Source organism: Ranitomeya variabilis, chromosome 2 (genome assembly GCF_051348905.1).
Source record: "Ranitomeya variabilis isolate aRanVar5 chromosome 2, aRanVar5.hap1, whole genome shotgun sequence".
NCBI classification, from domain to species: Eukaryota; Metazoa; Chordata; class Amphibia; order Anura; family Dendrobatidae; genus Ranitomeya; species Ranitomeya variabilis.
In genome coordinates, this window is record NC_135233.1 from 745,784,642 (window position 1) to 745,856,730 (window position 72,089).

Here is a 72,089-nt window from a genome sequence, read left to right on the forward strand (position 1 = left end):
CGCTCATTTCTAGTCAGGATTCTATCACATTGCATTAAATCAGGTGTCTGTTCAGACAACACCATGAGGGAATTAGCGGTTTTGCGCTCCCGCAACCGCCGGTTGATTTGAATAGCCAGGGCCATAGAATCATTCAGACCTGTGGGAATGGGAAAACCCACCATCACATTCTTAATGGCTTCAGAAAGGCCATTTCTAAAATTAGCAGCCAATGCACACTCGTTCCACTGGGTCAGCACGGACCATTTCCGAAATTTTTGGCAATACACTTCAGCCTCGTCCTGGCCCTGAGACATAGCCAGCAAGGCCTTTTCTGCCTGAATCTCAAGATTGGGTTCCTCATAAAGCAAACCGAGCGCCAGAAAAAACGCATCAATGTCAGCCAATGCCGGATCTCCTGGCGCCAGCGAGAAGGCCCAATCCTGAGGGTCGCCCCGTAAAAAAGAAATAACAATTTTTACTTGCTGAGCGGAGTCTCCAGATGAACAGGGTTTCAGGGACAAAAACAATTTACAATTATTCCTGAAATTTCTAAATTTAAATCGGTCTCCGGAAAACGGTTCAGGAATCAGTATCTTAGGTTCTGACATAGGACTTCTGATAACATAGTCTTGTATGCCCTGCACACGAGCAGCAAGCTGATCCACACTTGTAATCAAGGTCTGGACATTCATGTCTGCAGCAAACACAAGCCACTCAGAGGTAAAGGGGAAAAGAAAAAAAAATGAGAGAGAGAAAAAAAAACTCAGAACTTTCTTTCTTATAATCCCGCTTCTGCAATGCATTTAACATTTAATTCTGGCCTGGCAAACTGTTATGACCCCAATGGCGAGGGTCTCAGAGAAACAAGTAAGTCTGCGACGTACAAAAATCCAGCTCATAGGGCAGTGGTAACTGGGTTGACCATATATCTACTCCTAACGCCAACACTAGCAGTAGCCGGGGAACATGCCTACGTTGATCGCTAGATGTCTCGCGCCAGCCGGAGGACTAACTACCCCTAGAAGAGGAAAACAAAGACCTCTCTTGCCTCCAGAGAATAGACCCCAAAAGTAGGATAGTAGCCCCCCACAAATAATAACGGTGAGGTAAGAGGAAATGACAAACACAGAGATGAACTAGATTTTAGCAAAGAGAGGCCCACTTTACTAATAGTAGAATGTAGAAAGATAACTTATATGGTCAACAAAAACCCTATCAAAATCCACGCTGGAGATTCAAGAACCCCCGAACCGTCTAACGGCCCGGGGGGAGAACACCAGCCACCCTAGAGCTTCCAGCAAGGTCAGGAAACAGATTATATACAAGCTGGACAAAAATGCAATCCAAAACAAATAGCAAAAAGCAAGAAAGCAGACTTAGCTTAATCAAACAGGAACCAGGATCAGAAGACAAGAGCACTACAGATTAGCTCTGATATCAACGTTGCCAGGCATTGAACTGAAGGTCCAGGGAGCTTATATAGCAACACCCCTGACCTAACGACCCAGGTGAGCATACAAGGGATGAATGACATACCCAGAGTAAAATCACTAGTAGCCACTAGAGGGAGCCAAAAGATAAATTCACAACACTCTTACAAGTGTAAGGTTAGCATAAAGGAAACAAATTACTATTTGATAGCCATGCTTTAGAAAATAGCTGCAAAAGCAAAGGGGTGACTTTTTTTCAGCCTCCAAAAGAAAGTTAATATTATTATCATTATTATTATTTAACCCCTTCACCCCCAAGGGTGGTTTGCACGTTAATGACCAGGCCAATTTTTACAATTCTGACCACTGTCCCTTTATGAGGTTATAACTCTGGAACGCTTCAACGGATCTTGGTGATTCTGACATTATTTTCTCGTGACATATTGTACTTCATGATAGTGGTAAAATTTCTTCGATATAACTTGCGTTTATTTGTTAAAAAAATGGATATTTGGCGAACATTTTGAAAATTTCGCAATTTTCCAACTTTGAATTTTTATGCCCTTAAATCACAGACATATGTCACGCAAAATACTTAATAAGTAACATTTCCCACATGTCTACTTTATATCAGCACAATTTTGGAACCAAATTTTTTTTTTGTTATTGAGTTATAAGGGTTAAAAATTGACCAGCAATTTCTCATTTTTACAGCACCATTTTTTTTCAGGGACCACATCTCATTTGAAGTCATTTTGAGGGGTCTATATGACTGAAAATACCCAAGTGTGACACCATTCTAAAAACTGCACCCCTCAAGGTGCTCAAAACCACATTCAAGAAATTTATTAACCCTTCAGGTGTTTCACAGGAATTTTTGGAATGTTTGAAAAAAAGTTAAATGTTCATTTTTATTTACACAAAATTTATTTCAGCTCCAATTTGTTTTATTTTACCAAGGGTAACAGGAGAAAATGGACCCCAAAAGTTATTGTACAATTTGTCGTGAGTACGCTAATACCCCATATGTGGGGGTAAACCACTGTTTGGGCGCATGGCAGAGCTCAGAAGGAAAGGAGCGCCATTTGACTTTTCAATGCAAAATTGACTGGAATTGACATGGGACACCATGTTGCGTTTGGAGAGCCCCTGATGTGCCTAAACATTGAAACCCCCCACAACTGACACCATTTTGGAAAGTAGACCCCCTAAGGAACTTATCTAGATGTGTGGTGAGCACTTTGACCCAACAAGTGCTTCACAGAAGTTTATAATGCAGAGCCGTAAAAATAAAAAATCATATTTTTTCACAAAAATGATCTTTTCGCCCCCATTTTTTTATTTTCCCAAGGGTAAGAGAAGAAATTAGACAACAAAAGTTGTTGTGCAATTTGTCCTGAGTACAACGATACTCCATATGTGGGTGTAAACCATTGTTTGGGCGCAGGGCAGAGCTCGGAAGGGAAGGAGCGCCATTTGACTTTTCAATGCAAAATTGACTGGAATTGAGATGGGACGCCATGTTGCGTTTGGAGAGCCCCTGATGTGCCGAAACATTGAAACCCCCCACAAGTGACACCATTTTGGAAAGTAGACCCCCTAAGGAACTTATCTAGATGTGTGTTGAGCACTTTGACCCAACAAGTGCTTCACAGAAGTTTATAATGCAGAGCCGTAAAAATAAAAAATCATATTTGTTCACAAAAATGATCTTTTCGCCCCCATTTTTTTATTTTCCCAAGGGTAAGAAAAGAAACTAAACCACAAAAGTTGTTGTGCAATTTGTCCTGAGTACGACGATACCCCATATGTGGGGGTAAACCACTGTTTGGGCGCATAGCAGAACTCGGAAGGGAAGAAGCTCTATTTTACTTTTCAATGCAAAATTGACTGGAATTAAGATGGGACGCCATGTTGCGTTTGGAGAGCCCCTGATGTGCCTAAACATTAAAACCCCCCACAAGTGACACCATTTTGGAAAGTAGACCCCTAAGGAACTTATCTAGATGTGTTTTGAGAGCTTTGAACCCCCAAGTGTTTCACTACAGTTTATAACGCAGAGCCGTGAAAATAAAAATTCCTGTTTTTTTTCACAGAAATGATTTTTTAGCCCCCAGCTTTGTATTTTTACAAGGGTAACATAATAAATTGGACCCCAAAAGTTGTTGTCCAATTTGTCCTCAGTACGCTGATACCCCATATGTGGGGGGGAACCACTGTTTGGGCGCATGACAGAGCTCGGAAGGGAAGGAGCGCCATTTGGAATGCAGACTTAAATGGATTGGTCTGCAGGCGTCACGTTGCATTTGCAGAGCCCCTGATGTACCCAAACAGTAGAAACCCCCCACAAGTGACCCCAAATTGGAAACTAGACCTCCCAAGGAACTTATCTAGATGTGTTGTGAGAACTTTGAACCCCCAAGTGTTTCCCTACAGTCTATAACGCAGAGCCATGAAAATAAAAATTATTATTTTTTTCACAAAAATGATTTTTTAGCCCCCAGTTTTGTATTTTCACAAGGGTAACAGGATAAATTGGACCCCAAAAGTTGTTGTCCAATTTGTCCTGTGTACGCTGATACCCCATATGTGGGGGTAAACCACTGTTTGGGCGCATGGCAGAGCTCGGAAGGGATGGAGCGCCGTTTGGAATGCAGACTTAGATGGATTGGTCTGCAGGCGTCACGTTGCATTTGCAGAGCCCCTGATGTACCTAAACAGTAGAAACCCCCCACAAGTGACCCCATATTGGAAACTAGACCCCCCAAGGAACTTATCTAGATGTGTTGTGAGAACTTTGAACCCCCAAGTGTTTCACTACAGTTTACAACGCAGAGCCGTGAAAATAAAAAAATCTTTTTTTTCCCACAAAACTTATTTTTTGGCCCCCAGTTTTGAATTTTCCCAAGGGTAACAGGAGAAATTGGACCCCAAAAGATGTTGTCCAATTTGTCCTGAGTACGCTGATACCCCATATGTTGGGCTAAACCCCTGTTTGGGTACACGGGAGAGCTCTGAAGGGAAGGAGCACTGTTTTACTTTTTCAACGCAGAATTGTCTGGAATTGAGATCGGATGCCATGTCCTGTTTGGAGAGCCCCTGATGTGCCTAAACAGTGGAAACCCCCCAATTATAACTGAAACCCTAATCCAAACACACCCCTTACCCTAATCCAAACGGTAACCCTAACCACACCCCTAACCCTGACACACCCCTAACCCTAATCCCAACCCTATTCCCAACCGTAAATGTAATCCAAACCCTAACCCTAACTTTAGCCCCAACCCTAACTGTAGCCTTGACCCTAGCCCTAACCCTAACCCTAGCCCTAACCCTAGCAATAACCCTAACCCTAGCCCTAACCCTAGCCCTAACCCTAGCCCTAATTGTAGCCCTAACCCTAGCCGTAACCCTAGCCCTAACCCTAGCCCTAACCCTAGCAATAACCCTAGCCCTAACCCTAGCCCTAACCCTAGCAAGAACCCTAGCCCTAACCCTAGCCCTAGCCCTAACCCTAGCCCTAAACCTAGCAATAACCCTATCCCTAACCCTAGCCCTAACCCTAACCCTAACCCTAGCAATAACCCTAGCCCTAACCCTAGCCCTAACCCTAACCCTAGCCCTAACCCTAGCCCTAACCCTAACCCTAGCCCTAACCCTAACCCTAATGGGAAAATGGAAATAAATACATTTTTTTTATTTTTTTATTTTTCCCTAACTAAGGGGGTGATGAAGGGGGGTATGATTTACTTTAATAGCGGGTTATTTAGCGGATTTTTATGATTGGCAGCCGTCACATACTGAAAGACGCTTTTTATTGCAAAAAATATTTTTTGCGTTACCACATTTTGAAAGCTATAATTTTTCCATATTTGAGTCCACAGAGTCATGTGAGGTCTTGTTTTTTGTGTGACGAGTTGACGTTTTTATTGGTAAGATTTTCGGGCACATAACATTTTTTGATCGCTTTTTATTCCGATTTTTGAGAGGCAGAATGATCAAAAACCAGCTATTCATGAATTTCTTTTGGGGGAGGCGTTTATACCGTTCCGCGTTTGGTAAAATTGATAAAGCAGTTTTATTCTTCGGGTCAGTACAATTACAGCGATACCTCATTTATATCATTTTTTTATGTTTTGGCGCTTTTATACGATAAAAACTATTTTATAGAAAAAATAATTATTTTGGTATCGCTTTATTCTCAGGACTATAACTTTTTTATTTTTTTGCTGATGATGCTGTATGGCGGCTCGTTTTTTGCGGGACAAGATGACGTTTTCAGTGGTACCATGGTTATTTATATCTGTCTTTTTGATCGCGTATTATTCCACTTTTTGTTCGGCAGTATGGTAATAAAGCGTTGTTTTTTGCCTCGTTTTTTTTTTTTCTCACGGTGTTTACTGAAGGGGTTAACTAGTGGGACAGTTTTATAGGTTGGGTCGTTACGGACGCGGCGATACTAAATATGTGTATTTTTATTGTTTTTTTTTTATTTAGATAAAGAAATGTATTTATGGGAATAATATATATATTTTTTTTCCTTTATTTAGGAATTTATTTTTTATTTATTTTTTTACATATGTGGAAATTTTTTTTTTTAACTTTTTTACTTTGTCCCAGAGGGGGACATTACAGATTGGTGATCTGACAGTGTGCACAGCAGTCTGTCAGATCGGCGATCTGCTGTGCAGGGCTGCAGGCTTACCAGCGCCTGCTCTGAGCAGGCACTCGGTAAGCCACCTCCCTCCCTGCAGGACCTGGATGCCGCGGCCATCTTGGATCCGGGACCTGCGGCGAGGAGGGAGGTAGGAGACCCTCGGAGCAACGCGATCACATCTCGTTGCTGCGGGGGTCTCAGGGAAGCCCGCAGGGAGCCCACTCCCTGCGCGATGCTTCCCTATACCGCTGGTACACCGCGATCATGTTTGATCGCGGTGTGCCAGGGGTTAATGTGCCGGGGGCGGTCCGTGACCGCTCCTGGCACATAGTGCCGGATGTCAGCTGCGTTATGCAGCTGACACCCAGCCGCGATCGGCCACGCTCCCCCCGTGAGCGCGGCCGATCGCGTATGACGTACTATCCCGTCGGTGGTCATACGGGCCCACCCCACCTCGACGGGATAGTACGTCAGATGTCAGAAAGGGGTTAATATTATAGCACCATTTATTCCATGGAGCTTTACGTGTGAGGAGGGGTTTACATAATAAAAAACAAGTACAGTCATCTTAAACAATGAAAGTCATGACTGGTACAGAAGGAGAGAGGACCCTGCTCGTGAGGGCTCACATTCTATAAATATTAGTGTATTACCAGGATAAGATGTGTTCTTTGCTTAGTAAAGCTCTCCAGCTACAGACTACACGTCTGAACAAACTTCAAAAAATTGACCTTCAGATCCAAACATAGACTAAGTGTGAACAGGTGATAACAGAGGATTTATGTTCCCATACAGATGAAGACTTTATTCTAAGTGATGAAAGGCATTGCTAGGTCCTGGAAACAAGAAATGCCTTATCATGGCTTCCACGTAGACATGAATTGGCCTATTTCTGCAGTAAACTTTCTCAATTTTTCAAATTTCTAATGCAGTGCTGCAATTCAATTTTCATATTTCATATTTACTTGCTATGGCGCTACAGTGTGTTGCTTTTTTGTCTGAGAGCATATGAGTTGATGACTCTAGGTTCAGCGCCTGTTCACACTTTTGGATGTGACGGTCAGTTTTTTAAAGTTTGTATTCATTAGCCTTCTGACTAAGCACTCCACCTTTTGGCTACAGGTGTTTTTAATCCTAGCAGGACCACTACTCCTCCACAGAGATATAGAGTTTAGTCTAACAGAGGATTTATAATAATAATATTAATCTTTATTTTTATATAGCACTAACATATTCTGCAGCGCTTTACAGTTTGCACACATTATCATTGCTGTCCCCAATGGGGCTAACAATCTAAATTCCCTATCAGTATGTCTATGGAATGTGGGAGGAAACCGGAGTACCCGGAGGAAACCCACGCAAACATGGGGAGAACAAACAAACTCCTTGCAGATGTTGTCCTTGGTGAGATTTGAACCCAGGACCTCAGCGCTGCAAGGCTGCAGATTTATGTTCCCATGCAGATGAAGACTTTATTCTAAATGAGGAAAGGAATTGCTAGGTCCTGGAAACGAGAAATGCCTTATCGTGACTTCCAGATACACATGAATTGGCCAATTTCTGCGCTAAACTTTCTCAATTTTTCATATCTCATTTTTTATTTTTATATGTTTCATATTTTTCATATTTTTCATATTTCTAATGCAGTAATGCAATTCAATTTTCATATTTCATATTTACATGCTATGGCACTACAGTGTGCTACCTTTTTGTTTGTGAGTACATGTCTGAACAGTCATTGCTCCAAATACACTATCGTTCCAAAGTTTAGGGTCACTTAGAAATGTCCTTATTTTGGAAAGAACAGCACAGTTTTTTTCCAATGAAGCTAACATTAAATGATTTAGATATACACTCTATAAATTGTTAATGTGGTAAATGACTATTCTAGCTGCAAATGTCTGGTTTGTAATGCAATATCTTCATAGGTGTATAGAGGCCCATTTTCAACAACCATCACTCCAGTGTTCTTATGGTACTTTGTGTTTGCTAACTGTGTAAGAAGGCTAATGGATGGTTAGAATACCCTTGAAAACCCTTGTGCAAGTATTTTGGCACAGCTGAAAACAGTTTGGCTGATTAGAGAACCTATAAATCTGACCTTCCTTTGAGCTAGTTGAGAATCTGGAGCATTACATTTGTTGGTTCCATTAAACTCTCAAAATGGCTAGAAAAAAAGAACTTTCATGTGAAGCTCGACAGTCTATTCTTGTTCTTAGAAATGAAGGCTATTCCATGAGGGAAATTGCTGAGAAACTTAACATTTCCTACAACAGTGTGTACTACTCCCTTCAGAGCAGAGCACAAACAGGCCCTAACCATATTAGAAATATAAGTTGGAGGCCTCACTGCACAACTGAGCAACAAGACAAGTACTTTAAAATCTGTAGTTTGAGAAATTGATGCCTCACAGGTCCTCAACTGGCAGCTTCATTAAATAGTACACACAAAACGCCAGTGTCAATGTCTACAGTGAAGAGGCGACTCAGGGATGATGGCCTTCAGGGCAGAGTGGCAAAGAAAAAGCCATATCTGAGATTGACTAATAAAAGGAAAAGATTAATATGGGCAAAAGAACACAGACATTGGACAGAGGAAGATTGGAAAAAAGTGTAATGGACAGACAAATCCAAGTTTGAGGTGTTTGGATCACACAGAAGAACATTTGTGAGATGCAGAACAACTGAAAAGGTGCTGGAAGAGTGCCTGACGCCATCTGTCAAGCATGGTGGAGGTAATGTGATGGTCTGGGTTTGCTTTGGTGATGGTAAAGTGGGAGATTTGTACACGGTAAAAGGGATTTTGAATAAGGAAGGCTTTCACTTAATTTTGCAACGCCATGCCATACCCTGTGGACGGCGCTTGATTGGAGCCAATTTCATCCTACAACAGGACAATGATCCAAAGCACACCTCCAAATTATGCAAGAACTATTTAGGGAAGAAGCAGGCAGTTGGTATTCTATCTATAATGGAGTGGCCAGTGCAGTCACCAGATTTCAACCCCATTGAGCTGTTATGGAAGCAGCTTGACCGTTAAGCATTGAGTGAAATTTCTCCAGATTACCTCAGCAAAGTAACTGCTAGAATGCCAAAGGTCTGCAATGCTGTAATTTCTGCAAAGGGAGCATTTTTTGACGAAAGCAAAGTTTGAAGGAGAAAATAATTATTTCAAATAAAAATCTTTTTTTCGAACCTTGTCAATGTCTGGACTAGATTTTTAATTCATTTGGCAACTCATTTGATTAATAAAAGTCTGAGTTTTCATGGAAAACACAAAATTGTCTCGGTGACCCTAAGCTTTGGAACCGTAGTGTATATAAGATATGACAAAAAAAGGTAAATTAAAATAGAACACTAGCAAAATGCAGTTCATTAGCATACAAACAAATAAATACAACCACAGTCCTAAGGTGTATATGAACATTGAATATATGAATTTTAAACTGCCTTTCTGCTAAATTTACTACACTTTTAAAGTTTAAATACTAACTAACATTAGTTTGAACAAATTGTATGAGTCCATCTGAGAGTGACAAAGTAACTGTTGCCACTAGAGTTGAGCGACTTTTACTTTTTTAGGATCGAGTCGGGTTTTGCGAAACCCGACTTTGTCAAAAGTCGGGTCGGGTGAATTCAGCCGATTATTGCGTAAAGTCGGGGGCCAACTGAAACACGAAACCCAATGCAAGTCAATGGGGAATCAAAGTCGGCAGAGAGTGGAGGACAGGAAAACACCTACAGTGCCCATTTTAATGCCAAAAACATCAATTCTTATTACTAAAGCTTGTCAATCTTAATTTACTTTATAATAATAGTTAGGCATTGAAAACTGGGGTCATTTGGCTAAAGTTGTGGGGGGTAGGGCTGGCTCAAGTTTTTCGAGGGCCCAGGAAATGCTGAATAGGGAGAGGTAAGTATTTCAACTTTGGAAGTGCTGTGATTCTGAGCAAAAAGTGGGGGCCCACTCGCTGGCATTGGCACTGGCACAGGGCCCCTCATAGTATGGCGGTGTGTTTGACGGCAGGTGGCGCCTCCCACCGGCAGAGACACTTTTGCATACTATGAGGGGCCCTGTGCCAGTGACATCACCAATGAGTATGCCCCCCACCTGATGAAGGAACCTGCACTTTCATCTGCACCTTCCTCTTTGTCCCCATGTAAAGTGTTATAGTATGCGGGGAGGGGAACCTGACTTTCAGCAGGGTCAGATTCTGGCTGTGTAGAGTGCAAGGGGAAAGTAGTGGTCTGGGTCAATGTACCAGCAGACTCATCTAGCAGTGGCTGGGCAATGTGCAGGATGAGGAGGAAACACAGATATAGGCCCAAATAATAAAGTAGGCTAAATGCAGTTCAAATGTGGTAACAGGACTAAACAGGCAGCATTGCTTTGTTCAGTGGAGGAAAACTGTAATGAGTGGCAGACACAGTTAGTAAGCCCAAATAATAAAGTGGGCTAAATGCAGTTAAAAATTGTTAACAGGAATAACCAGGCGGCATTGCTTGGTTCAGCGGAGGGCAATTGTAAGGAGTGGCTGACACAGTGAGTAGGCCCAAATAAGTAAGTAGGCTAAATGCAGTTCAAAATTGTTAACAAGAATAACCAGGCGGCATTGCTTGTTTCAGCGGAGGATAATTGTGAGGAGTGGCTGACACAGGGAGTAGGCCCAAATAAGTAAGTAGGCTAAAGGCAGTTCAAAATTGGTAACAGGACTAAACTGGCTGTGTTGCTTGGTTCAGTGGAGGACAATTGTAAGGAGTGGCTGACACAGTGAGTAGGCCCAAATAAGTTAGTAGGCTAAATGCAGTTCAAAATTGTTAACAGAAATAACCAGGCAGCATTGCTTGGTTCAGCGGAGGACAATTGTAAGGAGTGGCTGACACAGTGAGTAGGCCCAAATAAGTAAGTAGGCTAAATGCAGTTCAAAATTGTTAACAGGAATAACCAGGCGGCAATGCTTGGTTCAGTGGAGGACAATTGTAAGGAGTGGCTGACACAGTGAGTAGGCCCACATAAGTAAATAGGCTAAATGCAGTTCAAAATTGGTAACAGGAATAACCAGGCGGCATTGCTTGGTTCAGCGGAGGACAATTGTAATGAGTGGCTGACACAGTGAGTAGGCCCAAATAAGTAAGTAGACTTAATGCAGTTCAAAATTGGAAACAGTAATAACCAGGCGGCATTTCTTGGTTCAGCGGAGGACAATTGAAAGGAGTGGCTGACACAGTGAGTAGGCCCAAATAAGTAAGTAGACTTAATGCAGTTCAAAATTGGTAACAGGAAAAACCAGGCGGCATTGCTTGGTTCAGCGGAGGACAATTGTAAGGAGTGGCTGACACAGTGAGTAGGCCCAAATAAGTAAGTAGGCTAAATGCAGTTTAAAATTGTTAACAGGAATAACCAGGCGGCATTGCTTGGTTCAGCAGAGGACAATTGCAAGTAGTGGCTGACACAGTGAGTAGGCCCAAATAAGTAAGTGGGCTAAATGCAGTTCAAAATTGTTAAAAGGAATAACCAGGCGGCATTGCTTGGTTCAGCGGAGGACAATTGTAAGGAGTGGCTGACACAGTGAGTGGGTCCAAATAAGTAAAATATTTAAGTGGGCTAAAGGCAGTTCAAAATTGTTAACACAAATAACCAGGCGGCAATGCTTGGTTCAGCGGAGGACAATTGTAAGGAGTGGCTGACACAGTGAGTAGGCCCAAATAAGTAAGTAGGTTAATTGCAGTTCAAAATTGGTAACAGGACTAAACTGGTGGCGTTGTTGGTTCAGTGGAGGACAATTGTAAGGAGTGAATGACACCTTGAGTAGGCCCAAGTAAGTAAGTGGGCTAAATGCAGTTCAAAATTGGTAACAGGAATAACCAGGCAGCATTGCTTGGTTCAGCGGAGGACAATTGTAAGGAGTGGCTGACACAGTGAGTAGGCCCAAATAAGTAAGTAGGCTAAATGCAGTTCAAAATTGGTAACAGGAATAACCAGGCGGCATTGCTTGGTTCAGCGGAGGACAATTGTAAGGAGTGGCTGACACAGTGAGTAGGCCCAAATAAGTAGGCTAAATGCAGGTCAAAATTGGTAACAGGAATAACTAGGCGGCATTGCTTGGTTCAGCGGAGGACAATTGTAAGGAGTGGCTGACACAGTGAGTAGGCCCAAATAAGTAAGTAGACTTAATGCAGTTCAAAATTGGAAACTGGAATAACCAGGCGGCATTGCTTGCTTCAGCGGAGGACAATTGTAAGGAGTGGCTGACACAGTGAGTAGGCCCAAATAAGTAAGTAGACTTAATGCAGTTCAATATTGGTAACAGGAATAACCAGGCGGCATTGCTTGGTTCAGCAGAGGACAATTGCTAGGAGTGACTGACACAGTGAGTAGGCCCAGATAAGTAAGTAGGCTAAAAGCAGTTCAAAATTGGTAACAGGGCTAAACTGGAGGCATTGCTTGGTTCAGCGGAGGACAAATGTAAGGAGTGGCTGACACAGTGAGTAGGCCCTAATAAGTAAGTAGTCTAAAAGCAGTTCAAAATTGGTAACAGGACTAAACTGGAGGCGTTGCTTGGTTCAGCGGAGGACAATTGTAAGGAGTGGCTGACACAGTGAGTAGGCCCAAATAAGTAAGTAGGCTAAATGCAGTTCAAAATTGTTAACAGGAATAACCAGGCGGCATTGCTTGGTTCAGCGGAGGACAATTGTAAGGAGTGGCTGACACAGTGAATAGGCCCAAATAAGTAAGTGGGCTAAATGCAGTTCAAAATTGTTAACAGGAATAACCAGGCGGCATTGCTTGGTTAAGAGGATGACAATTGTAAGGAGTGGCTGACACAGTGAGTAGGCCCAAATAAGTAAGTGGGCTAAATGCAGTTCAAAGTTGTTAACAGGAATAACCAGGCGGCATTGCTTGGTTCAGCGGAAGACAATTGTAAGGAGTGGCTGACACAGTGAGTAGGCCCAAATAAGTAAGTAGTCTAAATGCAGTTCAAAATTGGTAACAGGAATAACCAGGCGGCATTGCTTGGTTCAGCGGAGGGCAATTGTAAGGAGTGGCTGACACAGTGAGTAGGCCCAAATAAGTAAGTAGGCTAAAAGAAGTTCAAAATTGGTAACAGTACTAAACTGGAAGCGTTGCTTGGTTCAGCGGAGGACAATTAAAAGGAGTGGCTGACACAGTGAGTAGGCCCAAATAAGTAAGTAGGCTAAATGTAGTTCAAAATTGTTAACAGGAATAACAAGGCGGCATTGCTTGGTTCAGCGGAGGACAATTGTAAGGAGTGGCTGACACAGTGAGTAGGCCCAAATAAGTATGTAGGCTAAATGCAGTTCAAAATTTGTAACAGGAATAACCAGGCGGCATTGCTTGGTTCAGTGGAGGACAATTGTAAGGAGTGGCTGACACAGTGAGTAGGCCCAAATAAGTAAGTGGGCTAAATGCAGTTCAAAATTGTTAAGAGGAATAACCAGGCGGCATTGCTTGGTTCAGCAGAAGACAATTGTAAGGAGTGGCTGACACAGTGAGTAGGCCCAAATAAGTAAGTAGGCTAAATGCAGTTCAAAATTGGTAACAGGAATAACCAGGTTGCATTGCTTGGCTGAGCGGAGGACAATTGTAAGGAGTGGCTGACACAGTGAGTAGGCCCAAATAAGTGAGTAGGCTAAATTCAGTTCAAAATTGTTAACAGGAATAACTAGGCGGCATTGCTTGGTTCAGCGGAGGACAATTGTAAGGAGTGGCTGACACATTGAGTAGGCCCAAATAAGTAAGTAGGCTAAATGCAGTTCAAAATTGGTAACAGGAATAACCAGGCGGCATTGCTTGGTTCAGCGGAGGACAATTGTAAGGAGTGGCTGACACAGTGAGTAGGCCCAAATAAGTAAGTGGGCTAAATGCAGTTAAAAATTGTTAACAGGAATAACCAGGCGGCATTGCTTGGTTCAGCGGAGGACAATTGTAATGAGTGGCTGACACAGTGAGTAGCCCCAAATAAGTAAGTAGGCTAAATGCAGTTCATAATTGGTAACAGGAATAACCAGGCGGCATTGCTTGGTTCAGCGGAGGACAATTGTAAGGAGTGGCTGACACAGTGAGTAGGCCCAAATAAGTATGTAGGCTAAATGCAGTTCAAAATTTGTAACAGGAATAACCAGGCGGCATTGCTTGGTTCAGTGGAGGACAATTGTAAGGAGTGGCTGACACAGTGAGTAGGCCCAAATAAGTAAGTGGGCTAAATGCAGTTCAAAATTGTTAAGAGGAATAACCAGGCGGCATTGCTTGGTTCAGCAGAGGACAATTGTAAGGAGTGGCTGACACAGTGAGTAGGCCCAAATAAGTAAGTAGGCTAAATGCAGTTCAAAATTGGTAACAGGAATAACCAGGTTGCATTGCTTGGCTGAGCGGAGGACAATTGTAAGGAGTGGCTGACACAGTGAGTAGGCCCAAATAAGTGAGTAGGCTAAATTCAGTTCAAAATTGTTAACAGGAATAACTAGGCGGCATTGCTTGGTTCAGCGGAGGACAATTGTAAGGAGTGGCTGACACATTGAGTAGGCCCAAATAAGTAAGTAGGCTAAATGCAGTTCAAAATTGGTAACAGGAATAACCAGGCGGCATTGCTTGGTTCAGCGGAGGACAATTGTAAGGAGTGGCTGACACAGTGAGTAGGCCCAAATAAGTAAGTGGGCTAAATGCAGTTAAAAATTGTTAACAGGAATAACCAGGCGGCATTGCTTGGTTCAGCGGAGGACAATTGTAATGAGTGGCTGACACAGTGAGTAGCCCCAAATAAGTAAGTAGGCTAAATGCAGTTCATAATTGGTAACAGGAATAACCAGGCGGCATTGCTTGGTTCAGCGGAGGACAATTGTAAGGAGTGGCTGACACAGTGAGTAGGCCCAAATAAGTATGTAGGCTAAATGCAGTTCAAAATTTGTAACAGGAATAACCAGGCGGCATTGCTTGGTTCAGTGGAGGACAATTGTAAGGAGTGGCTGACACAGTGAGTAGGCCCAAATAAGTAAGTGGGCTAAATGCAGTTCAAAATTGTTAAGAGGAATAACCAGGCGGCATTGCTAGGTTCAGCAGAGGACAATTGTAAGGAGTGGCTGACACAGTGAGTAGGCCCAAATAAGTAAGTAGGCTAAATGCAGTTCAAAATTGGTAACAGGAATAACCAGGTTGCATTGCTTGGCTGAGCGGAGGACAATTGTAAGGAGTGGCTGACACAGTGAGTAGGCCCAAATAAGTGAGTAGGCTAAATTCAGTTCAAAATTGTTAACAGGAATAACTAGGCGGCATTGCTTGGTTCAGCGGAGGACAATTGTAAGGAGTGGCTGACACATTGAGTAGGCCCAAATAAGTAAGTAGGCTAAATGCAGTTCAAAATTGGTAACAGGAATAACCAGGCGGCATTGCTTGGTTCAGCGGAGGACAATTGTAAGGAGTGGCTGACACAGTGAGTAGGCCCAAATAAGTAAGTGGGCTAAATGCAGTTAAAAATTGTTAACAGGAATAACCAGGCGGCATTGCTTGGTTCAGCGGAGGACAATTGTAATGAGTGGCTGACACAGTGAGTAGCCCCAAATAAGTAAGTAGGCTAAATGCAGTTCATAATTGGTAACAGGAATAACCAGGCGGCATTGCTTGGTTCAGCGGAGGACAATTGTAAGGAGTGGCTGACACAGTGAGTAGGCCCAAATAAGTAAGTGGGCTAAATGCAGTTCAAAATTGTTAACAGGAATAACCAGGCGGCATTGCTTGGTTCAGCGGAGAACAATTGTAAGGAGTGGCTGACACAGTGAGTAGGCCCAAATAAGTAAGTAGGCTAAATGCAGTTCAAAATTGTTAACAGGAATAACCAGGCGGCATTGCTTGGTTCAGCGGAGGACAATTGTAAGGAGTGGCTGACACATTGAGAAGGCCCAAATAAGTAAGTAGGCTAAATGCAGTTCAAATTGGTAACAGGATTAACCAGGCGCATGACCCCGCTACATGTAGTCCCATGTTGTGGGTGGGTGGCCAGAGGAGTTTACCTTAATGGATCCGGAGCTTGACGCGGTGTCCACCGCTTGTCAGCGTGAGTGTCCGGGTGTATAGACGCTGGTGAAAGCACCCATTATGTGAGTGCCGAGGGAAACCTGGAAGTGACGCACCGGAGGTGCGTCGTCTGGCTGCCTTGATTGACAAGTTTGCGTAGTCCAATCCGGAGATGCTAGTGATGGGAGGCGGGTCTTATGAAGTTGTGCATAGCGTGGAGGTGAATCCAATAGAAAAGGAAGGAGATCCCTGGCGATACGCATCGTGTGTTTTACAGCACTAAGAGATATGAGGAAATGGTGATTGTTCCTATAACATCCGCTGTGATGAGAGACAAGAGGATAATTCTGAGGTTTCAATAAAGATGGCTCTAGAGAAACAGACATATATGTTAGCGATTTTCAACTTAATGGTAAATACATGCAAATAGACAGATTTGTTAGCAATTTACAGCTTGATGATATATAACTTGATGGTATATAAGTTTAGCAGATATGATTATGGAACCAATCTTATTGCATATAAGTACCAGTGTTAAATCAATCCGGAGCTTGGAAAAGAACCTTACAGGCCACCAGGCTAATGTATCAAAGCATAAATGTGTATAAGAGTAAATGTGGCTGTATGACACTTGATTCATGACTGTTTATGTGAAAGATAGGAGGTCATAATCCCTGTTAAGACCCTTTGGGTGTAAAGTGTCAAGGTTATGGATCCAGAATGCCTCTCTCCGTTTAAGGGAGGTCAGTCTGTCTCCCCCTCGTCTGAAAGCTGGTACTTGTTCTATGACCTGAAACTTCATCTGGGAGATACTGTGTCCTTTAGATATGAAATGATGAGGGATTGGTAGGAGCATGTTACTGCATCTAATTGTGGATTTATGTTTTGAGACACGTTCCCGAATGGGCCGGGTAGTTTCCCCCACATATAGCATGCCGCAATGGCACTTGATGAGATAAACTACATAGGAGGAATCACAAGTGAAATAATTCTTGATTGAAAATGATTTACCCGAGCGTGGGTGATGAAAGGAGTTACCCTTTAGAACGTTACTACATTGAGCGCAATGAAGACACGGGAAGGTTCCGAGTCTAGGGTTCTGGAGAAACCGATGTGTGGGTGAACGTTTGTCTGATCCTATGTCTGCTCTTACCAGTGTATCCCAGAGGTTTCGAGCCCTCCTGAAACACAGGAGGAATGGTTCCCAGAATTTTGGAATGTTAGGGTGGACAGTGGTCAGTAGATGCCATTGTTGGCGTATATTTTTATGAAGGATATATGCGAACGGCTGTGTTCAGAAAATCGATTGATTTTCAATCAAGAATTATTTCACTTGTGATTCCTCCTATGTAGTTTATCTCATAGAATAAGTACCAGCTTTCAGACGAGGGGGAGACAGACTGACCACCGTCAGAGACACTTCATTGTACTATGAGGGACCCTGTGCCAGTGCTATCGCCCAAGAGTGGGCACACCCACCTGTCCAGGCAAACAACACTCGCACGGGTGATTGCGCCAGGTGGTGACCACGGCCCTGTAAGGGGAGTCAGCCCATTTAGGGAGGTATAAAAATGGCCTATGGTGGACATTCAGCAGCTGCAAATGGAGGAATTGGAGAAGTCAGTAAGAGGAGGCCAAAAGCAAGACATTTTTCAGGCAAGCTACATGTCAGCAGGGTTAGGTAGGGCCAAATAATTTGAAATCCATGATTGGTTCATTTTAATGAAGGTTAGATCATCAACATTTCGGGTGGCCAGACGTGTCCTTTTTTCGGTCAGTATTGAACCAGCAGCACTGAATACTCTTTCTGATAGCACACTAGCAGCAGGGCATGCGAGCTCCTGTACTGCATATTCTGCCAATTCAGGCCAGGTGTCTATTTTAGATGCCCGGTAATCAAAGGGGAATGACCTGTGAGGGAGAACATCGATAAGGGCGGAAAAGTAGTTCGTAACCATACTGGAAAAAAATGCTGTCTCCTGTCACTTTGAATCAATGCAGCAGTACCTGTCGTGTCAGCGGTCGTTGCGAAATCACTCCACAACCTGGTCATAAAACCCCTCTGTCCAACGCCACTTCGGATTTGTGCACCTCTAACACCTCTGCCATGTTGCCCACTACGGCTCGTGTGAGAACCATCACCACAGCTGTGTGCTGGGAATGCCTGAACCAAACGGTCTATAAGAGTTGCTTGTTTGGTAGCCAATACTTGCTCAAGGTTCTCTTGTGGCATGATATTTTGTAATTTTCCTTTATATCGTGGATCCAGGAGGCAGGCCAAACAGTAATCGTCATCGGTCATCATTTTGATAATGCGGGGGTCCCTTTTTAGGATACGCAAGGCATACTCAGCCATGTGGGCCAATGTTCCAGGTGTCAATTCACTGCTTGTGCTGGGTTGAGGAGCACTTTCTTGCAAATCAACATCACTTGTGTCCTGCAAAAATCGTGTACCTGACCTTGCAACGCCACCAGTTTCTATTGCCCCCTGAGAAGCATCCTCCTCCCGTAAATATTCATCCCCATCATCCTCCTCCTCCTCTTCATCCGCCACCTCATCCAGGAGAGTTCCCTGAGCTGACAATGGCTGACTGTCATCAAGGCTTCCCTCCTCTTCGGCAGCAGACACCTGCTCCTTAATGTGCGTCAAACTTTGCATCAGCAGATGCATTAGTGGGATGTTCATGCTTATGATGGCGTCGTCTGCACTAACCAGCAGTGTGCATTCCTCAAAACACTGAAGGACTTGACAGATGTCTTGTAGCTTCAACCACTGCACACCAGTCAACTCCATGTCTGCCATCCAAGTGCCTGCCCATGTATGTGTATCCTTCCACAAATAAATTACAGCATGCCTCTATTCGTACAGCCTCTGAAGCATGTGCAATGTGGAGTTCCACCTTGTTGCAACGTCGATTATTAGGCGGTGCTGGGGAAGATTCAGCGATCGCTGATGGTTCAGCATATGGCTGGAGTGTACGGGCGACCGGCGGATGTGCGAGCAAAGTCTTCGCACCTTCAGGAGCAGGGCTGGTAACCCTGGATAATTTTTCAGGAAGCACTGCACCACCAAGTTCAAGGTATTAGCCAGGCAAGGTATGTGTTTCAGTTCTGAAAGGGCTATGGCAGACATAAAATTCCTTATGTTATCACTGACTACCTTGCCTGCCTCAAGATGTACACTGCCCAGCCATGACTGAGTTTCTAGCTGCAAGTACTTGGCCAGTAGGGTTGAGCGAAACGGGTCGATCATTTTCAAAAGTCGCCGACTTTTGGCTAAGTCGGCGTCTCATGAAACCCGATCCGACCCCTGTGCTTGTCGGCCATGCGGTACGCGACTTTCGCGCCAAAGTCGCGTTTCAATGACGCGAAAAGCGCCATTTCTCAGCCAATGAAGGTGAACGCAGAGTGTGGGCAGCGTGATGACATAGATCCTGGTCCCCACCATCTTAGAGAAGGGCATTGCAGTGATTGGCTTGCTGTCTGCGGCATCACAGGGGCTATAAAGGGGCGTTCCCGCCGACCGCCATCTTACTGCTGCTGATCTGAGCTTAGGGACAGGTTGCTGCCGCTTTGTCAGAAGCAGGGAGAGCGTTAGGCAGGGTCCACTAACCACCAAACCGCTTGTGCTGCAGCGATTTCCACTGTCCAACACCACCTTCGGTGTGCAGGGACTGTGGAAGCTATTTTTTTTTTTTTTTCCCCTCAGCGCTGTAGCTCATTGGGCTGCCCTAGAAGGCTCCGTGACCGTGATAGCTGTATTGCTGTGTGTACGCCACTGTGGAAACCAACTGCTTTTTTCAAAGCACATATCCTCTTGTTCCTTCCTTTCTGCACAGCTATCTTTTTTGTTTGTCCACACTTTTTATTTAATTTGTGCATCAGTCCACTCCTATTGCTGCCTGCCATACCTGGCTTAGATTACTGCAGGGAGATAGTAATTGTAGGACAGTCCCTGTTTTTTTTTTTTTTTTTTTGTGGGAGATTAAGATTGGCATTTCTGCTACAGTGCCATCCCTGTGTGTGCCATCTCTCACTGAGTGGGCCATAGAAAGCCTATTTATTTTTTCCGTGATTTGTGTTCTAAATTCTACCTCAACACAAAAACACTACATCAATCAGTGGGAGAAAAATATTGGCCTCAGTCAGGGCTTGTGTGCCACTGCTGTGTGTGCTATCTCTCATTCAGTGGGCTATAGAAAGCCTATTTTTTTTTTTTTTTTTTTAATATTATTTGGTTTCTAAAGTCTCCCTGAAAAAAAAAAAAAAACCTAAAAAAACAGTGGGAGAATAATATTGCCCTTTCAGATTGTGTGCCAGTCTTGACTCCTGGGTGTGCCACCTCTCTCTCTCATTCAGTGGGCCATAGAAAGGCTATTTTTTTTTTGTTTTTTTAATATTATTTGGTTTCTAAAGTCTCCCTGAAAAAAAAAAAAAAAACATACAAAAACAGTGGGAGAGTAATATTGCCCTTTCAGCTTGTGTGCCAGTCTTGACTCCTGGGTGTGCCACCTCTCTCCCTTTCATTCAGTGGGCCATAGAAAGCCTATTTATTTATTTTTTTAAATATTATTGGGTTTCTAAAGTCTCCCTTAAAAAACAAAAAATACATAAAAAAACAGTGGGAGAGTAATATTGCCCTTTCAGCTTGTGTGCCAGTCTTGACTCCTGGGTGTGCCACCTCTCTCTCTCATTCAGTGGGCCATAGAAAGGCTATTTTTTTTTTGGTTTTTTTAATATTATTTGGTTTCTAAAGTCTCCCTGAAAAAAAAAAAAAACATACAAAAAACAGTGGGAGAGTAATATTGCCCTTTCAGCTTGTGTGCCAGTCTTGACTCCTGGGTGTGCCACCTCTCTCCCTTTCATTCAGTGGGCCATAGAAAGCCTATTTATTTTTTTTTTAAATATTATTGGGTTTCTAAAGTCTCCCTTAAAAAACAAAAAATACATAAAAAAAAAAATGGGAGAGTAATATTGCCCTTTCAGCTTGTGTGCCAGTCTTGACTCCTGGGTGTGCCACCTCTCTCTCTCATTCAGTGGGCCATAGAAAGGCTATTTTTTTTTTGTTTTTTTAATATTATTTGGTTTCTAAAGTCTCCCTGAAAAAAAAAAAAAAACATACAAAAAACAGTGGGAGAGTAATATTGCCCTTTCAGCTTGTGTGCCAGTCTTGACTCCTGGGTGTGCCACCTCTCTCCCTTTCATTCAGTGGGCCATAGAAAGCCTATTTATTTATTTTTTTAAATATTATTGGGTTTCTAAAGTCTCCCTTAAAAAACAAAAAATACATAAAAAAACAGTGGGAGAGTAATATTGCCCTTTCAGCTTGTGTGCCAGTCTTGACTCCTGGGTGTGCCACCTCTCTCTCTCATTCAGTGGGCCATAGAAAGGCTATTTTTTTTTTGGTTTTTTTAATATTATTTGGTTTCTAAAGTCTCCCTGAAAAAAAAAAAAAAAAAAAACATACAAAAAACAGTGGGAGAGTAATATTGCCCTTTCAGCTTGTGTGCCAGTCTTGACTCCTGGGTGTGCCACCTCTCTCCCTTTCATTCAGTGGGCCATAGAAAGCCTATTTATTTATTTTTTTAAATATTATTGGGTTTCTAAAGTCTCCCTTAAAAAACAAAAAATACATAAAAAAACAGTGGGAGAGTAATATTGCCCTTTCAGCTTGTGTGCCAGTCTTGACTCCTGGGTGTGCCACCTCTCTCTCTCATTCAGTGGGCCATAGAAAGGCTATTTTTTTTTTGTTTTTTTAATATTATTTGGTTTCTAAAGTCTCCCTGAAAAAAAAAAAAAAAAACATACAAAAAACAGTGGGAGAGTAATATTGCCCTTTCAGCTTGTGTGCCAGTCTTGACTCCTGGGTGTGCCACCTCTCTCCCTTTCATTCAGTGGGCCATAGAAAGCCTATTTTTTTTTTTTTTTAAATATTATTGGGTTTCTAAAGTCTCCCTTAAAAAACAAAAAATACATAAAAAAAAAAATGGGAGAGTAATATTGCCCTTTCAGCTTGTGTGCCAGTCTTGACTCCTGGGTGTGCCACCTCTCTCTCTCATTCAGTGGGCCATAGAAAGGCTATTTTTTTTTTTGGTTTTTTTAATATTATTTGGTTTCTAAAGTCTCCCTGAAAAAAAAAAAAAACCATACAAAAAACAGTGGGAGAGTAATATTGCCCTTTCAGCTTGTGTGCCAGTCTTGACTCCTGGGTGTGCCACCTCTCTCCCTTTCATTCAGTGGGCCATAGAAAGCCTATTTATTTTTTTTTTTAAATATTATTGGGTTTCTAAAGTCTCCCTTAAAAAACAAAAAATACATAAAAAAACAGTGGGAGAGTAATATTGCCCTTTCAGCTTGTGTGCCAGTCTTGACTCCTGGGTGTGCCACCTCTCTCTCTCATTCAGTGGGCCATAGAAAGGCTATTTTTTTTTTGGTTTTTTTAATATTATTTGGTTTCTAAAGTCTCCCTGAAAAAAAAAAAAAAAACATACAAAAAACAGTGGGAGATTAATATTGCCCTTTCAGCTTGTGTGCCAGTCTTGACTCCTGGGTGTGCCACCTCTCTCCCTTTCATTCAGTGGGCCATAGAAAGCCTATTTATTTATTTTTTTAAATATTATTGGGTTTCTAAAGTCTCCCTTAAAAAACAAAAAATACATAAAAAAACAGTGGGAGAGTAATATTGCCCTTTCAGCTTGTGTGCCAGTCTTGACTCCTGGGTGTGCCACCTCTCTCTCTCATTCAGTGGGCCATAGAAAGGCTATTTTTTTTTTGGTTTTTTTAATATTATTTGGTTTCTAAAGTCTCCCTGAAAAAAAAAAAAAAAACATACAAAAAACAGTGGGAGAGTAATATTGCCCTTTCAGCTTGTGTGCCAGTCTTGACTCCTGGGTGTGCCACCTCTCTCCCTTTCATTCAGTGGGCCATAGAAAGCCTATTTATTTATTTTTTTAAATATTATTGGGTTTCTAAAGTCTCCCTTAAAAAACAAAAAATACATAAAAAAACAGTGGGAGAGTAATATTGCCCTTTCAGCTTGTGTGCCAGTCTTGACTCCTGGGTGTGCCACCTCTCTCTCTCATTCAGTGGGCCATAGAAAGGCTATTTTTTTTTTGGTTTTTTTAATATTATTTGGTTTCTAAAGTCTCCCTGAGAAAAAAAAAAAATAAATTAGGTGGGAGATTAATATTGACATTAGTGCTTGAGTGACAGTCCTGCGTGTGTGTCATCTCTGTGATTTTGTGCCACAGAAAACAGAGTGTGTAACATTGTGCCTGATTTTCCTTGTGGTCTCACCAACCTGTTAAGGGATATTGAAATCATACTGAAGTTATAGCTCACCGTGTAAGTTGTTTGACAGCAACAAATAAAGTTACTTTGGTTAAGATTTTAAAACAATGAGGAAGTCTGGTGCAAGAGGTCGTCGTGGGCGTTCATTGTCAGCTGGTAATGATGGTAGTGGTAGTGGAGCATCAGGTGGTCGTGGGGATAAAAATATTCCACCTAAGTCTGGAGCTGTTGAGCCAGTTTCGTCGTCAGGCTACACAAGGCCTCGAACGCTCTCTTTTCTGGGAGTAGGAAAACCGCTTTTAAAGGCGGAGCAGCAACAGCAAGTTTTGGCTTACATTGCAGACTCAGCCTCTAGCTCTTTTGCCTCCTCTTCCGAAACTGGTAAATGTAAAAGCAGCGCGTCGCTTGTGGATGTTCACGGTCAGGGACAAGTCGCTTCCTTGTCCTCCTCAGCAAAAACTACAACAAGAGAGAAGGATGCAGCAGGCGACACAACGGGTCACTCCATGGAGCTCTTTACACATACCGTCCCTGGCTTAGAAAGTGAAACATTTAACAGGCCATGCCCATTACAAGTATATTCTGACATGGAGTGCACTGATGCACAGCCACAGCCAGAGTACTATGCTGCTCCTTTGACTCAGACCACCACATTGCCCTCTCAGGGTACAGATCCACAATCAGACCCTGATGAGACTATGTTGCCCCGCCACGAACGCTATACCACCGACCAACACAGTGACACAGACGAAGTTGCACACGAGCTCGAAGAGGAGGTAATAGATGACCCAGTTATTGACCCCGATTGGCAGCCATTGGGGGAACAGGGTGCAGGCGGCAGTAGTTCAGAAGCGGAGGTGGAGGAGGGGCCGCAGCAGGCATCAACATCGCAACAGGTTCCATCTGCCGGGCCCGTATCTGGCCCAAAACGCGTGTCAAAGCCAAAACCTGTTGGAGCACAGCGTTGCCATCCGGTTAAAGCTCAGTCTGCAATCCCTGAAAAGGGATCCGAGTCTAGGAAGAGTGCAGTCTGGCATTTTTTTAAACAACATCCAACTGATCAGCGCAAAGTCATCTGTCAAAAATGTTCAACTAGCTTAAGCAGAGGTCAGAATCTGAAAAGTCTAAATACTAGTTGCATGCATAGACACTTAACCACCATGCATTTTCAAGCCTGGACTAACTACCAAACGTCCCTCAAGGTTGTAGCACCCTCGGCCAATGAAGCTAGTCAGCAACGCAACATCCCTTCCGTCACTGTAAGGCCACCATTTTCCGCACCACCGGCAGTATCTGTGCAGGTTTCTTTGCCAGCCAAAAGCAGTCAGGGTCAGGGAATCACCAGTTTTGTAGGAGGAAATATTGCATCTAGGGCACCGGCGGAAACAATACCGTCTCCAACCGTCTCTCAGTCTGCCATGTACACCGGCACACCCGAAAGTTCCACGATCTCCAGCTCTCCAGTCCAGCTCACCCTACATGAGACTCTGGTTAGAAAAAGGAAGTACTTATCCTCGCATCCGCGTACACAGTGTTTTAACGCCCACATAGCTAGACTAATCTCGTTAGAGATGATGCCCTACCGGTTAGTTGAAAGCGAAGCTTTCAAAGCCCTGATGGAGTACGCTGAACCACGATACGAGCTACCCAGTCGACACTTTTTTTCCAGAAAAGCCATCCCAGCCCTGCACCAGCATGTTAAACAGCGCATCGTCCATGCACTCAGGCAATCTGTGAGTACAAAGGTGCACCTGACTACAGATGCATGGACCAGTAGGCATGGCCAGGGACGTTATGTGTCCATCACGGCACACTGGGTGAATGTGGTGGATGCAGGGTCCACAGGCGACATCAATTTAGGGACAGTTGTGCCTAGCCCACGGTCTAGGAAACAGTTGGCTGTAGGCGTTCGCACCCCCTCCTCCTCCTCCTCCTCGTCCTCCTGCAGAAGCTACAGCTCTTCCACAGAACGCAGTCTGCCAACCACTCCATCGGCAGATGACACTGTTGCACACCAGTTGTCCCATTATGGGCCAGCTACTGCCAAGCGTCAGCAGGCTGTATTGGCTATGAAGTGCTTGGGCGACAACAGACACACCGCGGAAGTTCTATCCGAGTTCTTGCAACAAGAAACGCAGTCGTGGCTGGGCACAGTAGATCTTGAGGCAGGCAAGGTAGTGAGTGATAACGGAAGGAATTTCATGGCTGCCATCTCCCTTTCCCAACTGAAACACATTCCTTGCCTGGCTCACACCTTAAACCTGGTGGTGCAGTGCTTATTGAAAACTTATCCTGGGTTCTCCGACCTGCTCCTCAAAGTGCATGCACTTTGCTCACATATCCGACGTTCGCCTGTACACGCCAGCCGTATGCAGACCTATCAGCGGGCTTTGAACCTTCCCCAGCATCGCCTAATCATAGACGTTGCAACAAGGTGGAACTCAACACTGCACATGCTTCAGAGACTGTGCGAACAGAGGCGTGCTGTTATTTATTTGTGGGAGGATACACGGGCAGGCAGTAGGATGGCAGACATGGAGTTGTCAGGTGTGCAGTGGTCTAAGATACAAGACATGTGTCAAGTCCTTCAGTGTTTTGAGGAATGCACACGGCTGGTTAGTGCAGACAACGCCGTAATAAGCATGAGCATCCCCCTAATGCGTCTGCTGATGCAAAGTTTGACGCACATAAAGGAGCAGGCGTCTGCACCAGAGGAAGAGGAAAGCCTTGATGACAGTCAGCCATTGTCTGGTCAGGGCAGTGTACAGGACGAGGTAGCGGGCGAAGAGGAGGTGGAGGACGAGGAGGATGATGGGGATGAGTATATTTTTAATGCCGAACCTTTCCCGGGGGCACAGGAATTTGGTTGCGTGTCACGGCCGGGTTCTGGTTTTTTGAGGGACACAAGTGACGTAGATTTGCCTGCAACTGCCCCTCAACCAATCACAACCGGAGATTTGACAACTGGAACTTTGGCCCACATGGCGGATTATGCCTTACGTATCCTAAAAAGGGACACACGCATTACGAAAATGATGAACGATGACGATTACTGGTTGGCCTGCCTCCTTGATCCACGCTATAAAGGCAAATTGCAAAATATTATGCCACATGAGAACTTGGAACTAATATTAGCAACCAAACAATCAACTCTTGTTGACCGTTTGCTTCAGGCATTCCCAGCACACAGCGCACGTGATCGTTCTCACACGAGCTCCAGGGGGCAGCAGACTAGGAGTGTTAGGGGTGCACACATCAGAAGTGGCGTTGGACAGAGGGGTTTTCTGACCAGGTTGTGGAGTGATTTTGCTATGACCGCAGACAGGACAGGTACTGCTACATCAATTGAAAGTGACAGGAGACAACATTTGTCCAGTATGGTTACTAACTATTTTTCATCCCTTATCGATGTTCTCCCTCAACCGTCATTCCCATTTGATTACTGGGCCTCCAAATTAGACACCTGGCCAGAATTGGCAGAATATGCATTGCAGGAGCTTGCTTGCCCGGCAGCAAGTGTCCTATCAGAAAGAGTATTCAGTGCTGCAGGTTCAATATTAACCGAAAAAAGGACTCGTCTGGCTACCCAAAATGTTGACGATCTAACATTCATTAAAATGAACCACAACTGGATTTCGAAATCTTTTGCCCCACCTTGCCCGGCCGACACCTAGCTTTCCTATGAAAAGCTCTTGCCTGTGAATTACTTTTCTAATGTCTAATTTGCTGCAGCTGATTGTACAGCATACGACATGTTTACACCTCCCTAAATGGCAAAACTCCCCACACGGGGCCGTGGTATCGCGACTTGGCGCAAGCACCCGTGAGACTGCTGTTTGTCTGAAGAGGTGGGTGTGCTCGCTTTTGGTTGACGGCATTGCTACTGGGTCCCTCATAGTACAATGTAGTGTCTCTGGCGGTGGTGGTGCGCACCCAACGTCAGACACACCGTTGTAACATGAGGGGCCCTGGGGCGGTCCCGCCGGCCTCAAGAGAGTTCCCCCCTACCCCAGCTCAAAATGTGCTCTACCACGTCCAAAATTATGTCGCACAGCTCCACCAATCTTTAGTCTATTCGCTGACATCATTCAATGTCTGGCACTGACAATACAAATTTGTAGACATCTATGATGCAACTTAAAGTAGTCTGTGTCTGTGTCCTATATTGGCACCATTAAATAGTTACTGCCAAATTACTATGTCAGAAACTCAGTAGATGAGCCCACCCCTGTACCTAAGTATGCCACCTTTTTTTTTGTTTTGGTTGTTTTGCGAGACATTAACATCTATTTATATTTTGGGAGTACTGGGACAGACACTCCTTGCACTACTCCTCCACTCACCACCAAGCTGCCTGTGTATCCATGTAACCGCTGTAAAGCTGCCATGAGCCTATTGTTTGTTATTTTAGGCCTTTGATAGCCTGTCTGCGGTCCCTACTTTAAATACTCCTCCACTGACCACCAAGCTGCCTGCCCGTGTATCCATGTAACCGCTGTAAAACTGCCATAACCCTATTGTTTGTTATTTTAGGCCTTTGAAGCCTGTCTGCGGTCACTCCTTCCACTAGGCCTCCACTGACCAGACCACTGCTGCCCGTGTACCCCTGGAACCAATAATAAAGTGCCTACCGCCAGCCCATTTTCTTATGTTAGGCCTTTGAAGCCTGTCTGCGGTCCCTACTTTAAATACTCCTCCACTGACCACCAAGCTGCCTGCCCGTGTATCCATGTAACCGCTGTAAAACTGCCATGAGCCTATTGTTTGTTATTTTAGGCCTTTGATAGCCTGTCTGCGGTCCCTACTTTAAATACTCCTCCACTCACCACCACCAAGCTGCCTGCCCGTGTATCCATGTAACCGCTGTAAAACTGCCATAAGCCTATTGTTTGTTATTTTAGGCCTTTGATAGCCTGTCTGCGGTCCCTACTTTAAATACTCCTCCAATGACCACCAAGCTGCCTGCCCGTGTATCCATGTAACCGCTGTAAAACTGCCATGAGCCTATTGTTTGTTATTTTAGGCCTTTGATAGCCTGTCTGCGGTCCCTACTTTAAATACTCCTCCACTGACCACCAAGCTGCCTGCCCGTGTATCCATGTAACCGCTGTAAAACTGCCATGAGCCTATTGTTTGTTATTTTAGGCCTTTGATAGCCTGTCTGCGGTCCCTACTTTAAATACTCCTCCACTGACCACCAAGCTGCCTGCCCGTGTATCCATGTAACCGCTGTAAAACTGCCATAAGCCTATTGTTTGTTATTTTAGGCCTTTGATAGCCTGTCTGCGGTCCCTACTTTAAATACTCCTCCACTGACCACCAAGCTGCCTGCCCGTGTATCCATGTAACCGCTGTAAAACTGCCATAAGCCTATTGTTTGTTATTTTAGGCCTTTGATAGCCTGTCTGCGGTCCCTACTTTAAATACTCCTCCACTGACCACCAAGCTGCCTGCCCGTGTATCCATGTAACCGCTGTAAAACTGCCATAAGCCTATTGTTTGTTATTTTAGGCCTTTGAAGCCTGTCTGCGGTCACTCCTTCCACTAGGCCTCCACTGACCAGACCACTGCTGCCCGTGTACCCCTGGAACCAATAATAAAGTGCCTACCGCCAGCCCATTTTCTTATGTTAGGCCTTTGAAGCCTGTCTGCGGTCCCTACTTTAAATACTCCTCCACTGACCACCAAGCTGCCTGCCCGTGTATCCATGTAACCGCTGTAAAACTGCCATGAGCCTATTGTTTGTTATTTTAGGCCTTTGATAGCCTGTCTGCGGTCCCTACTTTAAATACTCCTCCACTCACCACCACCAAGCTGCCTGCCCGTGTATCCATGTAACCGCTGTAAAACTGCCATAAGCCTATTGTTTGTTATTTTAGGCCTTTGATAGCCTGTCTGCGGTCCCTACTTTAAATACTCCTCCACTGACCACCAAGCTGCCTGCCCGTGTATCCATGTAACCGCTGTAAAACTGCCATGAGCCTATTGTTTGTTATTTTAGGCCTTTGATAGCCTGTCTGCGGTCCCTACTTTAAATACTCCTCCACTCACCACCACCAAGCTGCCTGCCCGTGTATCCATGTAACCGCTGTAAAACTGCCATAAGCCTATTGTTTGTTATTTTAGGCCTTTGATAGCCTGTCTGCGGTCCCTACTTTAAATACTCCTCCACTGACCACCAAGCTGCCTGCCCGTGTATCCATGTAACCGCTGTAAAACTGCCATGAGCCTATTGTTTGTTATTTTAGGCCTTTGATAGCCTGTCTGCGGTCCCTACTTTAAATACTCCTCCACTCATCACCAGCTGCCTGCCCGTGTATCCATGTAACCGCTGTAAAACTGCCATAAGCCTATTGTTTGTTATTTTAGGCCTTTGAAGCCTGTCTGCGGTCCCTCCTTCCAGTAGGCCTCCACTGACCAGACCACTGCTGCCCGTGTACCCCTGGAACCAATAATAAAGTGCCTACCGCCAGCCCATTTTCTTATGTTAGGCCTTTGAAGCCTGTCTGCGGTCCCTACTTTAAATACTCCTCCACTGACCACCAAGCTGCCTGCCCGTGTATCCATGTAACCGCTGTAAAACTGCCATGAGCCTATTGTTTGTTATGTTAGGCCTTTGATAGCCTGTCTGCGGCCCCTACTTGCAATACTCCTCCACTGACCACAATGCTGCCTGGAGTGCCTGCCTGTGTATCCATGTAACCGATGTAAGACTGCCATGACTGCCTACTGTTTGTTATTTTAGGCCTTTGATAGCCTGTCTGCAGCCCCTACTTGCAATACTCCTCGACTGACCACACCAATGCTGCCCGTGTACCCCTGGAACCTATTTAAAAGTTCATAGAGCCTAGTTATATATTTTATTTACTATTAATAAGGCCATGATGGACTACGCTGTACCACGCTACAAGCTAACCAGTCGACACTTCTTTTGCGAGAAAAGCCATCCCAACCCTCCACCAGCATGTAGAAGACCGCATTGTCCATGCACTCTGGCAATCTGTGAGTACAAAGGTGCACCTGACAACAGACGCATGGACCTGTAGGCATGGCCACGGAAGATTACGTGTCCATTACGGCGCAATGGGTTGATGTGGTGGATGCATGGTCCACAGGGGACAGCCTACTAAGTCTGTCTGCAGTCCCTAATTCAAATTGTCCTCCACTGTCTAAATCGGAGCTTCCACCTTCTGGCTTTCGGCCTATAGTATCAGAAATTAAACTGCATTTGGCCTTCAACTTTGGTTAGGGCCTACTAACGGCTTCTGCCCCTGCCTGGTGTTGCCCTCAACTAAATAAAGCTGAGCTTCAACCTTCTGCTCCAAATTACCATTTTAAAAAATGCAATAGGCTTTTCCGGCCTACTAAAGGTGTCTGTCTGTGTGCCCCTGCCTGGTGTTGTCCTCAACTAAATAAAGCTGAGCTTCAACCTTCCGGCTCTCATTAAGTGGTTTTAAAAAAAAAAAATGGTGGTTAGGGCCTACTAACGGCTTCTGCCCCTGCCTGGTGTTGCCCTCAACTAAATAAAGCTGAGCTTCAACCTTCTGCTCCAAATTACCATTTTAAAAAATGCAATAGGCTTTTCCGGCCTACTAAAGGTGTCTGTCTGTGTGCCCCTGCCTGGTGTTGCCCTCAACTAAATAAAGCTGAGCTTCAACCTTCTGCTCCAAATTACCATTTTAAAAAATGCAATAGGCTTTTCCGGCCTACTAAAGGTGTCTGTCTGTGTGCCCCTGCCTGGTGTTGTCCTCAACTAAATAAAGCTGAGCTTCAACCTTCCGGCTCTCATTAAGTGGTTTTAAAAAAAAAAAATGGTGGTTAGGGCCTACTAACGGCTTCTGCCCCTGCCTGGTGTTGCCCTCAACTAAATAAAGCTGAGCTTCAACCTTCTGCTCCAAATTACCATTTTAAAAAATGCAATAGGCTTTTCCGGCCTACTAAAGGTGTCTGTCTGTGTGCCCCTGCCTGGTGTTGTCCTCAACTAAATAAAGCTGAGCTTCAACCTTCCGGCTCTCATTAAGTGGTTTTAAAAAAAAAAAATGGTGGTTAGGGCCTACTAACGGCTTCTGCCCCTGCCTGGTGTTGCCCTCAACTAAATAAAGCTGAGCTTCAACCTTCTGCTCCAAATTACCATTTTAAAAAATGCAATAGGCTTTTCCGGCCTACTAAAGGTGTCTGTCTGTGTGCCCCTGCCTGGTGTTGCCCTCAACTAAATAAAGCTGAGCTTCAACCTTCTGCTCCAAATTACCATTTTAAAAAATGCAATAGGCTTTTCCGGCCTACTAAAGGTGTCTGTCTGTGTGCCCCTGCCTGGTGTTGTCCTCAACTAAATAAAGCTGAGCTTCAACCTTCCGGCTCTCATTAAGTGGTTTTAAAAAAAAAAAATGGTGGTTAGGGCCTACTAACGGCTTCTGCCCCTGCCTGGTGTTGCCCTCAACTAAATAAAGCTGAGCTTCAACCTTCTGCTCCAAATTACCATTTTAAAAAATGCAATAGGCTTTTCCGGCCTACTAAAGGTGTCTGTCTGTGTGCCCCTGCCTGGTGTTGCCCTCAACTAAATAAAGCTGAGCTTCAACCTTCCGGCTCTCATTAAGTGGTTTTAAAAAAAAAAAATGGTGGTTAGGGCCTACTAACGGCTTCTGCCCCTGCCTGGTGTTGCCCTCAACTAAATAAAGCTGAGCTTCAACCTTCTTCTCCAAATTACCATTTTAAAAAATGCAATAGGCTTTTCCGGCCTACTAAAGGTGTCTGCCCCTCCCTGGTGTTGTCCTCAACTGAACAAAGCTGAGCTTCCACATTCTGGCTTTCGCCCTATACTATCAGATATTAAACTGCATTTGGCCTACTAGTGTGGTTAGGCCCTTGAAACAGTGTCTGCTGCTCTTGGGTTTGCTACTCCACTGAACAAAGCAATGCCGCCTGTTTAGTCCTGTTACCAAGTTTGAACTGCATGTAGCCTACTTTATTCTTTGGCCCTATATCTGTTTCCTCCTCATCCTGCCCATTGCCCAGCCACTGCTAAATGAGTCTGCTGGTACATTGACCTAGACCACTACATTCCCCTTGTACTCTACACAGCCAGAATCTGACCCTGCTGAAAGTAAGGTTCCCCCTCCCGCATGTTATACCACCTTACACAGGGACAAAGAGGAAGGTGCAGATGAAAGTGCAGGTTCCTTCATCAGGTGGGGGGGCATACTCGTTGGCGACGTCACTGGCACAGGGCCCCTCAGAGTACGCAAAAGTGTCGCTGCTGGTGGGAGGCGCCCCCGCCATGCAAACACACCGCCGTACTTTGAGGGGCCCTGTGCCAGTGGCAATGCGAACGAGTGGGCCCCCCCCCTGCTTGCTCAGGATCACAGCACTTGCAACGTTTAAATACTTACCTTTCCCTGCAACACCGCCGTGACGTAGTCCGCATTTCCTGGGCCCACGAAAAACTTGAGCCAGCCCTACTCCCCCCACAACTTTCCCCCAATTCCCTATGCCCAACTATTATTATACAGTTAATTAAGATTGGCAAGCTTCAGAAACAAGAATGGATGTTTTTGGCATTAAAATGGGCACTGTAGGTGTTTTCCTGGCCTCCACTCACTGCCGACTATGCTTCCCCATTGACTTGCATTGGGTTTCGTGTTTCGGTCGATCCCCGACTTTTAGCGATAATCGGCCGACTGCACTCGACTCGACTCTGGACAAAATCGGGTTTCCCAAAACCCTACTCGATCTTAAAAAAATGAAAGTCGCTCAACCCTATTGGCCAGTACTTCCGCGGTGTGTCTGTTGTGACCCAAACACTTCATTTGTAACACAGCCTGCTGATGTTTACCACTAGCTATTCGATAATGGGACACCTCGTGTGCAACACTGGCAGCTGCGGATGGAGTGGTTGTGCGACTGCGCTCTGTGGATGACCTTTCGCTTATGGAGGAGGAGGAGGACGGGTGGCGAACGCCTACAGCCAATTGTTTCCTAGACCGTGGGCTAGGCAGAACTGTCCCACAATGGCTGTCCCCAGTGGACCCTGCATCCACCACATTAACCCAGTGCACCGTGATGGACACGTAATGTCCCTGGCCATGCCTTCTCGTCCATGCATCTGTTGTGAGGTGCACCTTTCCACTGACTGATTGCCTCAGTGCATGGACAATGCGGTCTTTGACATGCTGGTGGAGGGCTGGGATGGCTTTTCTCGCAAAGAAGTGCTGACTGGGTAGGTCATAGCGTGGTACTGCGTAGGCCATCAGGTCTTTGAAAGCGTCGCTTTCAACCAACCGGTAGGGCATCATCTCTAACGAGATTAGTCTAGCAATGTGGGTGTTCAAACCCTGTGTACGTGGATGAGAGGATGAGTACTTTCTTTTCCTAACCGAGAGTCTCTTGTAGGGTGAGCTGGACTGGAGAGCTGCATATGGTGGAACTAGCGGGGGTGGTGGTGAACATGGCGGATTGAGAGAGGGTTGGTGATGGTATTCTTGATGTTGGCCTACATACTGTGTTTCCTACCAATAACCTTGTGATTCCCTGACTGCTTTGGCCTTGCAATGATACCTCCACATTTGCTGCTGGTGGTGTCCTAACCGGTGGGCTTACAGTGAGGGAAGCAATGTAGCGTTGCTGACTACTTTCATTCTGAGCTGGTGCACCAATGGTATGTGATGTTTGGTAGTTAGTCCAGGCTTGGAAGTGCATGCTGGTTAAATGTCTACGCATGCACGTTGTATTTAAATTTTTAAGATTCTTCCCTCTGCTAAAGGTCTTTGAGCATTTCTTACAGATAACTTTGCACTGATCATTCGGATCTTGGTTAAAAAATTGCCACACTGCACTCTTCCTACTATCGAATACCTTTTCAGGCATTGCATGCTGTGCTACTTTCACCAGATGGCCACGCTGTCCTAAAACTGTTTTTGGTTTTGAAACACGTTTTTGGCCTGATACGGGCCTGCCAGATGACAGCTGTTGCGATGTAGATGGCTGCTGCGGATCATCCTCCTCCGCTTCTGAGCTACTGGCAGCGGCACCCTCTTCTCCCAATGGCTGACAATCTGGGTCAACAACTGGGTCATCTATCACCTCCTCTTCAATGTCATGTGCACCTTCCTTTGTGTCACCGTGTAAGGTGCTATAGCGTTCGGGATGGGGCACCATAGTCTCATCAGGGTCAGTACACTGTGAGGGCAATGTAGTGATCTGAGTCAATGGAACAGCATAATAATCTAGCTGTGGCTGTGCATCAGTGCACTCCATGTCCAATTCATCTTGTAATGGGCAGTTAACAATTTCCCTTTCTAACCCAGGCACAGTATGTGTAAAGAGCTCCATGGAGTAACCTGTAGTGTCGCCTGACGCATCTTTCAATTTTGGTTTGGGTGAAGGACACAAGGAAACGTCTTGTTCCTGACCGGGAACATCCACTGACAACTCGCTGCTTTTATATTTGGAACTTTCTGAAGAGGAGGCGAAAGAGCTAGAGGCTGAGTCAGCAATGAAAGCCAAATCTTTTTCCTGCTGCTCCGGCTTTAAAAACTGTTTTCCTACTCCCAGATAAGGAAGCCTTCAAGGCCTTTTGTAGCCAGATGATGACGCTGGTTCAACACCTCCAGCCTTAGGTGCTATTTTGCTTTTCCCACTACCACCAGATGCTCCACCACCACCACCATCAGTACCAGCTGGCAACGACCGCTCACGGCCTATTCCACCAGATTTCCTCATTTTTGGGAAAATGTAATCAAAATAACAATCGTTATATGGTACTGTAAAACACGGTGGAAGGTGTATATAAACTTGTTGAGAATTTAAATCTCCCTTTTTGTTTTGGGGAGACTGAACCCAATCTCAGGCCCAGTGTATTTTACAACACAATGTGAGTGGCAGCAAGTGGCTGGCTGATATATAGTGCCTAAAAGTAGTATTCAACCACCTGCAGATTTAGCAGGTTTAATAAGATACAAATAAGTTATAGCCTTCAAACTTCAAACAAGAGCAGGATTTATTAACAGATGCATAAATCTTACAAACCAAAAAGTTTTGTTGCTCAGTTAAATTTTTATAAATTTTAAACATAAAAGTGTGGGTCAATTATTCTTCAACCCCTAGGTTTAATATTTTGTGGAATAACCTTTGTTTGCAATTACAGCTAATAATCGTCTTTTATAAGACCTGATCAGGCCGGCACAGGTCTCTGGAGTTATCTTGGCCCACTCCTCCATGCAGATCTTCTCCAAGTTATCTAGGTTCTTTGGGTGTCTCATGTGGACTTTAATCTTGAGCTCCTTCCACAAGTTTTCAATTGGGTTAAGGTCAGGAGACTGACTAGGCCACAGCAACACCTTGATTTTTTGCCTCTTGAACCAGGCCTTGGTTTTCTTGGCTGTGTGCTTTGGATCGTTGTCTTGTTGGAAGATGAAATGACGACCCATCTTAAGATCCTTGATGGAGGAGCGGAGGTTCTTGGCCAAAATCTCCAGGTAGGCCGTGCTATCCATCTTCCCATGGATGCGGACCAGATGGCCAGGCCCCTTGGCTGAGAAACAGCCCCACAGCATGATGCTGCCACCACCATGCTTGACTGTAGGGATGGTATTCTTGGGGTCGTATGCAGTGCCATCCAGTCTCCAAACGTCACGTGTGTGGTTGGCACCAAAGATCTCGATCTTGGTCTCATCAGACCAGAGAACCTTGAACCAGTCAGTCTCAGGGTCCTCCAAGTGATCATGAGCAAACTGTAGACGAGCCTTGACATGACGCTTTGAAAGTAAAGGTACCTTACGGGCTCGTCTGGAACGGAGACCATTGCGGTGGAGTACGTTACTTATGGTATTGACTGAAACCAATGTCCCCACTGCCATGAGATCTTCCCGGAGCTCCTTCCTTGTTGTCCTTGGGTTAGCCTTGACTCTTCGGACAAGCCTGGCCTCGGCACGGGAGGAAACTTTCAAAGGCTGTCCAGGCCGTGGAAGGCTAACAGTAGTTCCATAAGCCTTCCACTTCCGGATGATGCTCCCAACAGTGGAGACAGGTAGGCCCAACTCCTTGGAAAGGGTTTTGTACCCCTTGCCAGCCTTGTGACCCTCCACGATCTTGTCTCTGATGGCCTTGGAATGCTCCTTTGTCTTTCCCATGTTGACCATGTATGAGTGCTGTTCACAAGTTTGGGGAGGGTCTTAAATAGTCAGAAAAGGCTGGAAAAAGAGATAATTAATCCAAACATGTGAAGCTCATTGTTCTTTGTGCCTGAACTACTTCCTAATACTTTAGGGGAACCAAACAGAATTCTGGGGGGTTGAGGGGTTGAATAATAAATGACCCTCTGAAAAAACTTTTCTCAATTTAAAAAAAAAATAAACAAAGAAATAACATTCTTTTTTGCTGCAGTGCATTTCACACTTCCAGGCTGATCTACAGTCAAAATGTCACAATGCCAAGTTAATTCCAAATGTGTAAACCTGCTAAATCTGCAGGGGGTTGAATACTACTTGTAGGCACTGTACGAGAAACTAAGAGGACTGAGGTATATCCACTTTGTGAGAATTTGAATCTCACTTTTTTTGGGGGAGACTGAACCCAAACTCAGGCCCAGTGTGTTTTACAATGCAATGTGAGTGGCAGCAAGTGGCTGGCTGATACACGACAAACTAAGAGGACTGAAATATATTCACTTTGTGAGAATTTCAATCTCCCTTTTTTTTGGAGACTGAACCAAAACTGAGGCCCTCTGTATTTTACTACGCAATGTGAGTGGCAGCAAGTGGCTGGCTGATACACGACAAACTAAGTGGACTGAGGTATATCCATTTTGTAAGAATTTGAATCTCACTTTTTTGGGGGGGAGTCTGAACCCAAACTCAGGCACAGTGTATGTTACAATGCAATGTGAGTGGCAGCAAGTGGCTGGCTGATACACGACAAACTAAGAGGACTGAAATATATTCACTTTGTGAGAATTTCAATCTCCCTTTTTTTTGGAGACTGAACCAAAACTGAGGCCCTGTGTATTTTACTACACAATGTGAGTGGCAGCAAGTGGCTGGCTGATACACGACAAACAAAGAGGACTGAGGTATATCCACTTTGTGAGAATCTGAATCTCAATTTTTTTGGGGGGAGACTGAAACCAAACTCAGGCCCAGTGTATTTTACAACGCAATGTGAGTGGCAGCAAGTGGCTGGCTGATACTCGACAAACGAAGAGGACTGAGGTATATCCACTTTGTGAGAATTTGAATCTCACTTTTTTTGGGGGGGAGACTGAACCCAAACTCAGGCCCAGTGTATTTTATAACACAATGTGAGTGGCAGCAAGTGGCTGGCTGATACACGACAAACTAAGAGGACTGAGGTATATCCACTTTGTGAGAATTTGAATCTCTCTTTTTTTGGGGGGGAGACTGAACCCAAACTCAGGCCCAGTGTATTTTACAACGCAATGTGAATGGCAGCAAGTGGCTGGCAGATATACGACAAACTAAGATGACTGAGGTATATCCACTTTGTGAGAATTTGAATCTCACTTTTTTGGGGGGAGACTGAACCCAAACTCAGGCCCAGTGTATTTTACAATGCAACATGAGTGGCAGCAAGTGGCTGGCTGATTCCTCGATAAACTAAGATGACTGAGGTATATCCACTTTGTGAGAATTTGAATCTCCCTTTTTTTTGGAGACTGAACCAAAACTGAGGCCCAGTGTATTTTACTACGCAATGTGAGTGGCAGCAAGTGTCTGGCTGATACACAACAAACTAAGAGGACTGAGGTATATCCACATTGTGAGAATTTGAATCTCACTTTTTTTGGGGGGAGGCTGAACCCAAACTCAGGCCCAGTGTATTTTACTACGCAATGTGAGTGGCAGCAAGTGGCTGGCTGATACACGACAAACTAAGAGGACTGAGGTATATCCACTTTGTGAGAATTTGAATCTCTCATTTTTTGGGGGGAGACTGAACCCAAACTCAGGCCCAGTGTATTTTACTACGCAATGTGAGTGAAGAATTTGAATCTCACTTTTTTGGGGGGGGAGAATAAACCCAAACTCAGGCCCAGTGTATTTTACTACGCAATGTGAGTGGCAGCAAGTGGCTGGCTGATACTCGACAAACTAAGAGGACTGAGGTCTATCCACTTTGTGAGAATTTGAATCTCACTTTTTTGGGGGGAGACTGAACCCAAACTCCGGCCGTGTATTTTACAACGCAATATGAGTGGCAGCAAGTGGCTGACTGATACACGAGAAACTAAGAGGACTGAGGTATATCCACTTTGTGAGAATTTGAATCTCACTTTTTTTGGGGGGGAGACTGAACCCAAACTCAGGCCCAGTGTATTTTACAACGCAATGTGAGTGGCAGCAAGTGGCTGGCAGATATACGACAAACTAAGATGACTGAGGTATATCCACTTTGTGAGAATTTGAATCTCACTTTTTTTGGGGGAGACTGAACCCAAACTCAGGCCCAGTGTATTTTACAATGCAACATGAGTGGCAGCAAGTGGCTGGCTGATTCCTCGACAAACTAAGATGACTGAGGTATATCCACTTTGTGAGAATTTGAATCTCCCTTTTTTTTGGAGACTGAATCAAAACTGAGGCCCAGTGTATTTTACTACGTAATGTGAGTGGCAGCAAGTGGCTGGCTGATACACAACAAACTAAGAGGACTGAGGTATATCCACATTGTGAGAATTTGAATCTCACTTTTTTTGGGGGGAGGCTGAACCCAAACTCAGGCCCAGTGTATTTTACAACGCAATGTGAGTGGCAGCAAGTGTCTGGCTGATACACAACAAACTAAGAGGACTGAGGTATATCCACATTGTGAGAATTTGAATCTCACTTTTTTGGGGGGGATACTGAACCCAAACTCAGACCCAGTGTATTTTACAATGCAATGTGAGTGGCGGCAAGTGGCTGGCTGATACACGAGAAACTAAGAGGACTGAGGTATATCCACTTTGTGAGAATTTGAATCTCACTTTTTTTGGGGGGAGACTGAACCCAAACTCATGCCCAGTGTATATTTACTACGCAATGTGAGTGGCAGCAAGTGGCTGGCTGATACTCGACAAACGAAGACGACTGAGGTATATCCACTTTGTGAGAATTTGAATCTCACTTTTTTTTGGGGGGAGACTGAACCCAAACTCAGGCCCAGTGTATTTTACAACGCAATGTGAGTGGCAGCAAGTGGCTGGCTGATACACGACAAACTAAGAGGACTGAAATATATTCACTTTGTGAGAATTTCAATCTCCTTTTTTTTGGAGACTGAACCCAAACTCAGGCCCAGTGTATTTTACTACGCAATGTGAATGGAGAATTTGAATCTCACATTTTTGGGGGGGAGAATAAACCTAAACTCAGGCCCAGTGTATTTTACTACGCAATGTGAGTGGCAGCAAGTGGCTGGCTGATACACGACAAACTAAGAGGACTGAGGTATATCCACTTTGTGAGAATTTGAATCTCTGTTTTTTTTGGGGGAGACTGAACCCAAACTCAGGCCCAGTGTATTTTACTACACAATGTGAGTGAAGAATTTGAATCTCACTTTTTTTGGGGGGAGAATAAACCCAAACTCAGGCCCAGTGTATTTTACTACGCAATGTGAGTGGCAGCAAGTGGCTGGCTGATACTCGACAAACTAAGAGGACTGAGGTCTATCCACTTTGTGAGAATTTGAATCTCACTTTTTTGGGGGGAGACTGAACCCAAACTCCGGCCGTGTATTTTACAACGCAATATGAGTGGCAGCAAGTGGCTGGCTGATACACGAGAAACTAAGAGGACTGAGGTATGTCCACTTTGTGAGAATTTGAATCTCACTTTTTTGGGGGGACACTGAACGCAAACTCAGGCCCAGTGCATTTTACAATGCAACATGAGTGGCAGCAAGTGGCTGGCTGATACTCGACAAACTAAGATGACTGAGGTATATCCACTTTGTGAGAATTTGAATCTCACTTTTTTTGGGGGAGACTGAACCCAAACTCAGGCCCAGTGTATTTTACAACACAATGTGAGTGGCAGCAAGTGGCTGGCTGATACACGACAAACTAAGAGGACTGAGGTATATCCACTTTGTGAGAATTTGAATCTCACTTTTTTTGGGGGGGAGACTGAACCCAAACTCAGGCCCAGTGTATTTTACAACGCAATGTGAGTGGCAGCAAGTGGCTGGCTGATATACGACAAACTAAGATGACTGAGGTATATCCACTTTGTGAGAATTTGAATCTCACTTTTTTGGGGGAGACTGAACCCAAACTCAGGCCCAGTGTATTTTACAATGCAACATGAGTGGCAGCAAGTGGCTGGCTGATTCCTCGACAAACTAAGAGGACTGAAATATATTCACTTTGTGAGAATTTCAATCTCCCTTTTTTTTTGTAGACTGAACCAAAACTGAGGCCCAGTGTATTTTACTACGCAATGTGAGTGGCAGCAAGTGGCTGGCTGATACACGAGAAACTAAGAGGACTGAGGTATATCCACTTTGTGAGAATTTGAATCTCACTTTTTTGGGAGGAGACTGAACCCAAACTCAGGCCCAGTGTATTTTACAACACAATGTGAGTGGCAGCAAGTGGCTGGCTGATATACAGTGCCTAAAAGTAGTATTCAACCACCTGCAGATTTAGCAGGTTTAATAAGATACAAATAAGTTATAGCCTTCAAACTTCAAACAAGAGCAGGATTTATTAACAGATGCATAAATCTTACAAACCAAAAAGTTTTGTTGCTCAGTTAAATTTTTATAAATTTTAAACATAAAAGTGTGGGTCAATTATTCTTCAACCCCTAGGTTTAATATTTTGTGGAATAACCTTTGTTTGCAATTACAGCTAATAATCGTCTTTTATAAGACCTGATCAGGCCAGCACAGGTCTCTGGAGTTATCTTGGCCCACTCCTCCATGCAGATCTTCTCCAAGTTATCTAGGTTCTTTGGGTGTCTCATGTGGACTTTAATCTTGAGCTCCTTCCACAAGTTTTCAATTGGGTTAAGGTCAGGAGACTGACTAGGCCACAGCAACACCTTGATTTTTTGCCTCTTGAACCAGGCCTTGGTTTTCTTGGCTGTGTGCTTTGGGTCGTTGTCTTGTTGGAAGATGAAATGACGACCCATCTTAAGATCCTTGATGGAGGAGCGGAGGTTCTTGGCCAAAATCTCCAGGTAGGCCGTGCTATCCATCTTCCCATGGATGCGGACCAGATGGCCAGGCCCCTTGGCTGAGAAACAGCCCCACAGCATGATGCTGCCACCACCATGCTTGACTGTAGGGATGGTATTCTTGGGGTCATATGCAGTGCCATCCAGTCTCCAAACGTCACGTGTGTGGTTGGCACCAAAGATCTCGATCTTGGTCTCATCAGACCAGAGAACCTTGAACCAGTCAGTCTCAGGGTCCTCCAAGTGATCATGAGCAAACTGTAGACGAGCCTTGACATGACGCTTTGAAAGTAAAGGTACCTTACGGGCTCGTCTGGAACGGAGACCATTGCGGTGGAGTACGTTACTTATGGTATTGACTGAAACCAATGTCCCCACTGCCATGAGATCTTCCCGGAGCTCCTTCCTTGTTGTCCTTGGGTTAGCCTTGACTCTTCGGACAAGCCTGGCCTCGGCACGGGAGGAAACTTTCAAAGGCTGTCCAGGCCGTGGAAGGCTAACAGTAGTTCCATAAGCCTTCCACTTCCGGATGATGCTCCCAACAGTGGAGACAGGTAGGCCCAACTCCTTGGAAAGGGTTTTGTACCCCTTGCCAGCCTTGTGACCCTCCACGATCTTGTCTCTGATGGCCTTGGAATGCTCCTTTGTCTTTCCCATGTTGACCATGTATGAGTGCTGTTCACAAGTTTGGGGAGGGTCTTAAATAGTCAGAAAAGGCTGGAAAAAGAGATAATTAATCCAAACATGTGAAGCTCATTGTTCTTTGTGCCTGAACTACTTCCTAATACTTTAGGGGAACCAAACAGAATTCTGGGGGGTTGAGGGGTTGAATAATAAATGACCCTCTGAAAAAACTTTTCTCAATTTAAAAAAAAAATAAACAAAGAAATAACATTCTTTTTTGCTGCAGTGCATTTCACACTTCCAGGCTGATCTACAGTCAAAATGTCACAATGCCAAGTTAATTCCAAATGTGTAAACCTGCTAAATCTGCAGGGGGTTGAATACTACTTGTAGGCACTGTATGAGAAACTAAGAGGACTGAGGTATATCCACTTTGTGAGAATTTGAATCTCACTTTTTTTGGGGGAGACTGAACCCAAACTCAGGCCCAGTGTGTTTTACAATGCAATGTGAGTGGCAGCAAGTGGCTGGCTGATACACGACAAACTAAGAGGACTGAAATATATTCACTTTGTGAGAATTTCAATCTCCCTTTTTTTTGGAGACTGAACCAAAACTGAGGCCCTGTGTATTTTACAACGCAATGTGAGTGGCAGCAAGTGGCTGGCTGATACACGACAAACAAAGAGGACTAAGGTATATCCACTTTGTGAGAATCTGAATCTCAATTTTTTTGGGGGGAGACTGAACCCAAACTCAGGCCCAGTGTATTTTACAACGCAATGTGAGTGGCAGCAAGTGGCTGGCTGATACTCGACAAACGAAGAGGACTGAGGTATATCCACTTTGTGAGAATTTGAATCTCACTTTTTTTTGGGGGGAGACTGAACCCAAACTCAGGCCCAGTGTATTTTACAACGCAATGTGAGTGGCAGCAAGTGGCTGGCTGATACACGACAAACTAAGAGGACTGAAATATATTCACTTTGTGAGAATTTCAATCTCCTTTTTTTGGGGGACTGAGCCCAAACTCAGGCCCAGTGTATTTAACTACGCAATGTGAATGGAGAATTTGAATCTCACGTTTTTTGGGGGGAGAATAAACCTAAACTCAGGCCCAGTGTATTTTACTACGCAATGTGAGTGGCAGCAAGTGGCTGGCTGATGAACGACAAACTAAGAGGACTGAGGTATATCCACTTTGTGAGAATTTGAATCTCTCTTTTTTTGGGGGGAGACTGAACCCAAACTCAGGCCCATTGTATTTTACTACGCAATGTGAGTGAAGAATTTGAATCTCACTTTTTTGGGGGGGAGAATAAACCCAAACTCAGGCCCAGTGTATTTTACTACGCAATGTGAGTGGCAGCAAGTGGCTGGCTGATACTCGACAACCTAAGAGGACTGAGGTCTATCCACTTTGTGAGAATTTGAATCTCACTTTTTTGGGGGGAGACTGAACCCAAACTCCGGCCGTGTATTTTACAACGCAATATGAGTGGCAGCAAGTGGCTGGCTGATACACGAGAAACTAAGAGGACTGAGGTATATCCACTTTGTGAGAATTTGAATCTCTCTTTTTTTGGGGGGAGACTGAACCCAAACTCAGGCCCAGTGTATTTTACTACGCAATGTGAGTGAAGAATTTGAATCTCACTTTTTTGGGGGGGAGAATAAACCCAAACTCAGGCCCAGTGTATTTTACAATGCAACATGAGTGGCAGCAAGTGGCTGGCTGATTCCTCGACAAACTAAGATGACTGAGGTATATCCACATTGTGAGAATTTGAATCTCCCTTTTTTTTGGAGACTGAACCAAAACTGAGGCTCAGTGTATTTTACTACGCAATGTGAGTGGCAGCAAGTGTCTGGCTGATACACAACAAACTAAGAGGACTGAGGTATATCCACATTGTGAGAATTTGAATCTCACTTTTTTTGGGGGGAGGCTGAACCCAAACTCAGGCCCAGTGTATTTTACAACGCAATGTGAGTGGCAGCAAGTGTCTGGCTGATGCACAACAAACTAAGAGGACTGAGGTATATCCACATTGTGAGAATTTGAATCTCACTTTTTTTGAGGGGATACTGAACCCAAACTCAGACCCAGTGTATTTTACAATGCAATGTGAGTGGCGGCAAGTGGCTGGCTGATACACGAGAAACTAAGAGGACTGAGGTATATCCACATTGTGAGAATTTGAATCTCACTTTTTTTGAGGGGATACTGAACCCAAACTCAGACCCAGTGTATTTTACAATGCAATGTGAGTGGCGGCAAGTGGCTGGCTGATACACGAGAAACTAAGAGGACTGAGGTATATCCACTTTGTGAGAATCTGAATCTCAATTTTTTTGGGGGGAGACTGAACCCAAACTCAGGCCCAGTGTATTTTACAACGCAATGTGAGTGGCAGCAAGTGGCTGGCTGATACTCGACAAACGAAGAGGACTGAGGTATATCCACTTTGTGAGAATTTGAATCTCACTTTTTTTTGGGGGGAGACTGAACCCAAACTCAGGCCCAGTGTATTTTACAACGCAATGTGAGTGGCAGCAAGTGGCTGGCTGATACACGACAAACTAAGAGGACTGAAATATATTCACTTTGTGAGAATTTCAATCTCCTTTTTTTGGGGGACTGAGCCCAAACTCAGGCCCAGTGTATTTAACTACGCAATGTGAATGGAGAATTTGAATCTCACGTTTTTTGGGGGGAGAATAAACCTAAACTCAGGCCCAGTGTATTTTACTACGCAATGTGAGTGGCAGCAAGTGGCTGGCTGATGAACGACAAACTAAGAGGACTGAGGTATATCCACTTTGTGAGAATTTGAATCTCTCTTTTTTTGGGGGGAGACTGAACCCAAACTCAGGCCCATTGTATTTTACTACGCAATGTGAGTGAAGAATTTGAATCTCACTTTTTTGGGGGGGAGAATAAACCCAAACTCAGGCCCAGTGTATTTTACTACGCAATGTGAGTGGCAGCAAGTGGCTGGCTGATACTCGACAACCTAAGAGGACTGAGGTCTATCCACTTTGTGAGAATTTGAATCTCACTTTTTTGGGGGGAGACTGAACCCAAACTCCGGCCGTGTATTTTACAACGCAATATGAGTGGCAGCAAGTGGCTGGCTGATACACGAGAAACTAAGAGGACTGAGGTATATCCACTTTGTGAGAATTTGAATCTCTCTTTTTTTGGGGGGAGACTGAACCCAAACTCAGGCCCAGTGTATTTTACTACGCAATGTGAGTGAAGAATTTGAATCTCACTTTTTTGGGGGGGAGAATAAACCCAAACTCAGGCCCAGTGTATTTTACAATGCAACATGAGTGGCAGCAAGTGGCTGGCTGATTCCTCGACAAACTAAGATGACTGAGGTATATCCACATTGTGAGAATTTGAATCTCCCTTTTTTTTGGAGACTGAACCAAAACTGAGGCTCAGTGTATTTTACTACGCAATGTGAGTGGCAGCAAGTGTCTGGCTGATACACAACAAACTAAGAGGACTGAGGTATATCCACATTGTGAGAATTTGAATCTCACTTTTTTTGGGGGGAGGCTGAACCCAAACTCAGGCCCAGTGTATTTTACAACGCAATGTGAGTGGCAGCAAGTGTCTGGCTGATGCACAACAAACTAAGAGGACTGAGGTATATCCACATTGTGAGAATTTGAATCTCACTTTTTTTGAGGGGATACTGAACCCAAACTCAGACCCAGTGTATTTTACAATGCAATGTGAGTGGCGGCAAGTGGCTGGCTGATACACGAGAAACTAAGAGGACTGAGGTATATCCACTTTGTGAGAATTTGAATCTCACTTTTTTTGGGGGGAGACTGAACCCAAACTTATGCCCAGTGTATATTTACTACGCAAAGTGAGTGGCAGCAAGTGGCTGGCTGATACTCGACAAATGAAGAGGACTGAGGTATATCCACTTTGTGAGAATTTGAATCTCACTTTTTTTGGGGGGGAGACTGAACCCAAACTCAGGCCCAGTGTATTTTACAACGCAATGTGAGTGGCAGCAAGTGGCTGGCTGATACACGACAAACTAAGAGGACTGAAATATATTCACTTTGTGAGAATTTCAATCTCCTTTTTTTTGGAGACTGAACCCAAACTCAGGCCCAGTGTATTTTACTACGCAATGTGAATGGAGAATTTGAATCTCACGTTTTTTGGGGGGAGAATAAACCTAAACTAAGGCCCAGTGTATTTTACTACGCAATGTGAGTGGCAGCAAGTGGCTGGCTGATACACGACAAACTAAGAGGACTGAGGTATATCCACTTTGTGAGAATTTGAATCTCTCTATTTTTGGGGGGAGACTGAACCCAAACTCAGGCCCAGTGTATTTTACTACGCAATGTGAGTGAAGAATTTGAATCTCACTTTTTTTGGGGGGAGAATAAACCCAAACTCAGGCCCAGTGTATTTAACTACGCAATGTGAGTGGCAGCAAGTGGCTGGCTGATACTCGACAAACTAAGAGGACTGAGGTCTATCCACTTTGTGAGAATTTGAATCTCACTTTTTTGGGGGGAGACTGAACCCAAACTCCGGCCGTGTATTTTACAACGCAATATGAGTGGCAGCAAGTGGCTGGCTGATACACGAGAAACTAAGAGGACTGAGGTATATCCACTTTGTGAGAATCTGAATCTCAATTTTTTTTGAGGGGAGACTGAACCCAAACTCAGGCCCAGTGTATGTTACGAGGCAATGTGAGTGGCAGCAAGTGGCTGGCTGATACACGACAAACTAAGAGGACTGAGGTATATCCAGTTTGTGAGAATTTGAATCTCACTTTTTTGAGGGGGAGACTGAACCCAAACTCAGGCCTAGTGTATTTTACAACGCAATGTGAGTGTCAGCAAGTGGCTGGCTGATACACGAGAAACGAAGAGGACTGAGGTATATCCACTTTGTGAGAATTTGAATCTCACTTTTTGTGGGGGGAGACTGAACCCAAACTCAGGCCCAGTGTATTTTACAACGCAATGTGAGTGGCAGCAAGTGGCTGGCTGATATACGACAAACTAAGATGACTGAGGTATATCCACTTTGTGAGAATTTGAAATTCACTTTTTTGGGGGAGACTGAACCCAAACTCAGGCCCAGTGTATTTTACAATGCAACATGAGTGGCAGCAAGTGGCTGGCTGATTCCTCGACAAACTAAGAGGACTGAAATATATTCACTTTGTGAGAATTTCAATCTCCCTTTTTTTTTGTAGACTGAACCAAAACTGAGGCCCAGTGTATTTTACTACGCAATGTGAGTGGCAGCAAGTGGCTGGCTGATACACGAGAAACTAAGAGGACTGAGGTATATCCACTTTGTGAGAATTTGAATCTCACTTTTTTGGGAGGAGACTGAACCCAAACTCAGGCCCAGTGTATTTTACAACACAATGTGAGTGGCAGCAAGTGGCTGGCTGATATACAGTGCCTAAAAGTAGTATTCAACCACCTGCAGATTTAGCAGGTTTAATAAGATACAAATAAGTTATAGCCTTCAAACTTCAAACAAGAGCAGGATTTATTAACAGATGCATATATCTTACAAACCAAAAAGTTTTGTTGCTCAGTTAAATTTTTATAAATTTTAAACATAAAAGTGTGGGTCAATTATTCTTCAACCCCTAGGTTTAATATTTTGTGGAATAACCTTTGTTTGCAATTACAGCTAATAATCGTCTTTTATAAGACCTGATCAGGCCGGCACAGGTCTCTGGAGTTATCTTGGCCCACTCCTCCATGCAGATCTTCTCCAAGTTATCTAGGTTCTTTGGGTGTCTCATGTGGACTTTAATCTTGAGCTCCTTCCACAAGTTTTCAATTGGGTTAAGGTCAGGAGACTGACTAGGCCACAGCAACACCTTGATTTTTTGCCTCTTGAACCAGGCCTTGGTTTTCTTGGCTGTGTGCTTTGGATCGTTGTCTTGTTGGAAGATGAAATGACGACCCATCTTAAGATCCTTGATGGAGGAGCGGAGGTTCTTGGCCAAAATCTCCAGGTAGGCCGTGCTATCCATCTTCCCATGGATGCGGACCAGATGGCCAGGCCCCTTGGCTGAGAAACAGCCCCACAGCATGATGCTGCCACCACCATGCTTGACTGTAGGGATGGTATTCTTGGGGTCGTATGCAGTGCCATCCAGTCTCCAAACGTCACGTGTGTGGTTGGCACCAAAGATCTCGATCTTGGTCTCATCAGACCAGAGAACCTTGAACCAGTCAGTCTCAGGGTCCTCCAAGTGATCATGAGCAAACTGTAGACGAGCCTTGACATGACGCTTTGAAAGTAAAGGTACCTTACGGGCTCGTCTGGAACGGAGACCATTGCGGTGGAGTACGTTACTTATGGTATTGACTGAAACCAATGTCCCCACTGCCATGAGATCTTCCCGGAGCTCCTTCCTTGTTGTCCTTGGGTTAGCCTTGACTCTTCGGACAAGCCTGGCCTCGGCACGGGAGGAAACTTTCAAAGGCTGTCCAGGCCGTGGAAGGCTAACAGTAGTTCCATAAGCCTTCCACTTCCGGATGATGCTCCCAACAGTGGAGACAGGTAGGCCCAACTCCTTGGAAAGGGTTTTGTACCCCTTGCCAGCCTTGTGACCCTCCACGATCTTGTCTCTGATGGCCTTGGAATGCTCCTTTGTCTTTCCCATGTTGACCATGTATGAGTGCTGTTCACAAGTTTGGGGAGGGTCTTAAATAGTCAGAAAAGGCTGGAAAAAGAGATAATTAATCCAAACATGTGAAGCTCATTGTTCTTTGTGCCTGAACTACTTCCTAATACTTTAGGGGAACCAAACAGAATTCTGGGGGGTTGAGGGGTTGAATAATAAATGACCCTCTGAAAAAACTTTTCTCAATTTAAAAAAAAAATAAACAAAGAAATAACATTCTTTTTTGCTGCAGTGCATTTCACACTTCCAGGCTGATCTACAGTCAAAAAGTCACAATGCCAAGTTAATTCCAAATGTGTAAACCTGCTAAATCTGCAGGGGGTTGAATACTACTTGTAGGCACTGTACGAGAAACTAAGAGGACTGAGGTATATCCACTTTGTGAGAATTTGAATCTCACTTTTTTTGGGGGAGACTGAACCCAAACTCAGGCCCAGTGTGTTTTACAACGCAATGTGAGTGGCAGCAAGTGGCTGGCTGATACACGACAAACTAAAAGGACTGAAATATATTCACTTTGTGAGAATTTCAATCTCCCTTTTTTTTGGAGACTGAACCAAAACTGAGGCCCTCTGTATTTTACTACGCAATGTGAGTGGCAGCAAGTGGCTGGCTGATACACGACAAACTAAGTGGACTGAGGTATATCCATTTTGTGAGAATTTGAATCTCACTTTTTTGGGGGGGAGTCTGAACCCAAACTCAGGCCCAGTGTATGTTACAATGCAATGTGAGTGGCAGCAAGTGGCTGGCTGATACACGACAAACTAAGAGGACTGAAATATATTCACTTTGTGAGAATTTCAATCTCCCTTTTTTTTGGAGACTGAACCAAAACTGAGGCCCTGTGTATTTTACTACGCAATGTGAGTGGCAGCAAGTGGCTGGCTGATACACGACAAACTAAGAGGACTGAGGTATATCCAGTTTGTGAGAATTTGAATCTCACTTTTTTGGGGGGGAGACTGAACCCAAACTTAGGCCTAGTGTATTTTACAACGCAATGTGAGTGGCAGCAAGTGGCTGGCTGATACACGAGAAACGAAGAGGACTGAGGTATATCCACTTTGTGAGAATTTGAATCTCACTTTTTGTGGGGGGAGACTGAACCCAAACTCAGGCCCAGTGTATTTTACAACGCAATGTGAGTGGCAGCAAGTGGCTGGCTGATATACGACAAACTAAGATGACTGAGGTATATCCACTTTGTGAGAATTTGAATCTCACTTTTTTTGGGGGAGACTGAACCCAAACTCTTGCCCAGTGTATTTTACAATGCAACATGAGTGGCAGCAAGTGGCTGGGTGATACTCGACAAACTAAGATGACTGGGGTATATCCACTTTGTGAGAATTTGAATCTCACTTTTTTGGGGGGGAGACTGAAACCAACCTCAGGCCCAGTGTATTTTACAATGCAATGTGAGTGGCAGCAAGTGGCTGGCTGATACACGACAAACTAAGAGGACTGAGGTATATCCACTTTGTGAGAATTTGAATCTCACTTTTTTTGGGGAGAGACTGAACCCAAACTCAGGTCCAGTGTATTTTACAACGCAATGTCAGTGGCAGCAAGTGGCTGGCTGATATACGACAAACTAAGAGGACTGAGGTATATCCACTTTGTGAGAATTTGAATCTCTCTTTTTGGGGGGGAGACTGAACCCAAACTCAGGCCCTGTGTATTTTACTACGCAATGTGAGTGGCAGCAAGTGGCTGGCTGATACTCGACAAACTAAGAGGATTGAGGTATATCCACTTTGTGAGAATTTGAATCTCACTTTTTTGGGGCGGAGACTGAACCCAAACTCAGGCCCAGTGTATATTACAACGCAATGTGAGTGGCAGCAAGTGGCTGGCTGATACACGACAAACTAAGAGGACTGAAATATATTCGCTTTGTGAGAATTTCAATCTCCCTTTTTTTTGGAGACTGAACCAAAACTGAGGCCCAGTGTATTTTACTACGCAATGTGAGTGGCAGCAAGTGGCTGGCTGATACACAACAAACTAAGAGGACTGAGGTATATCCACATTGTGAGAATTTGAATCTCACTTTTTTGGGGGGGAGGCTGAACCCAAACTCAGGCCCAGTGTATTTTACAACGCAATGTGAGTGGCAGCAAGTGGCTGGCTGATACACGAGAAACTAAGAGGACTGAGGTATATCCACTTTGTGAGAATTTGAATCTCACTTTTTTTGGGGGGAGACTGAACCCAAACTCAGGCCCTGTGTATTTTACTAAGCAATGTGAGTGGCAGCAAGTGGCTGGCTGATACTCGACAAACTAAGAGGATTGAGGTATATCCACTTTGTGAGAATTTGAATCTCACTTTTTTGGGGCGGAGACTGAACCCAAACTCAGGCCCAGTGTATATTACAACGCAATGTGAGTGGCAGCAAGTGGCTGGCTGATACACGACAAACTAAGAGAACTGAAATGTATTCGCTTTGTGAGAATTTCAATCTCCCTTTTTTTTGGAGACTGAACCAAAACTGAGGCCCAGTGTATTTTACTACGCAATGTGAGTGGCAGCAAGTGGCTGGCTGATACATGAGAAACTAAAAGGACTGAGGTATATCCACTTTGTGAGAATTTGAATCTCACTTTTTTGGGGGGGATACTGAACCCAAACTCAGACCCAGTGTATTTTACAATGCAATGTGAGTGGCGGCAAGTGGCTGGCTGATACACGAGAAACTAAGAGGACTGAGGTATATCCACTTTGTGAGAATTTGAATCTCACTTTTTTTGGGGGGAGACTGAACCCAAACTCAGGCCCAGTGTATATTTACTACGCAATGTGAGTGGCAGCAAGTGGCTGGCTGATACTCGACAAACGAAGAGGACTGAGGTATATCCACTTTGTGAGAATTTGAATCTCACTTTTTTTGGGGGGGAGACTGAACCCAAACTCAGGCCCAGTGTATTTTACAACACAATGTGAGTGGCAGCAAGTGGCTGGCTGATACACGACAAACTAAGAGGACTGAAATATATTCACTTTGTGAGAATTTCAATCTCCTTTTTTTTGGGGACTGAGCCCAATCTCAGGCCCAGTGTATTTTACTACGCAATGTGAATGGAGAATTTGAATCTCACGTTTTTGGGGGGGAGAATAAACCTAAACTCAGGCCCATTGTATTTTACTACGCAATGGGAGTGGCAGCAAGTGGCTGGCTGATACACGACAAACTAAGAGGACTGAGGTATATCCACTTTGTGAGAATTTGAATCTCTCGTTTTTTGGGGGGAGACTGAACCCAAACTCAGGCCCAGTGTATTTTACTACGCAATGTGAGTGAAGAATTTGAATCTCACTTTTTTTGGGGGGAGAATAAACCCAAACTCAGGCCCAGTGTATTTTACTACGCAATGTGAGTGGCAGCAAGTGGCTGGCTGATACTCGACAAACTAAGAGGACTGAGGTCTATCCACTTTGTGAGAATTTGAATCTCACTTTTTTGGGGGGAGACTGAACCCAAACTCCGGCCGTGTATTTTACAACGCAATATGAGTGGCCGCAAGTGGCTGGCTGATACACGACAAACTAAGAGGACTGAGGTATATCCACTTTGTGAGAATTTGAATCTCACTTTTTTTGGGAGGGAGACTGAACCCAAACTCAGGCCCAGTGTATTTTACAACGCAATGTGAGTGGCAGCAAGTGGCTGGCAGATATACGACAAACTAAGATGACTGAGGTATATCCACTTTGTGAGAATTTGAATCTCACTTTTTTGGGGGGAGACTGAACCCAAACTCAGGCCCAGTGTATTTTACAATGCAACATGAGTGGCAGCAAGTAGCTGGCTGATTCCTCGACAAACTAAGATGACTGAGGTATATCCACTTTGTGAGAATTTGAATCTCCCTTTTTTTTGGAGACTGAACCAAAACTGAGGCCCAGTGTATTTTACTACGCAATGTGAGTGGCAGCAAGTGTCTGGCTGATACACAACAAACTAAGAGGACTGAGGTATATCCACATTGTGAGAATTTGAATCTCACTTTTTTTGGGGGGAGGCTGAACCCAAACTCAGGCCCAGTGTATTTTACAACGCAATGTGAGTGGCAGCAAGTGGCTGGCTGATACACGAGAAACTAAAAGGACTGAGGTATATCCACTTTGTGAGAATTTGAATCTCACTTTTTTGGGGGGGATACTGAACCCAAACTCAGACCCAGTGTATTTTACAATGCAATGTGAGTGGCGGCAAGTGGCTGGCTGATACACGAGAAACTAAGAGGACTGAGGTATATCCACTTTGTGAGAATTTGAATCTCACTATTTTTGGGGGGAGACTGAACCCAAACTCAGGCCCAGTGTATATTTACTACGCAATGTGAGTGGCAGCAAGTGGCTGGCTGATACTCGACAAACTAAGAGGACTGAGGTATATCCACTTTGTGAGAATTTGAATCTCTCTTTTTTTGGGGGGAGACTGAACCCAAACTCAGGCCCAGTGTATTTTACTACGCAATGTGAATGGAGAATTTGAATCTCACATTTTTTGGGGGGAGAATAAACCTAAACTCAAGCCCAGTGTATTTTACTACGCAATGTGAGTGGCAGCAAGTGGCTGGCTGATACACGACAAACTAAGAGGACTGAGGTATATCCACTTTGTGAGAATGTGAATCTCTCTTTTTTTGGGGGGAGACTGAACCCAAACTCAGGCCCAGTGTATTTTACTACGCAATGTGAGTGAAGAATTTGAATCTCACTTTTTTGGGGGGGAGAATAAACCCAAACTCAGGCCCAGTGTATTTTACTACGCAATGTGAGTGGCAACAAGTGGCTGGCTGATACTCGACAAACTAAGAGGACTGAGGTCTATCCACTTTGTGAGAATTTGAATCTCACTTTTTTGGGGGGAGACTGAACCCAAACTCCGGCCGTGTATTTTACAATGCAATATGAGTGTCAGCAAGTGGCTGGCTGATACACGAGAAACTAAGAGGACTGAGGTATATCCACTTTGTGAGAATTTGAATCTCCCTTTTTTGTGGGGGACACTGAACGCAAACTCAGGCCCAGTGCATTTTACAATGCAACATGAGTGGCAGCAAGTGGCTGGCTGATACTCGAAAAACTAAGATGACTGAGGTATATCCACTTTGTGAGAATTTGAATCTCACTTTTTTGGGGGGAGACTGAACCCAAACTCAGGCCCAGTGTATTTTATAACACAATGTGAGTGGCAGCAAGTGGCTGGCTGATACACGACAAACTAAGAGGACTGAGGTATATCCACTTTGTGAGAATTTGAATCTCACTTTTTTTGGGGGGGAGACTGAACCCAAACTCAGGCCCAGTGTATTTAACAACACAATGTGAGTGGCAGCAAGTGGCTGGCTGATACACGACAAACTAAGAGGACTGAAATATATTCACTTTGTGAGAATTTCAATCTCCTTTTTTTTGGGGACTGAGCCCAATCTCAGGCCCAGTGTATTTTACTACGCAATGTGAATGGAGAATTTGAATCTCACGTTTTTTGGGGGGAGAATAAACCTAAACTCAGGCCCATTGTATTTTACTACGCAATGGGAGTGGCAGCAAGTGGCTGGCTGATACACGACAAACTAAGAGGACTGAGGTATATCCACTTTGTGAGAATTTGAATCTCTCGTTTTTTGGGGGGAGACTGAACCCAAACTCAGGCCCAGTGTATTTTACTACGCAATGTGAGTGAAGAATTTGAATCTCACTTTTTTTGGGGGGAGAATAAACCCAAACTCAGGCCCAGTGTATTTTACTACGCAATGTGAGTGGCAGCAAGTGGCTGGCTGATACTCGACAAACTAAGAGGACTGAGGTCTATCCACTTTGTGAGAATTTGAATCTCACTTTTTTGGGGGGAGACTGAACCCAAACTCCGGCCGTGTATTTTACAACGCAATATGAGTGGCAGCAAGTGGCTGGCTGATACACGACAAACTAAGAGGACTGAGGTATATCCACTTTGTGAGAATTTGAATCTCACTTTTTTTGGGAGGGAGACTGAACCCAAACTCAGGCCCAGTGTATTTTACAACGCAATGTGAGTGGCAGCAAGTGGCTGGCAGATATACGACAAACTAAGATGACTGAGGTATATCCACTTTGTGAGAATTTGAATCTCACTTTTTTGGGGGGAGACTGAACCCAAACTCAGGCCCAGTGTATTTTACAATGCAACATGAGTGGCAGCAAGTAGCTGGCTGATTCCTCGACAAACTAAGATGACTGAGGTATATCCACTTTGTGAGAATTTGAATCTCCCTTTTTTTTGGAGACTGAACCAAAACTGAGGCCCAGTGTATTTTACTACGCAATGTGAGTGGCAGCAAGTGTCTGGCTGATACACAACAAACTAAGAGGACTGAGGTATATCCACATTGTGAGAATTTGAATCTCACTTTTTTTGGGGGGAGGCTGAACCCAAACTCAGGCCCAGTGTATTTTACAACGCAATGTGAGTGGCAGCAAGTGGCTGGCTGATACACGAGAAACTAAAAGGACTGAGGTATATCCACTTTGTGAGAATTTGAATCTCACTTTTTTGGGGGGGATACTGAACCCAAACTCAGACCCAGTGTATTTTACAATGCAATGTGAGTGGCGGCAAGTTGCTGGCTGATACACGAGAAACAAAGAGGACTGAGGTATATCCACTTTGTGAGAATTTGAATCTCACTATTTTTGGGGGGAGACTGAACCCAAACTCAGGCCCAGTGTATATTTACTACGCAATGTGAGTGGCAGCAAGTGGCTGGCTGATACTCGACAAACTAAGAGGACTGAGGTATATCCACTTTGTGAGAATTTGAATCTCTCTTTTTTTGGGGGGAGACTGAACCCAAACTCAGGCCCAGTGTATTTTACTACGCAATGTGAATGGAGAATTTGAATCTCACATTTTTTGGGGGGAGAATAAACCTAAACTCAAGCCCAGTGTATTTTACTACGCAATGTGAGTGGCAGCAAGTGGCTGGCTGATACACGACAAACTAAGAGGACTGAGGTATATCCACTTTGTGAGAATGTGAATCTCTCTTTTTTTGGGGGGAGACTGAACCCAAACTCAGGCCCAGTGTATTTTACTACGCAATGTGAGTGAAGAAATTGAATCTCACTTTTTTGGGGGGGAGAATAAACCCAAACTCAGGCCCAGTGTATTTTACTACGCAATGTGAGTGGCAACAAGTGGCTGGCTGATACTCGACAAACTAAGAGGACTGAGGTCTATCCACTTTGTGAGAATTTGAATCTCACTTTTTTGGGGGGAGACTGAACCCAAACTCCGGCTGTGTATTTTACAATGCAATATGAGTGGCAGCAAGTGGCTGGCTGATACACGAGAAACTAAGAGGACTGAGGTATATCCACTTTGTGAGAATTTGAATCTCCCTTTTTTGTGGGGGACACTGAACGCAAACTCAGGCCCAGTGCATTTTACAATGCAACATGAGTGGCAGCAAGTGGCTGGCTGATACTCGAAAAACTAAGATGACTGAGGTATATCCACTTTGTGAGAATTTGAATCTCACTTTTTTGGGGGGAGACTGAACCCAAACTCAGGCCCAGTGTATTTTATAACACAATGTGAGTGGCAGCAAGTGGCTGGCTGATACACGACAAACTAAGAGGACTGAGGTATATCCACTTTGTGAGAATTTGAATCTCACTTTTTTTGGGGGGGAGACTGAACCCAAACTCAGGCCCAGTGTATTTTACAACGCTATGTGAGTGGCAGCAAGTGGCTGGCAGATATACGACAAACTAAGATGACTGAGGTATATCCACTTTGTGAGAATTTGAATCTCACTTTTTTTGGGGGAGACTGAACCCAAACTCAGGCCCAGTGTATTTTACAATGCAACATGAGTGGCAGCAAGTGGCTGGCTGATTCCTCGACAAACTAAGATGACTGAGGTATATCCACTTTGTGAGAATTTGAATCTCCCTTTTTTTTGGAGACTGAACCAAAACTGAGGCCCAGTGTATTTTACTACGCAATGTGAGTGGCAGCAAGTGTCTGGCTGATACACAACAAACTAAGAGGACTGAGGTATATCCACATTGTGAGAATTTGAATCTCACTTTTTTGGGGGGGAGGCTGAACCCAAACTCAGGCCCAGTGTATTTTACAACGCAATGTGAGTGGCAGCAAGTGGCTGGCTGATACATGACAAACTAAGAGGACTGAGGTATATCCACATTGTGAGAATTTGAATCTCACTTTTTTGGGGGGGATACTGAACCCAAACTCAGACCCAGTGTATTTTACAATGCAATGTGAGTGGCGGCAAGTGGCTGGCTGATACACGAGAAACTAAGAGGACTGAGGTATATCCACTTTGTGAGAATTTTAATCTCACTTTTTTTGGGGGGAGACTGAACGCAAACTCATGCCCAGTGTATATTTACTACGCAATGTGAGTGGCAGCAAGTGGCTGGCTGATACTCGACAAACGAAGAGGACTGAGGTATATCCACTTTGTGAGAATTTGAATCTCACTTTTTTGGGGGGGAGACTGAACCCAAACTCAGGCCCAGTGTATTTTACAACGCAATGTGAGTGGCAGCAAGTGGCTGGCTGATACACGAGAAACTAAAAGGACTGAAATATATTCACTTTGTGAGAATTTCAATCTCCTTTTTTTTGGAGACTGAACCCAAACTCAGGCCCAGTGTATTTTACTACGCAATGTGAATGGAGAATTTGAATCTCACGTTTTTGGGGGGGAGAATAAACCTAAACTCAGGCCCAGTGTATTTTACTACGCAATGTGAGTGGCAGCATGTGGCTGGCTGATACACGACAAACTAAGAGGACTGAGGTATATCCACTTTGTGAGAATTTGAATCTCTCTTTTTTTGGGGGGAGACTGAACCCAAACTCAGGCCCAGTGTATTTTACTACGCAATGTGAGTGAAGAATTTGAATCCCACTTTTTTGGGGGGGAGAATAAACCCAAACTCAGGCCCAGTGTATTTTACTACGCAATGTGAGTGGCAGCAAGTGGCTGGCTGATACTCGACAAACTAAGAGGACTGAGGTCTATCCACTTTGTGAGAATTTGAATCTCACTTTTTTGGGGGGAGACTGAACCCAAACTCAGGCCCAGTGTATTTTACAACACAATGTGAGTGGCAGCAAGTGGCTGGCTGATACACGACAAACTAAGAGGACTGAGGTATATCCACTTTGTGAGAATTTGAATCTCACTTTTTTTGGGGGGGAGACTGAACCCAAACTCAGGCCCAGTGTATTTTACAACGCAATGTGAGTGGCAGCAAGTGGCTGGCTGATATACGACAAACTAAGATGACTGAGGTATATCCACTTTGTGAGAATTTAAATCTCACTTTTTTGGGGGAGACTGAACCCAAACTCAGGCCCAGTGTATTTTACAATGCAACATGAGTGGCAGCAAGTGGCTGGCTGATTCCTCGACAAACTAAGAGGACTGAAATATATTCACTTTGTGAGAATTTCAATCTCCCTTTTTTTTTGTAGACTGAACCAAAACTGAGGCCCAGTGTATTTTACTACGCAATGTGAGTGAGAGCAAGTGGCTGGCTGATACACGAGAAACTAAGAGGACTGAGGTATATCCACTTTGTGAGAATTTGAATCTCACTTTTTTGGGAGGAGACTGAACCCAAACTCAGGCCCAGTGTATTTTACAACACAATGTGAGTGGCAGCAAGTGGCTGGCTGATATACAGTACGAGAAACTAAGAGGACTGAGGTATATCCACTTTGTGAGAATTTGAATCTCACTTTTTTTGGGGGAGACTGAACCCAAACTCAGGCCCAGTGTGTTTTACAACGCAATGTGAGTGGCAGCAAGTGGCTGGCTGATACACGACAAACTAAGAGGACTGAAATATATTCACTTTGTGAGAATTTCAATCTCCCTTTTTTTTGGAGACTGAACCAAAACTGAGGCCCTCTGTATTTTACTACGCAATGTGAGTGGCAGCAAGTGGCTCGCTGATACACGACAAACTAAGTGGACTGAGGTATATCCATTTTGTGAGAATTTGAATCTCACTTTTTTGGGGGGGAGTCTGAACCCAAACTCAGGCCCAGTGTATGTTACAATGCAATGTGAGTGGCAGCAAGTGGCTGGCTGATACACGACAAACTAAGAGGACTGAAATATATTCACTTTGTGAGAATTTCAATCTCCCTTTTTTTTGGAGACTGAACCAAAACTGAGGCCCTGTGTATTTTACTACGCAATGTGAGTGGCAGCAAGTGGCTGGCTGATACACGACAAACAAAGAGGACTGAGGTATATCCACTTTGTGAGAATCTGAATCTCAATTTTTTTGGGGGGAGACTGAACCCAAACTCAGGCCCAGTGTATTTTACGAGGCAATGTGAGTGGCTGCAAGTGGCTGGCTGATACACGACAAACTAAGAGGACTGAGGTATATCCAGTTTGTGAGAATTTGAATCTCACTTTTTTGGGGGGGAGACTGAACCCAAACTTAGGCCTAGTGTATTTTACAACGCAATGTGAGTGGCAGCAAGTGGCTGGCTGATACACGAGAAACGAAGAGGACTGAGGTATATCCACTTTGTGAGAATTTGAATCTCACTTTTTGTGGGGGGAGACTGAACCCAAACTCAGGCCCAGTGTATTTTACAACGCAATGTGAGTGGCAGCAAGTGGCTGGCTGATATACGACAAACTAAGATGACTGAGGTATATCCACTTTGTGAGAATTTGAATCTCACTTTTTTGGGGGGAGACTGAACCCAAACTCTTGCCCAGTGTATTTTACAATGCAACATGAGTGGCAGCAAGTGGCTGGCTGATACTCGACAAACTAAGATGACTGAGGTATATCCACTTTGTGAGAATTTGAATCTCACTTTTTTGTGGGGAGACTGAACCCAAACTCTGGCCCATTGTATTTTACTACGCAATGTGAGTGGCAGCAAGTAGCTGGCTGATACACGAGAAACGAAGAGGACTGAGGTATATCCACTTTGTGAGAATTTGAATCTCACTTTTTGTGGGGGGAGACTGAACCCAAACTCAGGCCCAGTGTATTTTACAACGCAATGTGAGTGGCAGCAAGTGGCTGGCTGATATACGACAAACTAAGATGACTGAGGTATATTCACTTTGTGAGAATTTGAATCTCACTTTTTTGGGGGGAGACTGAACCCAAACTCAGGCCCAGTGTATTTTACTACGCAATGTGAGTGGCAGCAAGTGGCTGGCTGATACACGACAAACTAAGAGGACTGCGGTATATCCTCTTTGTGAGAATCTGAATCTCAATTTTTTTGAGGGGAGACTGAACCCAAACTCAGGCCCAGTGTATTTTACAACGCAATGTGTGTGGCAGCAAGTGGCTGGCTGATACACGACAAAGAAAGAGGACTGAGGTATATCCACTTTGTGAGAATTTGAATCTCACTTTTTTGGGGGGAGACTGAACCCAAACTCAGGCCCAGTGTATTTTACAACGCAATGTGAGTGGCAGCAAGTGGCTGGCTGATATACGACAAACTAAGAGGACTGAGGTATATCCACTTTGTGAGAATTTGAATCTCACTTTTTTTGGGGGGAGACTGAACCCAAACTCAGGCCCAGTGTATTTTACAACGCAATGTGAGTGGCAGCAACTGGCTGGCTGATACACGACAAACTAAGAGGACTGAGGTATATCCACTTTGTGTGAATTTCAATCTCCCTTTTTTTTGAAGACTGAACCAAAACTGAGGCCCAGTGTATTTTACTACGCAATGTGAGTGGCAGCAAGTGGCTGGCTGATACACGACAAACTAAGAGGACTGGGGTATATCCACTTTGTGAGAATTTGAATCTCATTTTTGGGGAGGAGATTGAACGCAAACATAGGCCCAGTGTATTTTACAACACAATGTGAGTGGCAGCAAGTGGCTGGCTGATACACGAGAAACTAAGAGGACTGAGGTATATCCACTTTGTGAGAATTTGAATCTCACTTTTTTGGCAGGAGACTGAACCCAAACTCAGGCCCAGTGTATTTACAACACAATGTGAGTGGCAGCAAGTGGCTGGTTCATACACGATAAACTAAGAGGACTGAGGTATATCCACTTTGTGAGAATTTGAATCTCACTTTTTTTGGGGGGAGACTGAACCCAAACTCAGGCCCAGTGTATTTTAAAACGCAATGTGAGTGGCAGCAAGTGGCTAGCTGATACACGAGAAACGAAGAGGACTGAGTTATATCCACTTTATGAGAATTTGAATCTCACTTTTTTTTGGGGGGAGACTGAACCCAAACTCAGGCCCAGTGTATTTTACAACGGAATGTGAGTGGCAGCAAGTGGCTGGCTGATATACGACAAACTAAGAGGACTGAGGTATATCCACTTTGTGAGAATTTGAATCTCACTTTTTTTTGGGGGGAGACTGAACCCAAACTCAGGTCAAGTGTATTTTACAACGCAATGTGAGTGGCAGCAAGTGGCTGGCTGATACATGACAAACTAAAAGGACAGAGGTATATCCACTTTGTGAGAATTTGAATCTCACTTTTTTTGGGGGGAGACTGAACCCAAACTCAGGCCCAGTGTATTTTACAACGGAATGTGAGTGGCAGCAAGTGGCTGGCTGATATACGACAAACTAAGAGGACTGAGGTCTATCCACTTTGTGAGAATTTGAATCTCACTTTTTTGGGGGGAGACTGAACCCAAACTCAGGCCCAGTGTATTTTACAACACAATGTGAGTGGCAGCAAGTGGCTGGCTGATACACGACAAACTAAGAGGACTGAGGTATATCCACTTTGTGAGAATTTGAATCTCACTTTTTTTGGGGGGGAGACTGAACCCAAACTCAGGCCCAGTGTATTTTACAACGCAATGTGAGTGGCAGCAAGTGGCTGGCTGATATACGACAAACTAAGATGACTGAGGTATATCCACTTTGTGAGAATTTAAATCTCACTTTTTTGGGGGAGACTGAACCCAAACTCAGGCCCAGTGTATTTTACAATGCAACATGAGTGGCAGCAAGTGGCTGGCTGATTCCTCGACAAACTAAGAGGACTGAAATATATTCACTTTGTGAGAATTTCAATCTCCCTTTTTTTTTGTAGACTGAACCAAAACTGAGGCCCAGTGTATTTTACTACGCAATGTGAGTGAGAGCAAGTGGCTGGCTGATACACGAGAAACTAAGAGGACTGAGGTATATCCACTTTGTGAGAATTTGAATCTCACTTTTTTGGGAGGAGACTGAACCCAAACTCAGGCCCAGTGTATTTTACAACACAATGTGAGTGGCAGCAAGTGGCTGGCTGATATACAGTACGAGAAACTAAGAGGACTGAGGTATATCCACTTTGTGAGAATTTGAATCTCACTTTTTTTGGGGGAGACTGAACCCAAACTCAGGCCCAGTGTGTTTTACAACGCAATGTGAGTGGCAGCAAGTGGCTGGCTGATACACGACAAACTAAGAGGACTGAAATATATTCACTTTGTGAGAATTTCAATCTCCCTTTTTTTTGGAGACTGAACCAAAACTGAGGCCCTCTGTATTTTACTACGCAATGTGAGTGGCAGCAAGTGGCTCGCTGATACACGACAAACTAAGTGGACTGAGGTATATCCATTTTGTGAGAATTTGAATCTCACTTTTTTGGGGGGGAGTCTGAACCCAAACTCAGGCCCAGTGTATGTTACAATGCAATGTGAGTGGCAGCAAGTGGCTGGCTGATACACGACAAACTAAGAGGACTGAAATATATTCACTTTGTGAGAATTTCAATCTCCCTTTTTTTTGGAGACTGAACCAAAACTGAGGCCCTGTGTATTTTACTACGCAATGTGAGTGGCAGCAAGTGGCTGGCTGATACACGACAAACAAAGAGGACTGAGGTATATCCACTTTGTGAGAATCTGAATCTCAATTTTTTTGGGGGGAGACTGAACCCAAACTCAGGCCCAGTGTATTTTACGAGGCAATGTGAGTGGCTGCAAGTGGCTGGCTGATACACGACAAACTAAGAGGACTGAGGTATATCCAGTTTGTGAGAATTTGAATCTCACTTTTTTGGGGGGGAGACTGAACCCAAACTTAGGCCTAGTGTATTTTACAACGCAATGTGAGTGGCAGCAAGTGGCTGGCTGATACACGAGAAACGAAGAGGACTGAGGTATATCCACTTTGTGAGAATTTGAATCTCACTTTTTGTGGGGGGAGACTGAACCCAAACTCAGGCCCAGTGTATTTTACAACGCAATGTGAGTGGCAGCAAGTGGCTGGCTGATATACGACAAACTAAGATGACTGAGGTATATCCACTTTGTGAGAATTTGAATCTCACTTTTTTGGGGGGAGACTGAACCCAAACTCTTGCCCAGTGTATTTTACAATGCAACATGAGTGGCAGCAAGTGGCTGGCTGATACTCGACAAACTAAGATGACTGAGGTATATCCACTTTGTGAGAATTTGAATCTCACTTTTTTGTGGGGAGACTGAACCCAAACTCTGGCCCATTGTATTTTACTACGCAATGTGAGTGGCAGCAAGTAGCTGGCTGATACACGAGAAACGAAGAGGACTGAGGTATATCCACTTTGTGAGAATTTGAATCTCACTTTTTGTGGGGGGAGACTGAACCCAAACTCAGGCCCAGTGTATTTTACAACGCAATGTGAGTGGCAGCAAGTGGCTGGCTGATATACGACAAACTAAGATGACTGAGGTATATTCACTTTGTGAGAATTTGAATCTCACTTTTTTGGGGGGAGACTGAACCCAAACTCAGGCCCAGTGTATTTTACTACGCAATGTGAGTGGCAGCAAGTGGCTGGCTGATACACGACAAACTAAGAGGACTGCGGTATATCCTCTTTGTGAGAATCTGAATCTCAATTTTTTTGAGGGGAGACTGAACCCAAACTCAGGCCCAGTGTATTTTACAACGCAATGTGTGTGGCAGCAAGTGGCTGGCTGATACACGACAAAGAAAGAGGACTGAGGTATATCCACTTTGTGAGAATTTGAATCTCACTTTTTTGGGGGGAGACTGAACCCAAACTCAGGCCCAGTGTATTTTACAACGCAATGTGAGTGGCAGCAAGTGGCTGGCTGATATACGACAAACTAAGAGGACTGAGGTATATCCACTTTGTGAGAATTTGAATCTCACTTTTTTTGGGGGGAGACTGAACCCAAACTCAGGCCCAGTGTATTTTACAACGCAATGTGAGTGGCAGCAACTGGCTGGCTGATACACGACAAACTAAGAGGACTGAGGTATATCCACTTTGTGTGAATTTCAATCTCCCTTTTTTTTGAAGACTGAACCAAAACTGAGGCCCAGTGTATTTTACTACGCAATGTGAGTGGCAGCAAGTGGCTGGCTGATACACGACAAACTAAGAGGACTGGGGTATATCCACTTTGTGAGAATTTGAATCTCATTTTTGGGGAGGAGATTGAACGCAAACATAGGCCCAGTGTATTTTACAACACAATGTGAGTGGCAGCAAGTGGCTGGCTGATACACGAGAAACTAAGAGGACTGAGGTATATCCACTTTGTGAGAATTTGAATCTCACTTTTTTGGCAGGAGACTGAACCCAAACTCAGGCCCAGTGTATTTACAACACAATGTGAGTGGCAGCAAGTGGCTGGTTCATACACGATAAACTAAGAGGACTGAGGTATATCCACTTTGTGAGAATTTGAATCTCACTTTTTTTGGGGGGAGACTGAACCCAAACTCAGGCCCAGTGTATTTTAAAACGCAATGTGAGTGGCAGCAAGTGGCTAGCTGATACACGAGAAACGAAGAGGACTGAGTTATATCCACTTTATGAGAATTTGAATCTCACTTTTTTTTGGGGGGAGACTGAACCCAAACTCAGGCCCAGTGTATTTTACAACGGAATGTGAGTGGCAGCAAGTGGCTGGCTGATATACGACAAACTAAGAGGACTGAGGTATATCCACTTTGTGAGAATTTGAATCTCACTTTTTTTTGGGGGGAGACTGAACCCAAACTCAGGTCAAGTGTATTTTACAACGCAATGTGAGTGGCAGCAAGTGGCTGGCTGATACATGACAAACTAAAAGGACAGAGGTATATCCACTTTGTGAGAATTTGAATCTCACTTTTTTTGGGGGGAGACTGAACCCAAACTCAGGCCCAGTGTATTTTACAACGCAATGTGAGTGGCATCAAGTGGCTGGCTGATATACGACAAACTAAGAGGACTGATGTATATCCACTTTGTGAGAATTTGAATCTCACTTTTTTTGGGGGGGAGACTGAACCCAAACTCAGGCCCAGTGTATTTTACAATGCAATGTGAGTGGCAGCAAGTGGCTGGCTGATACACGACAAACTAAGATGACTGAGGTATATCCACTTTGTGAGAATTTGAATCTCACTTTTTTGGTTGGGTGTCTGAACCCTAACTCAGGCCCAGTTTATTTTACAACGGAATGTGAGTGGCAGCAAGTGGCTGGTTCATACACGATAAACTAAGAGGACTGAGGTATATCCACTTTGTGAGAATTTGAATCTCACTTTTTTGGGGGGGAGACTGAACCCAAACTCAGGCCCAGTGTATTTTAAAACGCAATGTGAGTGGCAGCAAGTGGCTAGCTGATACACGAGAAACGAAGAGGACTGAGTTATATCCACTTTATGAGAATTTGAATCTCACTTTTTTTGGGGGGGAGACTGAACCCAAACTCAGGCCCAGTGTATTTTACAACGGAATGTGAGTGGCAGCAAGTGGCTGGCTGATATACGACAAACTAAGAGGACTGAGGTATATCCACTTTGTGAGAATTTGAATCTCACTTTTTTTGGGGGGGAGACTGAACCCAAACTCAGGTCCAGTGTATTTTACAACGCAATGTGAGTGGCAGCAAGTGGCTGGCTGATACACGACAAACTAAAAGGACAGAGGTATATCCACTTTGTGAGAATTTGAATCTCACTTTTTTTGGGGGGAGACTGAACCCAAACTCAGGCCCAGTGTATTTTACAACGCAATGTGAGTGGCATCAAGTGGCTGGCTGATATACGACAAACTAAGAGGACTGATGTATATCCACTTTGTGAGAATTTGAATCTCACTTTTTTTGGGGGGGAGACTGAACCCAAACTCAGGCCCAGTGTATTTTACAATGCAATGTGAGTGGCAGCAAGTGGCTGGCTGATACACGACAAACTAAGAGGACTGAGGTATTTCCACTTTGTGAGAATTTGAATCTCACTTTTTTGGGGGGAGACTGAACCCAAACTCAGGCCCAGTGTATTTTACAACGCAATATGAGTGGCAGCAAGTGGCTGGCTGATACTCGAGAAACTAAGAGGACTGAGGTATATCCACTTTGTGAGAATTTGAATCTCATTTTTTTGTGGGGAAATTGAACCCAAACTTAGGCCCAGTGTATTTTACAACGCAATGTGTGTTGCAGCAAGTGGCTGGCTGATACACGACAAAGTAAGAGGACTGAGGTATATCCACTTCGTGAGAATTTGAATCTCACTTTTTTGGGGGGGAGACTGAACCCAAACTCAGGCCCAGTGTATTTTACAACGCAATGTGAGTGGCAGCAAGTGGCTGGCTGATACACGACAAACTAAGATGACTGAAATATATTCACTTTGTGAGAATATCAATCTCCCTTTTTTTTTGAGACTGAAACAAAACTGAGGCCCAGTGTATTTTACTATGCAATGTGAGTGGCAGCAAGTGGCTGGAAGATATATGAAAAAATACAAGGACTGTAGTACAATTTCAATCTCCCTGCAATGATCTCAGGATAAGTGTGGCAGCAATAAAAAGGTCTGCTGCACACAAAAGTGTGGACAAATAAATAAGATACCGTATATACTCGAGTATAAGCCGACCCGAGTATAAGCCGACCCCCCTAATTTTGCCACAAAAAACTGGGAAAACTTATTGACTCGAGTATAAGCCTAGGGTGGAAAATACAGCAGCTACCGGTGAATTTCAAAAATAAAAATAGATGCTCCATACCATTCATTATTGCCCCAAAGGAGGTTCCATATAAAGCTGTGCCATATATAATGCTCCATACCGTTGATTATTGCCCCATAGATGCTCCATATATAGCTGTGCCATATAGAATGCTCTGCACCATTCATTATGGCCCCATAGATGCTCCTTATAAAGCTGTGCCATATATAATGCTCTGCACAATTCATTATGGCCCCATAGATGCCCCATATACAATGCTCTGCACCGTTCATTATGGCCCCATAGATGCTCCATATAAAGCAGTGCCATATATGCTCTGTACTGTTCATTATGGCCCCATAGATGCTCCATATAAAGCAGTGCCATATATGCTCTGCACTGTTCATTGTTGCCCCATAGATGTGCCATATAAATCTGTGCCATATATAGTGCTCTGCACCATTGCCCCATAGATGTGCCATATAAATCTGTGCCATATATAGTGCTCTGCACCGTTGCCCCATAGATGTGCCATATAAATCTGTGCCATATATAGTGCTCTGCACCGTTGCCCCATAGATGTGCCATATAAATCTGTGCCATATATAGTGCTCTGCACCGTTGCCCCATAGATGTGCCATATAAATCTGTGCCATATATAGTGCTCTGCACCGTTGCCCCATAGATGTGCCATATAAATCTGTGCCATATATAGTGCTCTGCACCGTTGCCCCTTAGATGTGCCATATAAATCTGTGCCATATATAGTGCTCTGCACCGTTGCCCCATAGATACTCCACATAAATCTGTGCCATATATAACGCTGCTGCTGCAATAAAAAAAAAAAAAACATACTCACCTCTCTTGCTTGCAGCTCCTCAGCTTCCCGTCCCGGCGTCTCTCTGCACCGACTGATCAGGCAGAGGGCGCCGCGCACACTATATGCGTCATCGCGCCCTCTGACCTGAACAGTCAGAACAAGAGGACGCGAAGACAGAGCGGCGCCCGGCGTGTGGATCGTGGACAGGTGAATATAAAATACTCACCTAGTCCCGGCGATCCTGACGCTCCCCCTGCCTGTCACACTGTCTTCGGGTGCCGCAGCTCTTCCTCTGTCAGCGGTCACCGGCACCACTGATTAGAGAAATGAATATGCGGCTCCACCCCTATGGGAGTGGAGTCCATAATCATTTCTCTAATGAGCGGTCCCACGTGACCGCTGAACAGGGGAAGAGCTGCGGCACCCGAAGACAGTGTGACAGGCAGGGGGAGCGCCAGGATCGCCGGGACTAGGTGAGTATGCCTCAGCGCCCTCTCCCCCTCACCCGCCGACCCCACCGCCAACCGTGACTCGAGTATAAGCCGAGAGGGGCACTTTCAGCCCAAAAATTTGGGCTAAAAATCTCGGCTTATACTCGAGTATATACGGTAACTGTGCAGAAAGGAGCAACAAGATTTTTGCTTTTAAAAAAGCAATTGGTTTGCACAGCAGCGGTGCAAACAGCAATGCAGCTATCAGGGAGCCTTATAAGGCAGCCTAATAAGCTACAGAGCTGATGCACAAAGATATAGCCTACAATGTCCCTGCAAAACAAAGGTGGTGTTGGACAGTGGAAATCGCTACAGCACAAGCAGTTTGGGGGTTAATCTTCCCTCCCTAACTATATTCCTTCTTCTGATGAAGCTGCAGCAACCTCTCCCTATGCTACGATCGGCAGAAGTAAGATGGCGGTCAGCGTGCACGCCCCTTTATAGCCCCTGTGACGCCCCAGAAAGCAAGCCAATCACTGTCATGCCCTTCTCTAAGATGGTGGGGACTTAGACCTATGTCATCACGCTGCCCACACTCTGCGTGATCCTTCATTGGCTGAAAAATGGCACTGAACGCGTCATACCAAACGCGACTTTGGTGCGATGATCGCCAACCGCATGGCCGATCCCACACTAGGATCGGGTCGGGTTTCATGAAACCCGACTTTGCTGAAAGTCGGCGATTTTTGAATTTGTCCGATCCGTTTCGCTCAACCCTAGTTGCCACAACAACCTGCACTTGTACATGTATTTTGTTTTGTTAGAAGTTGATTGTTTTTCTTTTTTTAGTGTATTTTTTCACTATAGCAAACAAAAAAAGGCATGGAAAGCTGCAAAGCAAAATATAATAAGTGCAAAGTCAGGCTAAAGAGCAGGTGATTAAATCAGAACTCTTGGCTTTAAGCATTAAAAAAAACACAACTGAAACTATAGGGTAAATCTGATAGCTTTAAACCTATGTTACATAACGTGCATTTCTGCATTATTCCTACTCTGCATAACAAAATCTCAATAGTAACAATATTACAATTTTATAAAAAAAAGGAAGCTAAAAAGAATGAAGAAGAGTCGATTTACCTATGCTTATATGAACCAAACTTAATTATGTAGGGTATGTGCACATATTGTATTTTTGTTGATTTTTTTTTATCACAGATATGGTGTAAGAAAATGCACCAGTAAGAAGATTTTTTTAAATCTCATGCACGTGTTGCTTAGTTTTTCTTTGCAGCTTTGCAGCAGATTCAGATCTGCAGCATGTCAATTATTGCAGTATTTTTACAGCGTATTTCACGCATACTAAAGAGTGGAGGAAAATATTCAACAAAAACACAAACATAGCAAAAACATCCATATTTTACCAGCATTTTTATTTCCACAGCCTTAGGCCGGCGTCACACTAGGTGTATAAAAATACGGTCCGTTTTTTACGGCCGTAATACGCAGAAATAATCCAGAAATAGCGTTCTGTTTTTAATCCGTTGGCAAGGTGTGGCCGCTTGTTTTGCGCATGTAATGTTGCGTATGTAATCCGTATGACATCCGTACTGCATTTTTTCCATGCAATCTGACAAAATGGACATTTAACGGTTTTGAAGCCTGAAATTAATTTACCTCAACAACCCTATCAGCAACCCTATTTAACCCCTTTCTGACATCGGACGTACTATCCCGTCGAGGTGGGGTGGGCCCGTATGACCACCGACGGGATAGTACGTCCAGCGCGATCGGCGGCGCTCACGGGGGGAGCGCGGCCGATCGCGGCCGGGTGTCAGCTGCCTATCGCAGCTGACATCCGGCACTATGTGCCAGGAGCGGTCACGGACCGCTCCAGGCACATTAACCCCCGGCACACCGTGATCAAATATGATCGCGATGTGCCGGCGGTGCAGGGAAGCATCGCGCAGGGAGGGGGCTCCCTGCGGGCTTCCCTGAGCCCCCCGCAGCAACGCAATGTGATCGCATTGCTGCGAGGGTCTTACCTCCCTCCCTGCCTGCTCCAGACCCGGATCCAAGATGGCCGCGGATCCGGGTCCTGCAGGGAGGGAGGTGGCTTCACAGAAGCCTGCTCAGAGCAGGCACTGTGAAGCAGCCTGCACTTCTCTCAGATCGGTGATCTGTCAGAGTGCTATGCAAACTGGCAGATCACCGATCTGTATTGTGCCCCCCTGGGGCAAAGTAAAAAAGTAAAAAAAAAATTTCCAAATGTGTAAAAAAAAATTAAAAAAAATATTCCAAAATAATGAAAAAAAAATATATATATTATTCCCATAAATACATTTCTTTATCTAAATAATAATAAAAAAAACAATAAAAGTACACATATTTAGTATCGCCGCGTCCGTAACGACCCGACCTATAAAACTGGCCCACTAGTTAACCCCTTCAGTAAACACCGTAAGAAAAAAAAAAAAAAACGAGGCAAAAAACAACGCTTTATTATCATACCGCCGAACAAAAAGTGGAATAACACGCGATCAAAAAGACAGATATAAATAACCATGGTACCGCTGAAAGCGTCATCTTGTCCCGCAAATAACGAGCTGCCATACAGCATGATCAGCAAAAAAATGAAAAAGTTATAGTCCTGAGAATAAAGCGATGCAAAAATAATTATTTTTTCCATAAAATAGTTTTTATCGTATAAAAGCGCCAAAACATAAAAAAATGATATAAATGAGGTATCGCTGTAATCGTACTGACCCGAAGAATAAAACTGCTTTATCAATTTTACCAAACGCGGAACAGTATAAACGCCTCTCCCAAAAGAAATTCATGAATAGCTGGTTTTTGGTCATTCTGCCTCACAAAAATCGGAATAAAAAGCGATCAAAAAATGTGACGTGCCCAAAAAGTTACCAATAAAAACGTCAACTCGTCCCGCAAAAAACAAGACCTCACATGACTCTGTGGACCAAAATATGGAAAATTTATAGCTCTCAAAATGTGGTAACGCAAAAAATATTTTTTGCAATAAAAAGCGTCTTTCAGTGTGTGACGGCTGCCAATCATAAAAATCCGCTAAAAAACTCGCTATAAAAGTAAATCAAACCCCCCTTCATCACCCCCTTAGTTAGGGAAAAATAAAAAAAATGTATTTATTTCCATTTTCCCATTAGGTTTAGGGTTAGGGCTAGGGTTGGGGCTAGGGTTAAGGCTACAGTTAGGGTTGGGGCTAAAGTTAGGGTTAGGGTTGGGGCTAAAGTTACGGTTAGGGTTTAGATTACATTTACGGTTGGGAATAGGGTTGGGATTAGGGTTAGGGGTGTGTCAGGGTTAGAGGTGTGGTTAGGGTTACTGTTGGGATTAGGGTTAGGGGTGTGTTTGGATTAGGGTTTCAGTTATAATTGGGGGATTTCCACTGTTTCGGCACATCAGGGGCTCTCCAAACGCGACATGGCGTCCGATCTCAATTCCAGCCAATTCTGCGTTGAAAAAGTAAAACAGTGCTCCTTCCCTTCCGAGCTCTCCTGTGTGCCCAAACAGGGGTTTACCCCAACATATGGGGTATCAGCGTACTCAGGACAAATAGGACAACAACCTTTGGGTCCAATTTCTCCTGTTACCCCTGGGAAAATACAAAACTGGGGGCTAAAAAATAATTTTTGTGGGAAAAAAAAAAGATTTTTTATTTTCACGGCTCTGCGTTATAAACTGTAGTGAAACACTTGGGGGTTCAAAGTTCTTACAACACATCTAGATAAGTTCCTTGGGGGGTCTAGTTTCCAAAATGGGGTCACTTGTGCGGGGCTTCTACTGTTTAGGTACATTAGGGGCTCTGCAAACGCAATGTGACGCCTGCAGACCATTCCATCTAAGTCTGCATTCCAAATGGCGCTCCTTCACTTCCGAGCCCTTCCATGCATCCAAACGGTGGTTTCCCCCCCACATATGGGGTATCAGCGCACTCAGGACA